The sequence below is a fragment of the Saccostrea echinata genome, unplaced genomic scaffold (assembly GCF_033153115.1).
Source record: "Saccostrea echinata isolate AGI-Se365-2 ecotype Australia unplaced genomic scaffold, CSIRO_AGI_Sech_v1 ptg000014l, whole genome shotgun sequence".
NCBI lineage: Eukaryota > Metazoa > Mollusca > Bivalvia > Ostreida > Ostreidae > Saccostrea > Saccostrea echinata.
This window is the reverse complement of record NW_026889763.1, coordinates 15609044-15681132: the sequence shown is the minus strand read 5'-3', so window position 1 is coordinate 15681132 and position 72089 is coordinate 15609044. Positions and strand designations below refer to the sequence as shown.

General features: G+C 32.5%; 4 protein-coding genes and 2 pseudogenes across 5 annotated transcripts in view; 2 read left to right on the top strand and 4 right to left on the bottom strand.

Moving 5' to 3' along the window:
• Positions 1 to 3152: 3152 nt before the first annotated feature.
• On the bottom strand, positions 3153 to 7269 carry LOC133187274 (DNA damage-regulated autophagy modulator protein 2-like). Its single transcript, XM_061322631.1, has 6 exons — positions 7148 to 7269; positions 6904 to 6971; positions 6533 to 6672; positions 6175 to 6343; positions 4985 to 5061; positions 3153 to 3496 (listed from the first exon to the last, which is right to left on the bottom strand). The coding sequence occupies exons 1-6, from the start codon at positions 7267 to 7269 to the stop codon at positions 3338 to 3340; spliced, it is 735 nt and encodes a 244-aa protein (XP_061178615.1). The 3' UTR covers positions 3153 to 3337.
• A 9735-nt stretch (positions 7270 to 17004) lies between these two features.
• Positions 17005 to 18552, bottom strand: LOC133186534 (uncharacterized; annotated as a pseudogene).
• Positions 18553 to 19170: 618 nt separating this feature from the next.
• Positions 19171 to 20194, bottom strand: LOC133186942 (THAP domain-containing protein 2-like; annotated as a pseudogene).
• Positions 20195 to 25062: 4868 nt separating this feature from the next.
• LOC133187273 (peroxidase-like protein) lies at positions 25063 to 44712 on the top strand. Its single transcript, XM_061322629.1, has 12 exons — positions 25063 to 25280; positions 32941 to 33112; positions 33272 to 33501; positions 33739 to 33927; positions 35941 to 35971; positions 39559 to 39692; positions 39977 to 40081; positions 40287 to 40388; positions 40473 to 41202; positions 43495 to 43673; positions 43782 to 43899; positions 44060 to 44712. Exons 1-12 carry the CDS (start codon positions 25082 to 25084, stop codon positions 44163 to 44165), a joined length of 2295 nt encoding a protein of 764 aa, XP_061178613.1. The 5' UTR covers positions 25063 to 25081; the 3' UTR covers positions 44166 to 44712.
• A 4547-nt stretch (positions 44713 to 49259) lies between these two features.
• Positions 49260 to 53231, bottom strand: LOC133187272 (DNA damage-regulated autophagy modulator protein 2-like). Its single transcript, XM_061322628.1, has 6 exons — positions 53110 to 53231; positions 52866 to 52933; positions 52495 to 52634; positions 52161 to 52329; positions 50959 to 51035; positions 49260 to 49456 (listed from the first exon to the last, which is right to left on the bottom strand). The coding sequence occupies exons 1-6, from the start codon at positions 53229 to 53231 to the stop codon at positions 49298 to 49300; spliced, it is 735 nt and encodes a 244-aa protein (XP_061178612.1). The 3' UTR covers positions 49260 to 49297.
• A 4205-nt stretch (positions 53232 to 57436) lies between these two features.
• LOC133186828 (peroxidase-like protein) overlaps positions 57437 to 72089 on the top strand; it is a 25009-nt gene continuing 10356 nt past the window's right edge. The window contains exons 1-7 of one of the 2 annotated variants that reach the window (XM_061322174.1): positions 57437 to 57490; positions 64538 to 64763; positions 66669 to 66831; positions 70304 to 70572; positions 70709 to 70894; positions 70993 to 71044; positions 71558 to 71679. In XM_061322174.1, the coding sequence (XP_061178158.1) occupies positions 64547 to 64763; positions 66669 to 66831; positions 70304 to 70572; positions 70709 to 70894; positions 70993 to 71044; positions 71558 to 71679 (1009 nt within the window). In that variant the 5' untranslated portion in view covers positions 57437 to 57490; positions 64538 to 64546. Of the gene's footprint in view, positions 57491 to 60765; positions 60865 to 64537; positions 64764 to 66668; positions 66832 to 70303; positions 70573 to 70708; positions 70895 to 70992; positions 71045 to 71557; positions 71680 to 72089 lie in introns of those variants that run through there. The other variant, XM_061322173.1, reaches the window with a different exon arrangement.

Here is a 72089-nt window from a genome sequence, read left to right as displayed (position 1 = left end):
TTGTATGCTTTACCCCCCCCCCCCTTGCCCAATAAGTAAAACATAAAGATTAAAAGGATTTTAAGAATCAAGAAAACAGGTTCACAGTTGTTTTTCATGTATAGCTTCTAATTTAAAACTAGTGTTCCAGGAAACACACGTGTCATCTCCTATAGTATCATTAAACATATAAACAAAGCTAAGGGTGGTCACTTATTTATTTGCATACTAGTATTTTAGTTCATGCATTTGCCTGCAAAGAAAATATTCTCGGAGAATGACTGTGATAGAAAAGCATTTATCATGAAGTGTGATAATCAAATAGAAATATGTTTCCTTAACCTTTAAAGTTAAAATGATTAATGAAATTGAAATATAATCATAAAAAATAATTTATGTACACTATTCATATGTGTTTAATTCAACAATCCCGCAGATTTGTAACTGGAAAGAGATTTCGGTCTGTCTTTTCTGCAGTCTACAACATACCTATCCCGATGTATTTTCATAGTATTTAAAGTTCAGTTTGTTTGGTAACTGTACATATATATCACACAGTTCAAAAGTACAGTCTCATGAGATCATAAACATGTAATATATGATGAAAGTCTAGCGAAAACCACCATTATGTACATTCTTACGTTTAGAAAACGAGCCCTAAAGTTGACGTCATAAATTTAAGCCGTTTGTTGCATTCTGAGGTGTGAAGTCTGATTAAGAATAAGAATTTTCTTTGTAAAATTACATGAAATTAAACTGAAAAAAGAATTGTTTGTTTGTACTTAAAAAAAATATTAACGCTCCTTGAGTGGATCGAACCATTTTTTTTCTTTTTCATTGCACTGAACGGGTAAGCATACCACTGAGCTCTCATCTCTACACAAATTAATAATTTTTAGAACAACAATGAATCACCACAATTAAACATTGGAATTTTTTTCCGGAAAAAATTATTTTGCATCGTCTTTGCGTCTTCTCTCCATTTTTTCTTTACAAATGGTTTTTTTTTTTTTTTTTTTTTTTTTTTTTTTTGTTTTTTTTGGTTTTTTTTTTTTGAATGAAAATACATACAAATAATGTTTCAAAATCACAGAGATGACCCAAACATAGCAATTTTTTTTTAAAGAAATAAACGTGTTTAAAAATGTGATATTTTGTACCAAATGACTCATCTAACCAATACTATTTTGGTAAATTAAAATACAATATGGAGAAAATATTTCACTTTCCTATATCACAGGAACCCGATACATCAAAAGAATGCTAAACTTTCATGTGACAGATCAAGGAAATTTTCACTTTTCGAGTGCACTCAGATTCCTGCCGAATGCTAATGAAAAGCGCCCTCGTTCTTGGCTTGAATACAGTTTGTAATGAATACTGCTTACTAAATCGTTCTGAAGTACACGTCCTATCATCATGTCGTCTCAATATAAAAATTATATAGCTCGAAACTTGTTCGTTATCTCCACATATTTCATATTTCTTTTTTTCTAGATAACCTATCCTGTCTCAATGACAAAACCAAATCAGTTAAGAAAAACATACATATTCTAACAAATAGATTATAAACGATGAAATGAAAGTTTAAGCTATAACAAGTTTCCATGATTCCAGTGTGTTTTGGCAATTTTAGTAAAATTAATTGTGCAATTCAAGATAACAAATATCCTAATTGATAATTGTATGTCAGGTATCTTTAATAATAATGCAAACGTCCTTATGAGTTTGAATGAGAAAAATGCATTACCCGTGTCGGAATTAATAAAATTTTATTTGGATTCTTTTTTTCAAAGTGATGGCCGCAGTCATGCAGCAGAACTTCAAGAGGAAATTGGCTCGGTTTGACATTACATTGTCTGTATGGCAACTTTTGCGTTTGAGAGACGCGTAGTTTTACAGGACTCTATTCCAAGGTATCCAAGCACAAGAAAATTAATTCGATTCCTGACTACCTGTCCCTAATCAATCCTGGAAGTTTCTTCCCGATTTGGAAAGGAAAAGCATTTAGTCGACCCAGAAGAACTTTATAATTTCATAGTAAGAAAAGATAGTTGACTTGTTTATTCCAGTCATTAATGGTAATCATACTCAAAATCCAATTAAACAATTCAAAATGTGATCAGAGCAAACACGGAGTTCTTAATATAGATGTGGGATCAGGTGCCATGGAGGAATTAATATCCCCAGTCGACCAGTCACATCCTCCGTGCGTAATCGAGTAAAGGGAATAATACGTAGACAATTCGGTGTGAAAATAATAATCTAGCAATTCTTTAAAGGACGTCAATCAATATTCGACCTAACAATAATTTGTATTTGTAAACAAGGTTATTGTATCCACCATAAAATTTAAGAAATGTTGACTTTAAACGAGATTGCTGATATTCTTGTATTATTACCTTCTCTGTCAGTAGCCTGCCTTATTTTAGAGGTAGATGGTACGTAGAAAAGCTCTTGCGTATCGAATCAGCTGGGAGACGCAAACTCCACAGTGAAAATGATATATTGCGAAATGAATAAGGGAAGTTGACGATAAAAAAGTTGAAGTTATCGCTTTTATAACAAAATTTTGTTGATTGTTTGCCATCACTTTCTTTCCTAGAAAAACATATATATTTGAAAAAAAAAATTAGACTCAGTGGTTCCTTTATTTCGAGTTAATAGGGATATATTGAATTAATGTAGGAATGAATATTGTCGATTGATAAAATGACGTCGATGTATTTAATTGTTGAGTTGAAGGCCAGTGTAAAATACTTCTTTACATGTAGACGCTGTTTCATAAGAATACAAAACAGGTCTGCAAATAACGGGGCACAAGAAGAACCCATGGGAATTCCAATAAATTGTTGGAAGAACCTGTCTCCAAAAAATTACATAGATTTTGTCAATGAGAAACTCGAGCACCTTTTTTAATATCAACCTTGGAGTACTTGTATGTAAAATCAGAATGTTAATAAGAAAGAAAAGTTTGTAGATGACCAGTGACAAAGTATGCAAATTTACGCGTTCCATTTTTATTGAAGATTCAGTTGTCTTTGACACCAAGGAGAATATTCTTAAATTTATCGTTTGGAATGGTTGTAAAAGGAATTGAAATGTGATACATTTTGATGCTACAAAGAGCCTTTGAATCCAGTAATTAACTTACACAGATGAAAATTAACACATTTCAAACATATATTTTTATTTTCGGATCAGTAAAAAAGTAATAAAAGAAATACATCAAAACTATGCAAATATGTATGTATTATGGTAAACAGATTCAAATCAAAATAACATAATGATGTACAAAATATAAAAATAAAAAGCTCTATTATCAGATTTTGGTTTTCCTAGAAAAAAATATGTTTATTCAGACCTTGATACTATCTGACTCTTCGATTAAATTTATGTGAAATGTCACAGAAGCTGAGGTTCGTTTGAAATCCTGAACAAACGTGGCAAAAAATAGAAGGAACACAATACAAGTCAACCACTCACTGATAGCCGCTGTCACGTGTGCTGGATATCCCTAAAAATAACCAAATATGGAGATAACGAACAGTAATCAGGCGCAGAAGGCCATAGAAAAAATACAAAATCAGAAGCAGAGCAAACAGGGACCTTAAAAACATCATAGGTGGGATCAGGTGACAAGAAGGAGTAAGCATCCCCTGCTTACCGGTCAAACCTACCGTCATAATCATGAAAACGAAAAAATACGTAATTCAATGTATGAATAAGGCCGTTGTATCGACCATGATGACTTTTAAAGAGACTGTTGATATTCTTGTGTCATCAACTTGTATGTCAAAAGCTTGCCTCGTTTTAGGATATTGTCCGAGCGTAGAGTATAAATATATACTTGATACATGTAATTAACATAATGTTTTTTTTCTTCATCCATTTAAAGCCTATACTAAATCGGTACAAAATTACATCATTTTAGACCACCCCGGATGAGAGAGCACTGGCAAACAAAAACATAAAAATGTAATCAATTTTAATCCAATTTGGTGTATTTGTTTGCGGTTCACTGATGTATTTGATAAAGTATAATTTTTAACTCATTCTTCTTTGATGTTGTCAGAGATCCTTAAATGATCCATAATTGCCCTACTCAAAGATTTGCATTATTTAATTGAACTTTTGGGAATAAATTCTGTTTATTATCTTTACATTTCACTTAAAATATGAATTATAATTGAATGAATGAACTTTAAATTTCAAATTTATTTTTAATGTAAAAGGTAAAGATAACGAACAGTGATCGATCTCAAAAACTCCATCTACTATACAAATATGTAAATAGGGCATAAAACACGGACCCCTGGAAATTCCAGAGGTGGGTCAGGTGTCTAGGAGAAGTAAGCATCCCCTGTTGACCTGTCACACCTGTCGTGAGCCCCATGTTTTGATCAGATAGACGGAACTATCCGTAGTCAATTCAGTGCATAAACAAAGGCCTAACAATTGGTATGAAACAAGTCGGCCAAAATACGACCAAATGATAGTTTATATTTGCTAACAAGATCATTATAACGACCAAAAAATGTACGAAATGCTGACGTTAAACGAAGCTGTTGAAATCCCTGTAACATTAACTTATCAGTGAGTAGCCTGCTTCGCTTTAAAAATTGATCGTACTCAGAACAAGCTCTTGAGTAGCGAATAAATTGGGAGACATAAACACCATAAGCAGGGTACAGTGGAATATTACTACATAAATAAGGAAAGTTGATGATGGAAAAACCAAAGTCATCTCGTTTGTCAAACAATTTAATTGTTAATCAGCCTTTGTCGTCTATAGTCAGTAAAACATCTAAATATGACAGATTTGGCAGACTCTGTGGTGTCATTTGTATCAATGTACTTTCAATAATTTTGCTTTGAAGAAAAATATTTTCTAAACGTAAAAAGAAATCTTACCAATTTCTTGGTAGGGTTTTTTTCTGAAAGAAAGAATAATGTGATAATATTGAACATAGGTATCTATGCGGAAATTTAAACAATTTCTTACCTTGTCAGATGACTTCCAATGTAAAGGATCAGTAGCGGATGAACGCTGAGCTTTGGCAACCAGAGTGGCAATTAAAACTTTTAATTTTGTTAAAGAAGTTGAAATACTGTAAAATCATTCAAATATTTACATGTATTTCTTTGTTAGATGTGAATTTATTTAGCGATTTCTTCCCTGTTTGATACAGTATTTACCTTCAGTGTAATTTTCTATATGAAATTCATTGGAAATGTACAACGTTCAACCCCATATAAAACACACAAAACCTTATCACGGCACTGTAGAATAAACATTAGGAACTACATACAGTGCCTTCATACTAGAAACACCAAAATGTACATTCTTTTTGCTCAATTTTATTTAAATCAATTACCCTGTTGAATTGTTGTAAAAATAAAATCACTGTATGTTTATATTTAATTTGCCATTTAAAAATGCAGGAAATTAATATTAATGGAGAAAATATTATAGTAAATGTAATGCAGGTATTCAATTTGTCGGCACGGCCATGTGCTGTTATTCGACGGACATTCAATGCATAAATCAATTATTTCTCTAAAAAACATTTTGTGTTCATTTCTACAGAAATTAGATTAATATTGACTTTTTGAAATTTCTGGACATGTTTGATATTGAAAAAAAAAAAAAAAAAAAAAAAAAAAATCAGCCTTATCTGCAGTTTATTCTATATTGCATTATCAAGTTTTAGGTGATAAGAGATCTGCCATGGTTTTTGGTTGCGTAAGAGTTGTGCGTTTTCTATCCCCGAACCTTGGAAAGGAGATAAAACACATGAGTTTGATAAAAATCATATCCAACGCAAAACCATTGCAGAGTCTTTTTATCACTTGTTACAGTATATATGGCTTTAGCATGTTTACACAGTTTTAATTTATACAATGTACATATGTATATGAATGCACTTAATTTCTCTTCATAACTTCCACATAAAAACTATTGCAAAGTCACAAATGTTTATATAAAAACAATATCATATGACTGAAATCCACTATATAAAGGAGTAAACAGGTGATAAAATAAGGTATCTTCTCCCTGAAATGATTTCCTGACGATCTATTAATTTGAACACCCCTTCCCCAAAGTGGAAATGCAATAATAAAATGCATTTATCAACAAAATCATGTTGATAATCGTGATTAAAAAGAATCGTTAGCCATTTCAAAGGATACATGAAGCCGCTGTGATTGTACACGATATGGACATTGCCAGCCGAACTCTACTTAGGGTCAAGGTGTCGGACATTTTGTACGATAGGACAGTGTGTAGATACATGTACAAGATACCAAAACCAATTGTCATCGCTGCCCCAGTCATGTGAACACCCTCTAAGTTCGTTTCCTTTAAAATGGCATAGAGATACATTACCCATAATTCATTTTTGCGTCCAAAAAAGGTCTTTCAACATATCCGAATGCAAGCATTGTGAAAAAGAAGATTGATATGTATGATCAAATTTTTAGAGAAAAAAAAAAACAGATAGAAGAAAACTATGTGCAATTATTGCGTTCAGAGTAATTAAGATGTAACCTGAAAATTTGCCACAAGTCCGAGACCCAGAGATGAGAACCATCCAAACATCAAACTTAGAATATTATAACACCGGAGCGATCTCTCTTCGTTTGACACCATACGGATCCAACGATATCTGATGTACATCGTGCAAAACGCTGAAACAGTATTTCAGTTGTTACAATATTTGATAGTAGGAAACAAATGAAGTAATTTTAATGTTTGATATCAATTTTTGACTTTGATAAAGTAACTATGATTTTTCTTGGAATTAAAAAGTTTTTAAAACAGAGACTTTTGGGTTAATTATGCAAGGGTATGAAATGTATGAAAATTCATGAATATTTTTAACATATAAAGTCAGAAAAAGAATTATCATGTTGGCGTACCAGCTATGGCAGAGATATTCAGGAAAAAACTGAATAAGCAACTTTCATATGGCGTCGTTCCTGTGTCACTATGAAAAAGAATACTGATTTTTGTAATACCGGTATCTACAACTAATAGGATAATAAAGTAATGTGAAGACATCTTTATTTCTTATCGGCAAAAATTTAGTAAGGAACATCACATGAATCCTTTCAGTTAATGTAAGTTATTTCCCCAACACTTTAATCCTGTCCGTGACATTACCTGATATATGGTAGAACTGGGTTCACATCGTTTCTAACGACTGACAGAATGTAGGTCACACAAAATGTTGTCAAGGAAACAAGTACAACACAAATAGGGAAGAAGTGTAACCCATTACACATTTTTACCTGAATGAATAAAAGCCATTTTATTATACAAATCCCTAAGCAATGTCTGAAGTTCAGAAATGGCACATTTTGTTAGGTAAAAGTTATAAACTAAAGGTGTGATGGTCAAATGATGTGAACAGATTGATAATATCCATACTTACTATTGTCTGCCTGTCTGTCTGTGGTGCAGTTAAGGTCTCTGTAGTTTCTATGTTAATGCTGGGGACATTTTATACAGAACTATTTAATATTTAATACCTGCACGTGAAAACTCATAGTAATGTGAATCACTTCTATTTTTATCAATAAAGTGTAAACACAAGGAAGCCATTGCCCGTTTCATTCATGCAGATATCGAGAGATATAAATGGGGACGCTAAGAAGCATGTGACACAGGTCAATATTTAATCTGGTCTGAGGGGAGTGTGGCAGTGTTATCGATCATCATGAAATAGTTCACACACTCGCGTTTTTTTTATGTTCATTTGCATATATTATCCAGTTGTACTGAATTTTTCATTTTTTTTTAAATAATAATTTTTTAATAACTTCATTAAAGGTAATTCTTTGCATATAATACAATAACATAATAAAATTCAATGATCTAACTTCATTAGAGAGCGTTACATGAACCAGTTAACCAGTGAAATAGTCAAAGAGCGATGTTACGTTGTTCTACGGTGCCTCAAATGGAGAGAAACCTCATCTTAAATCAAGCTGACTTAAGGACAGATGATACAAACAAATTAATGGATGCCTGGATTGGTATATATTTTTGGATGCCAATGATGGGAATATTGAATTTCTAAAATATGTTTTAAAAATTGTTAGCTTCCTATGATTTTCAAAATTTTACTTTCTTGCAACCTTCCTTAAAAATATACAACTTTTTGTCTCTTTAAATCCATTTATTGTAAAACTTTGACTTTGAATAAAAAAAATTATAATCTATGCGGATAAACTTATTCATTTACTTACATAATTAAACAAGACTTCTTCAGTTGTTATTCTCAAGATTTTTATAAGAGTTTGTAACATCTGTCATTAAGAGAGTTCTTCCTCTTTGCCGTCTACAGTATAAGCATGGGGAAATAAATATGGGATGTAATTCCATTGAAATATTTTAAAAATAGCTCAATCATTTAATAACAGTTATTTCTGCGATAATTGTTCAATCAATATCATAATCATGTGAGAGGTGTGCACATGAAAATCGTGCAATTTCTTTATAAAATAAATTCCAAATGTAATATCTGATGTCACAAGGAAACATGGACGCAAACAATTCATGTGTACCTTCACTAATTTACAAATAATACAGCTTATGATTTATGATACAGCTACAAGATATTTTCTTCATATAATATACACGGCTTTAAGGACCTATTCATTTTATTGCAGTAAAGTAAAATGAATTTACATTTATACTAACAAAATAACGAGATTTACATTTACTGGTAAAGTGTTCAAAGGAAAAAGAACAAGATGTTTAAACATAAATAACAAAAGACTTCTATTTTTTATGTCTTTTAACTGTAATCAGCAAGAATTAAAAAAATCTCACTTCCTTTCAAATTGAGACAGATTGTTGCACATCAAACCTCTTTTCATTGTTTTATTCATTTTCATCTTGATGAAGGTGTATGTTTGGACGAATATTCGATTGAAAAAGTTGTTTTATTCGTCTTTCCATTATGTTAACATTTTGTTGTTGTTTTTTTTCTTTGATCGCTTTCACGGGTAAAATGTAAATTTGATCCATTTGTTGGGGGCTATCATGTCAATGGTTATTCTTTTTCTTGGAACACACAAGTAATATCTCCTTTTCTCAAAAGTCTTGCCTATTTTGAAAATTGCAAAATGATACAAGAGGCCAATCGGCGATAAAGATCATTCCAGTATCATACTTGTTTAATGATATGAGATTCTAGCCCCACTTTCCAACTGGAAATATGGTCTCGTGTTACAGAATGGATGTATTCGGAATTTGAAAAGATCTATAGGAGAAAACAACTAGCCAGTTGGTGGTAGACTTATCCTTTCTACAACATTTTTTTCCGTTTTTCTGTATAACGTATATAGGATCACATATGTCAATACTAAGCTATAGATCTACCTAAAATTGTTTTTAAATAAGAAAATTAACATCTTATACAGTATCATTTTATCACGCACAAATTAAAATTAACCGTGGTCTTAGTGTGAACAAACTAGAGGCCCACATTGTGGTGAAGTTTATATAGGAAAATCTAAAAATTAGGATTACTGGTAAAATGTTTACATTACAGTGTATGCAGGATTTAAATTCTTGCAATGCTAAAGAATACTAAAAATGCTAGTGTATTTAATTCTCACAATGCTAAGGATGAAATATGGAGATAACGAACAGTATTCCAGCTCATAGACTATTTAAACAATAAAAAAAGCAAACACGGACCTCCAAAATCATCAGAGGCGGGATCAGGTGCAATGGAGGAGTGAGCATCTCCTGTTGACCGGTCACACCCGTGTGCTCCTTGTCATGATCGGGTAAACGGAAAAATCTGTAGAAATTTCAGTGTATAAATAAAAGCTCACATATAATATGAAAAACGCAAGTCAGCATTTGACCTAATGATAGATTGTATTTGTTGACAAGGTCATTGTATCAACCAAAGAACTTCGGAAATGATGGCTTCAAACGGACTGTTCATATCCTTGTTTCATCAACTTGTTGGTTAATGGCTTGCCTTGTTTTAAAAATTGATCGTAAGTAGAGCATGCTCTTGTGAATCGAATCAACTGGGAGGCATGAATCCCATATAAATGTAGGTGATAAGGGAATATTGCTACATAAGTAAGGGATGCTGACAATCGAAATGTTGAAGTCATCACGTTTATCATAAAGTTTTCTTGTTAGGTTATCATTGAAAGGTATTTTCGTACATTAAAATATCAAAGTGTGAAACAGATCTGTCAGGCTCTGTGGTAGGTCTGCAAATAACGGGGCGCAATATGTTCCAATGTGAATTCCAACAGATTGTTGGAAGACCTGATCTCGAAAAACTTCATGGATATTGTCAACCAGAAACTCAAGCATCTAGTGTTGCTGGAGATCTGCTAGTACTACCTACGTATCTTATTTAGCCTGGCGTTTCCTGAAAATAAATGCGCAAGTAAATTAATTCGAATTAATATAATTGGCATTAAATTCCCTGTGTGAACGCGGTTCAAATTTAATTCGCAGTAACTTACGTTTAATTCGAATTAAACTCTCCCTGTGAACTTGGCATAACAACGAAGCTTTATGATAAACGTGATGACTTTAACTTTTCTATCGTCAGCTTCCCTTACTCATGCAGCAAAATACCCTTACCACATGCATATAGAGTGTATATCTTTCAGTTGATTTGATACGCAAGAGCATGCTCTACATATGAACAATTTTAAAACGAGGTAAGTTATTGACAAACAAGTTGATGAAACAAGATTATGAACAGTCTCGTTTAAAGTCATCATTTCGTAAGTTCTATGGTCGATACAATGGTTTTGTCATTCTATCATTAAGTCATATACTGACTGACGTTTTTCATACTAATTGTTAGGCCATTATTTACACACTGAATTGTCGACGGATTTTTCCGTTATTTACCGATCATGACAAGGAACACACGGCGGGTGTAACCGGTCAGCAGGGGATGCTCATTCCTCCATGGCACCTGATCCCGTCTTTGATGTTTTAGAGGTCTGTATTTGCTCTGATTTGTATTGTTTTAATGGACTTTGTGCTTGAACATTGTTCGTTATCTGCATATTTCATAAAATAATAACCATACCAGTAAACTCCTTGGTTATAACTTAATAAACTTATAGCATCACATGTGACCTCTGTTTTCTTTCCTGTGTTTCTTATTTGGTTGTAATGTGGATATTAAATAAAAGAAGAAAGAGATAAAAAGCCAGTATGAGAAAAGGTGTAATAAAGTGTTGGACCATAGATTCCATTATATATATATATATATATATATATATATATATATATATATATATATATATATATATATACGTTTGTATCAAGTTTCAGAAGAAGGCTAAGAATAACTGAGAGGTAAAAATGATTTGTAAATGACAGTTTCTATGTTTTTTGTGTATTAGGATGAGGACCGACCTAGAAGCACAGGATGACCAAAGTTACCTGAATATTAATAAAGTTTCAATAAAACAATAAAGTTCCTTCTTTATTGTTTTATACGGGATATGATGGTTGCAACATTACAGCAAGACGTTTTTGTTTCTTTTTCTTTAATAAAATCAATTAATTAATTAATTTTTTGTTAACTTATTCATCTTAAGTTGTTGTAAGTGCGTAAAATATCATATTATTACTTTACATAGACGGAAAAGCCATGAAACATTCGACTTTTAACTCATTTTTCATATGGCTTTGAAAAGCCGGATCTAAGTTGTAAATTAATACAATAATGATTTTGATAGTTCTGTAATCCATTTAACATCCCATCCTCCTTCAATGAATAAAAAAAAAATCGTTGCCACTTTTTTGAAGTTTAATAATTTGATTGATAATATAGTTTTCTCGTTTTTTTTTGTTTTGTTTTATTTTTTGTTTGTTTGAAGTAAGAAAACTTCATAAATACCTTGGTTCCTCTGTTTTGTTTTGATTGTATACTTGGTTTTTAGGTTATTTAGAAAGTTAGGATGTAGCATTTCAAATGCACTTGATTGTAGAAATTATTAAATATTACTTGCATATTCCAGGCCATATATAGCAGATTCAGCCGTTTGGACATATTGTTCAGTTTTACTGTTGTAAATAAAAATTCAAAATTGAGATGGCAACTTTGCTGCAGATGAGCTGATTAGAAATATTCAGGTGTATTTAGTGAGTGATCCTAAATTTCTACTCACGGTAAATACGGTAATTATTATTGTTTTTTAAATCTTTGTTGTTCACACCACTGGTCAACAGTTGTATATTTGGTTTCAAAAAGAAACTTGACGAAGTCATTTTAGACGTTTACCTGCACAATGGTGTTATGGGATTTAGAAATTTCTATATGTTAAATAAAACATGTAAAAAAGAAGTTATTAATATATATAAAGTATGCTAGAAATCATGATACGTTTCATGATGATCAAAAAGTTCACTAAGGGATGAAACAAATAACATCAGATAAAATTATAAAATGAATTGTAGAAATTATTGATGCATTTCAATTTCATCAGCTCATGGAGAAAAGTTTGGGGAGTAATTCGGTTTACATATAAGGAATATATTTTTCATCTGCTATAGTATTTTGCATGAGTTGAAGATGTCGTTAATCATTCGAAAAAAAAGATCTTAGAGGATAAAAATTTTTATCTACTGTAAGATGTATTTAAGTTCATTGTGCTTAAATTTCATTTTTCAAATTTTGGAAATTAACATTTTAAAATACATCTCGTTTGTTATCATTTGTTAAGAAGGAAGACCACAAATAAATGTCATATTATGTGAATAGATTTATTTTCATTCGTATTACTGCCAAATTATCGGTATTTCTATTTTACAAATGTTAAGATATTTGTAGACAGGGATTATCAATCAAATATTTCATCTTCAAACAGAACTCTGTCATACAAGAACGATATAAATGCACCATTAAAGAACGACCCATACAACGTACTGTAATTACGTGTGTTTTTTTTTTTTTGACAGTTTACAGTTTTTATTAGGGCAATATTTTTTTTCTTAATTAGTAATGTAATTTCCGTTATTTAATAGGAAATCACCGTGATTATTTTTAATATTGGGAAAAAGTAAATGTGGATTCAAATAATACAGTAACTTTAAATGGAGAGTTATCTTAATAAGTTCAGATATTTCAACATTCTAAATTGCTTTTCTTTTTACGAAAAATAAATTCCTTTTACTTTTCAGCCCTTGAATTAGAGGTGACAAATTTTACAAACCTTTATTAAAATTCATTTCAGTCTTCTGCACTTTTCAAAAGTCATAAAACATACAAAAATCAGGAAAATCCTCTTCTTGTGGAAAACTTATGTGAACGTATTACGTACTTTAAAGTTTGGATTTTTTTTTCTGGAAGGTTATGTGACACATCGATCAAATGGAAATTCGTCTCATAAAAATTCTTATTATTACTGCCAATAAGATATTGGTACAGTGAAATATCCGTCCATTATACAATGTCTGGATATAAATAAAAAAAAAACCCCAACATCTTTCTGGGAAGTAGTAAGGTAATGTTAAACACGTCCTTTTTATGTCCAAGTTTTTATCGTGGTCTTTTTTCTGGAACACCGTTGGGGTTAAATTGTCACACTCTTCATGTTATCATGTTCTTTCTTGATTTCATTAGTCAAAACAAGTCATAGGACCACTGATTGTTTCACTTCACTTAATTCCGGAATTATTGTCAGTGAGGAATCATAAATCTGTCAGGTAAGGTTCCAGTAAAGTTGCTCTCAATGAAATTTTTGGGAGGTAAATATTTCATGGATTACAAAGATTTACCGATCAACTACGATGAAAATAAACTTTAGCTTACAGTGAAAAAAAAATCCCTCATAATTTTGATATATTCTTTCAGAATTTTAATTTTGGAATCTGATGACGAAGATATAATCGAATATTAGATGTTTCAATTTAAGAGAAAAAGAATTATTCAAATGAACTTTTTTTTTATTAACCTCACCTAATGTGTGACCTAATGACCTAATGTAAGTTTTTCTGATCAAAATTTTTTCGTTTATTTCGATAATCTTGACAAGAACAGTAGGTCAAAAAAAATAAATAATATTTTTATGAACCAATCCCCAGATAGTGCAGCTTCAAATTTATTCAAAACATGACCCTATGGTTAAAAAGGGGAGCAGTAAGATATCCCTTGGGTCTAAAATATGTATTCAAATTTCCATGGGAATATACGAAATCACACTATCATACTGACACTAAATCATATTGATACGCAAGCATTTCCATATCGTGTTGAATTAAGTCTGTTTGAATTATGAATATTTTGGTTGGGATGGGCAATCAGAAGTTAGTAGGTTATTCCCTATTCCCTACTGACTATTCGAATGGCGAACCGCATGTTTCGACCGGTTCCCTATTCAAATTACCGTAAATGTCCTAATAATTTTTTTTCAAAAAAATCTTGAATAACTCATTATAATACATGTTAAAGAAGCAAATCAAAGACATCACTTAAAAAAGAAGAGTGAGGATCCAAAACCATTGTAGCTAGCATGACCAAAATGATGATAATGGATAGAAAAGGTAAACCTTGAACCAAGAGCTGGTTAACACCATGGATCCCATATTTAGACCTTCATCCTTTTACAGAGGACGGGTCTGGGAGTGACCCCTCGACCGTCAAAAGGAATTGAGTTTACAAGACCGGGAACCTATCTAGCTAGCCCGGTCAAAACTGGAAAAAATCCCGTATATAACTGTTATAAGAGTACATAGTTGGAGGAGCTGGCTAACACCCTGGATCCCACATTTTGACCATCATCTTTTTACGGAGGAAGGAACTTGGAGGGACCCCTCGACTGTCGAAAGAAATTGAGTTTACAAGACCGGTAACTTATTTAGCTAGCCCGGTCAAAATTGGGAAAACCTCGTTTAATACAGTTATAACAGTAATAATAATGGACTTTTGAGCTTGAATACTGTTCGTTATCTCCATATATTTCATATGACTCATTAGTAGTGCTAGTTGTTTTGTTTTACTACTTCATTGTTTTTTTTTAATGATTTTCTAATCTGTAACTGTACTAAGAAAGGGAAATGTTCCGAAAATTTGATAATTGCTATTGTCGTTGATAATTTCAGTGCTTTGTAGAAATTTCCATATTGACCTTGTCTCTCTCTCTCTCTCTCTCTCTCTATATATATATATATATATATAGAGAGAGAGAGAGAGTATGGAGTATGGATAGATTATCTATGTCCATAATTGACATCAAATTATTTTATATTTTCCCCTACAAGATTCATGATTGAAACTGAATCATTACTATTATATAAATTGTTTGGAATACATTTCGTAAAATATATGCAATAACTCTATTTCTAAAGAATTAAAAAAAGATATCTTTGATTGAATTAAATCAGAAAGAATGTCTAAGTTCTTACTTACTTCTAGGTTTGAAGTAGTATACTTGCACCAGCATTTTTACATTTTTACATTTAGGCGGGTAATAAAAAAAGGTTATCTGAGATCTGTTTAGTCGAAATAATTTGAGAAAAAATTGTTTTTATAGCTTAAGATTGGATCAAAAGTCAATTTACGAAGAATGAAAAGTTGCTTTTTATATCCATTTTAACACAGGGGAATTAAATACATGAGAAAAATCCGTATCCATGTCATTTATTTTGTTATCTATAATAAGTTATCATGGCACTCTTTTTTTAAAGGATAACAAGTACATTCAAGCTGCGGAATAGTTCGTACCAAATCCACGTAGAGATGTGCTATATGATGATTCATTAGAACACAAATCATTTCTTGAATTAAAAAAAAAAATTCCAAAAATACAAGTTGATAGTTATTGATCGGTTCACTGGTTTGTATTTCCATCTAAGCATTATGTAATGCACTTAATCTTTACCTATTATGGAGAAGGTTATTCTCTCAAAAAGCTATGAAATAATTTTCAATTAAAGCTGATAAAGTATACGAAACACTGCTTGTAGGTTGTATACTTTAAATCGAATTTAAAAACAGTTTCCTTCCTGTTACAATTGCAATGGATAAAACCATTGTCTTTTTTGTATTTTTTATTGTAAAGGAGCAATTTTTAGCACAGAAATGTCACTATCCGAACCAATCTTTGTACAAAGCATACTCATTTTTTAAAAACAATATTTGCAATTTATCAGTTATGTCATAATTTGCAAATAATAATGACAATTTGAATAGGATCTTTTAACAAGTAATGTCAGGGTAAAAAAATAAAAACCGTTTTTTTCCTCGCGTCAAATTTAACGCCATGTTGACATTTCTTAACTCTCTGGATTGTTCATAGAAAATGCACAGAGTTCGAGTTATCGCCCGTGTTTATTTTTCTACATTGCAAATACACGGAACGAATTCTAATAATGTACGAGTCTAACGAAAGTGATACAGACGAAAGTATACCTGAAATAGACTTAACCCTTAAACTGACTGTGCAACCGTATCAATACGAGCAAGTTAAAAGACAAGAAACAACAAGACGGCCGTTTGACGATGGTAACATTTTTTATTTTGGGGTGCAGGTGTTCCTGTAAAAAAAATTGCATTACTATGCCAACTGCAAGAGAATCCAAATGTTGCCGATTTTATGCTGCTATTGAGTCAAGGTTGGAAGAGAGAGGAGAGACCTGCATCACAGAACATGAGGGTTTTGCAGCAAACTGTCTCAACAGATGGGTTTTAGAGACATCCTTTTATGAATATCTAGAAGAACATGGACCACTGGAAGAAAATGAATTATTACACAAGTTTTTTTTTTTTTTTTTTTTTTTTTTTTTTTTGCAAAATTGTAAAATGTAATCTTGATAATACAAATATAAAAAGTACTATACATGCATGTAAATACCTCTGGTCATTCTAATTGAAAGGAATATTTAATACTGTCTGAACTTATGGAGCACTCAAAAACAGATATACTTTACAATTCTAGAAAATATTTTAAATGCCATCTTTTTAATGATCATGATTTTATGTCAAAAGATTTGGAATAAAATTAAGCAATTGTTTACTTGTAAGCATGAATGTTTGTGTGTGGATTGGGGGGATGTATCTGGTACTGCAACTGTAAAGAAATGTATTATAGATTATACATTTCAAATAATAGCTTATCTAAAACAAAAAAAAATATCACTGAATCTAACTGCAAGGGTCGTTAGTTCTGATTATTTTTAAAAAGTTTGTTCTTAGTGTTAACAGGCATCTAGCATATCGACGATTTGTGCGATGGATATGACAATGTTTGGGGAAAAACAACAGGAAGATCTTGCCATCATATGTAGTAACAAAGATTAACTGCATTTCCATCTCAGCAATACTGTGGGTTTAGGTATCCAACAGGAATGTCCTAGGTACACATATTTGGGGAAAAAAACAATGGACTCTTTTTAAAGGTTTGTAATATGAACAAGCAACTTCAATATCCCTGTATTCATGACTCAAAACACATAATTTTATTTTTACAAGCTTAGAAAATTATTGATGTTTACAAGCTTAGACAGTTATTGACATTTGAGCACAATTCATTTTGTTTGTTCATGATTGTTTGGTAAACTAACATTTTTTATTAAACCGACAGATATGGCGCTCCACAAGTTCTGACTTTGGGACTGACTACCTGAAATAATGATACATTTTTTTGTAGTTTAGATAAATATTGCTTCATAACAAAGTACAGACTTTCATATATTTATGTATTGTAGAATATATATGTCACATAATTATAATGTATATCTGCAAAGTAGAGAATCAAAAATGTTTTTTTTTTCAAGCCCATGCTTACATAGTTACCTTTCTTAATCCAATCTCTGTCCTCCAGGTCACCATGTAAGCAATGCGGGAATCGCATTCCATGACCCTCATGAACATCAGTGTTGTGGTTGAGGATAGACAGCCATTTCTCAGACACCAATTCACCATCTCCTTCACTAGATGCCGCACACCAGTATAGGTGGTTTGAAACTGTCCGGGCCCTATCACCCACTTGCTTGTACTTCTTTTTCTTCCCAATAGCCTCCAACTTTTTAAACACCCCTACAAAACGCAAATAATTTTTAAATGAAAAGTATATATAACTATTCAGGTAAATAACTTAAATGAGGAATACCTAATGCATTAAGGAATTGTATAAAACTGTAAAGTGAGTTTACCTTTGGCCATATGCCACATATCAAACCAATGGTTGATGTCACTTCTTTTTTTTCATGTAAGCTTTAATCTGAGGATGTCTGTCAGTAACAAGGTCACTAATAACTACTCCCTCCTCTTCCACTCTCTTAAGGCACCTCGTCAAACCCTCCATTTCCATCCAATATGAACTTTTGACTTCTTTGCTCTTAAAAAGTTAAGCATATAATGTTTTGAGAACTTAAACTCATTTTAAACATGGCATGCTATTCAGTATTCAGTGCTGAATGTTGATGTCAATATTTCCACTTTTTGGCAAGTAATATAGGCATGCAAAAGCAGTAAAATAAAAAATAACAATAATAGGTATTGCACTCTTCTTACCTGAACTAGTTGAACATCAAGTATCAGTCTCAGATCCAGATCCATCAAACTATATGATCCATATTTAGCTGTGTGTCCTGGCATCTCCCCCAACAACTACGGCTACATTTTGTTGTCTTATTACATCAATTATTGTATCTTGATGTGCTTTCCAAACCCTTTCAACAGCTGGTACAAGAGCATGCTGTTGGATGTTGTGATAGGTTCTCTCTAAGAAACGGATATATTAGCATGTTGAAACATGGTCAAACTTTGATTTATGCTACTGCCACTAATCAAAATTGCTGCTGACAAGACCAAGTTTTCAGTAGGAATTGATCCAGTGAAGGATTGTGATCCCCATGTGAAAGTCTCCCCACAGACACATACCCCGGACACAAACAACAGAGTTCCAACTATGGTTTTCTTAATGTCACACTTCTGTCCACATATTGTACATATCTGGAGAAGCTGGTCTAAACATTCTTCAAATACAATAAATTTCCTGCTACAGTGACTTGGAGGAACATCATGATGATCTATGGTGTTGTTTTAATCAATATCAGGTGGAATCCATTCTGAAGCTGCAAAATCTGTGCTGGCCAGTGACTCGAAGCTCTCATCAAGGTCCTCAGGTACATCCAATGAAAACATTGTTTCTGTTTGGGTACCAGTCGATATTGTACTAGGCCGAATCTCTGTCTGTATAGAGACATGCCTGCGTTTCTAAAAGTCATGAAGTAAAATTAAAATGAGACATATGAAAATTTTTTAATTAAAATATTATTACAATAATAAATTGATAAATTCAAAATGTTCTGTTTCAATTATTAGCAAATCAATACAAATGAACAAAACTAACCAACCCATAACTAGTCCGTGTAGACATTTCAAAAGTCATTGTGTGTGCTCCACTTTGACAGCTTGGTTCTGTGTTTAGAGTCTCTGAGCTGTCCTGAAACTTGCTCGGAGGAGGAAGAATAATCTCTGCATCTTTATTAAGGTTCTGAGCCTGATTAAGATACAAATATTATTAAAGTTTACCATATAGTGATTAACTTTTCAGTATAGGTAACGTTATATAGGCCTATATATTTTTAAATTTAATTTGTTTATTTACCAAGACCCCATAGGGCAAAAGGAAAGTTCATTGTAAACACCTGAATATTATCATTATATATGTAATTCATGCAGGTATTGTAATGAAATTCGTTATTTAAAGTACAATGTATGTGGACAAATCTACTCTCTACACCAAAACTAATAATTTAAACAAACATAGATGCATTAAAATTTCGTAAATCCATTTAAAATAAAAAAAAAACTTACTGCGAGTGCACGTCTTTTCTCCAGAACTTTCGATGTCCGACCTTGTTTTGGTACATAGGAAACATCTACATCTGCTGTTTTCCTTTTATGGCCTTTAATGGCTTTAGTATCCAATGGAGTATAGTCAAACATGCTAGGTATGGAATTTTTTTAAACTGGAGTCGACTATACCCCATGCATCGCGCTCTGGAAGGCTCAATTATAAAACAGTCTGGGGTAAAATGCCGCTCGCAAAGCTTTGAATGTTTGGATGGCCAACAATTAATGGTTTTCAGCTTTCTTACCCAAATCTGGCATAATTTGGGATCCTCGGGGAAGGTAAACAAAGACACACCCTGTCCGTATTGGATATTACAGTTTGGTGCTGCACACAGCACCATATTTTATTTCTCAATCCCCTATCGTCTGAAGCATGACGTTTCAGCGTCTGTAGTTTAAATATGGCGGGTTCGTGTCAAGGGGCATAACTCGCACAAAATTTTAGGTCAGATTTCAGGTGTGACAACTTTTACCATAAATATTTCGGAAATAAATTAAGATATAACCGAATAACTAATATAGTTTAAATTCTATGGTTTACTTGAAGATAATAAGGGATTAATTAAATGAAAGTGAAAAATCTTTTCAGTTGACCTTTAAACGCACAACTAGGTATAATTTGAAGCAAAATGATTAATGAAAATGCAACACTGTTAAATACCGAAAACTGATTAAATCACAAAAAATAAACGCCTTCTTGACTGAATAAATCTCCCCATCAATCTCAAGATCATGCAGTAAATTTTTATAAGATATATGACAGTTATTTAAAATTCATTTTCTCTGTCACTGTATTTTCTAGATCACAACCGTTCCAATGAAAAACCGACAATTTGAAAGCGTTTCTGGCTTTACAAGGAGAGTTTCAGGACAGTTTGAGAATTGAAACAATTTAAGTTCACAGGAGAATTTAGATGAAAAGTTTCAGACTATATACACAATTTTTTCTGCAAGTTTCAGATCGTAAAATATTCAAACTACCCACTGTTTTTCAAAAAAGTTTATAATCCTACAAGTTGATTTTTTACCTTTGCTTACACCCCCTCCCCAATTTATTCATTTATTTGCATTTTATCATATTTCCTTTGTTCATGCTGTTCGCGTCGAAGTTATACGCAGTGTTAGACGGAAGGATCTCACATTGCTGTCTCACTCTGGACAAGTCTGTCTAACACTGGTGATAATGCTAGAAATTATGATATTGCATAACACAAGTCATCATTATAAATAACACTATAATAAATTCGAACAGGAAAAAGTGGTATGGTATTACGTTTCTTTGCGTAGAGTATAAGTTAAAACAATCGTTATAAATATAAAAAGTTAAAAAATATATATTTTTATATAAATATAAAAAGAGGATACTCAGAGAATGATCAGTTTTCACCTCTTAACTTAAAAGTTAAACCCTAAATGTAAAAAAAAATTCAGAAATATTTTGAACACTTAAGAGTTGCAAAGATTTAATTACAGAGCCCCCATCCCCCCTCCGAAAATCGTTTTTGTATTTAACTCATAGTTTGTCTAAATAGGACAGATCAAAAATGAAATCTATCTTTTATGCTAAATTTACAGAGTTAAAAGAAACAATATTTTAAAGGCATCCACTTCACACACTGCACTTTTTCTTTTTACGTTTCTTTTTATAAAGTGTGACAAGCAATATCATTTGGTTTGATGATCATAATATCAATAATGTTTTTAGAAATACATTTTAATGAACGATTTCAATCATTCGATTTTATATGAAATTATCCTTAAATCTTTGCCAATAAGAAAATATTGACTACAAACCATTTTTTTTCTTCTTCAAACTTCAATACATTTGTAAATCAAAGGTAATTTCCAAAAAAAATTATTTTGATTTTTTTTGTGAACTCTTTAATATCACTTTCCTGTGAATTTCCCAGTCTTCACATCCGTAAATCATCTTTGCAATTAAAAAAAATGTGTCAAAAAGAGAAGATAATATTAAGACAAATTTGATTGATTTTTCGATTTCCAAGAAAACATTACTTATCGATCCATCTTACATAATCAGCGCTGTTATGCGTAGCATTAAATTTCCTTTTTGATTCAAGAGCACGACGATTGATTAAATTTGGTTTACCACATGTTTTGTTCACTCCTTCAATTTTTCATCATTTTAAAGACAACAATTTTTGTTTGGGATATATTTACAGAGACTTTCCATTTTGAGGAAAAATCTTTGGCATTTCCTGCAGAAACAAATATTTTATCAATTAAGCTTATGTCATTCACATTCTGTTATAAATATAATTCTACATGTTATAATCAAAAATATCAAAATTTACAAAGTCGTCTAACCACTTTGGTTTAATGCGAATTCGTTTTTGGTCAACATCTCAAACCAAATCATCTACACTTTATATATCATTGTTTTGATTTAAGGACCCTCTATACACTGATGAAAATGTTTTTTGGACTTTGAGAAAATTATATAGCGTAAAGGAAGATGTTTTGAAATTATCTAATTCATTTTTATCCAGGAAAAAATCTTCAAAGATAATGAAGTAATTATAAATAAAATTCGCTTTTGCTTACTCAAATGGAGAAAATACATGCAAATAAAGTTTTCAACTACTCTATCTTGGTCTAATACATGTTTAGAATAATTCAATTTATTTTAAATTATGTCATACAGTGCAGGTTAAAATTTATTCTATTTCTATAGCAAATGATGGGTCAGTCTAACTACACAAAAGTACCCTGAAATTAGGGTGTAGTGTAGAGAGGGTCCTTAATTCACTACTTTCATTGCTATAACAGACCCCTAAAAATTGAATTTGATAGTTTAAAATTTAGAGTTTGATATCCCATCTATCTCATTCTGATGCAGTTGATAATCTTTCCCCCATTTCTACCACAAGCAAATAATACATCTGACCTTAGTTCATGTACTTCAAACGGACCGCATAATATCATATCCTTGCTCAAGTCTCTCCCTAAGAAACCAAACCCAATTATTTGGGCTTTCTTGCCTCACAGGTTCTGACATTCTGTACATTAAATCTAAGGATAAGGTAGTTTCTCTACCTAACAAAATTTAGTATAAACTGTATAGACCTGTTCGGCAGACCCATATGCCATCATAACTATAGGGATATGTTCATCATATTTTTGAAATCAATCTAACGATTTGTCAAATTTGACTCGTCATATCGATTTTTTTGTCGGAAGGTCGTGTGTTCGAAGCACGGCCGTGACTGACACGAGTCTTTAAAAAAATAGGTACACTGTAGCAACTTTTCCTTCGCCAGTGAAAGTTGCGGGTCCTTCGAATGAGACCTTAAAAACCGAGGCCCCGTGTCACGGTAGGCGTTGGCATGATTAAAAAAAAAACCCTTACTGCTCAATGGCCCTGAATGCCGAGAAAAAGGTCTTAATTTGAAGCCCTTCACTGGTATATGGTGACGTTTCTATATGAGTTAATAATTCTCGAATGGGACGTAAAATAACATACAATCAATCAATCATTTTTTTTTAAATTCGTTATAACGAATTTAATCCGTAATAACAAATTTGTTGAATTTGTTATAACGGATTCAAAAATTTGTTTTAGCGAATTTAATTCGTTTTAACGAAGTCGACAATTCACTACATCAAATTCAAAAATATTTTTGATAGGTCCTGAATGGGCTTCCATATAATCTCCTGAAAGCACTGAGCACATCGTCGGAAACCACGGCAAAAATGTAGGAGAGCTATATGCGGACTCCGGACCGTGGCTTGAGACGATGCACTGAGCATGGCTTCAATTGAAGGTGGTAAGCAGTGGTCAGTGTTCTAAGAATATGGAAAACTGTAGATCACTTAATTTTCGCTTCACCTTATTTGGAGTGAAGTGTTTTGGCAATAGCTGAAAAATTAGGAACAAACGCCCGGTAGTAACCAAGCCTAAAAAAGATCTCTGAGCGGTTATTATACCGTGGTGAGGCCTTTATCGTATGACCTTTGCTTCTCTGGATGAATCGAAATTTTATACGCTGATACGATATGTCCAAGGTAGTCAACACTTTGTGCGAATAATGTGCACTTTTTAGACTTCAGCTTTAATCTTGTAGAAGCCTTTTTTCCGATCTAAAAAAAATAAAGAATAGCGCGTGGTAAAATTGACCTTCGAAATTTTAACAACAATAAAGAAACTGATACACATCGCATTCTACTTGAATAAAAAAGAATATGGCTCTAGCTCTGAAAATTCAGCTTAACTACTCAATTGTTAGAATAAATACATAAAATCAATCCAAAAAGTGTTCTTTAAAAATTTACGTAAGAATAATTAGTAATGACAACATTTCTTTCATTAATACCACTTTATTTAATGATTTTTTAATTAGAGAGCTTGCATCTTCCGTTACCTAAATGTTCTTTATACTTCAGGTGACGAGACTTCCTTTTTTGAAGAATTGTATGATGGAATTTCAGACAAGAAGACACACTAACAATTAAAGTATAAAATAGAAAAGTCTCACGTAACAGACTTGAATATTCATGAGTATTTTATTGGATTTAAAACAATTCCACTTCTTCCTGTATGAAGCTTTTCCAGTAAAAGTGGATCAAGACCTATTCTTGTACCAGTTTTTAAAAATGGAAATGATGCATCAATCAGCTAAATAATAATAGGACGACAAGTTTTAGTTGATTTTGCCTTACTACTGTATTAAAGCAATGAACCATTGTTGATCAGGTCAAATGATCCACAGTTTGGATTTCAACTTTAAAGAGGAACAACTGTTTTTGTACATCGATCAAACGATCATGAAAAAAAGAAAAATATGCTTTATTGTTGTTTATAGATAACACAAAGACGTTTCACATTGTAAAGTGTCATGTCATCCTTTTTTAAATAATATTGGAAAGGAAACTTCAAACAATCGAATATTATTTTCTGTTATTTTGAAACTTTTTTAGGTTAAATCTTAATTATTTTTTTATTAAGAAATAGACGGCGCAGAATATTTAAAATATTTCGAGCTTGATAAAAATCATTCTGTAGGTATTTACACCGCACCTTTATGCGAATTAAAGTATCAAACCTTGTTTTTCCTTGCTTTCAAATTTGAATTGACAAATTATGATTGTGTGAAGACAAATTTATTCATGAGATGTAAGTTGCATTCTGATTGGTCAATCAATAAAGTTCTCATACGATTAAAAGGCCCAATTTGATTCTTTGATCTTTTAAAACACATTTGACAAGGATGCAGGAAATGTATGCAATAATAATTTGTGCCTCTATCCTTTACAATGCTGATGCTCAGGGAACCATGGATTCTATTGTGAACAATGCTATTCAGAGTGCGTTCGGTGGCGGTGGAGGTAGAACACCCATTGCAGCTTTTCTCGGAGGTCAGGGAGGGATGGCTCCGGTCCCTGGGAGTATAGGACAAATTTCAGCAAGTTAGTGTTCAATATGTTAAAAATTATTAAGCGGTCCTTATATTTTTAACAATTAAAATTTACAATATCATATATATATATATATATATATATATATATATATATATATATATATATATATATATATATATATATATATTATATATATATATTTATTTATTTATTTATATGTCCAGTACTTTGGACATTTTCTCATCCGTCTGTAAGAATGTTGTTGAGGTGACGCACTGTAGAGGTATATTCCTATTCTTTGGATTGTATGTAGTTACAAGCGGTAATATTGCAGAATCTAATATAGATATATCTAATATAGCAAAGCATGGAGAATGTATTTCGACAGACATATACTACAAACCGACAGACACACATCAATATCTCAATTTTAGTTCCTGTCATCCAAGTCATACGAAACGTTCAATCCCTTACAATTTAGCTAGAAGAATCTGCACTATTGTTAGCGACAAGAAAAAAAGAGATGAACGTCTGAATGAATTAAAAAAAATATCTGCTTGAACAATGCTATCCTCTTGGAATCATTGAGGACGGAATGAGAAAGGCTATAGAAATCGACAGAGATAAACTTATTAATTCTTCAAAAAGTGACACATCAGATTCTGCAATATTACCGCTTGTAACTACATACAATCCAAAGAATAGGAATATAACCTCTACAGTGCGTCACCTCAACAACATTCTACAGACGGATGAGAAAATGTCCAAAGTACTGGAAAAATATAAATTCATCAACAGTAAAAGACCACCTAAAAACCTCCGAAGAATATTGTGTAAATCTACATTTCACCAACGGAATTTGTATGTGGTCAATAAATGCTCTGATTCACGTTGTGGAACCTGCCAGTATATTAAAGAGGGAAGTACTTTTACACTCGGAAATAAAGAATTTACTATCAATGCAGATATGATCTGTGCATCTAAAAACGTTATTTATTGTATAACATGCGCTGGATGCGGACAATTATACATAGGAGAAACGGGGACCACACTACGCACTCGTATACGCATACATAGACAACATATCAACCAACCCGAGTACAGAAAAATAAAACTCAGTGAACATCTTGCTGTTTGTGGACAGGGACAATTCTCAGTTTAACCCTTTTATAAACTCAAAACAGAAAATCTTTTAGAAAGACGGGAAAAAGAAAAACATTTCATCAAGATTTTTAAACCGTCCTTAAATAGTTTAATATAGACTGTTTCATGACTTTATTTATTATTACGCTATTAATGAACAAAGTAATTTTACTTAGACTCTATAATTGTTTCCTCTATAAGCATTGTGACGTCATTGCATTGTTGTTGACGTTATCATCAGGTAGCGTTATAACGTCACATGTTTGAATTATTTTGAATTGTAAAACGTCTGAAGAAGTAATGAAAGCGCTTACGTTTTACTAACATTGTTGCCTTGTTATTTTCCATTTTCATATATATATATATGACTGCCGTCATGAGAAAAGGGCCCTTAAGGTCAAAATTTCACAAAATGACTTTTTGGTAAATTTTGATAGCCTGACTCTTTCTGAATGCAAAAATACATTACCTTTAAAAATATCTTATTTTTTCACTATTTTATGATAATTTTAGTAAGGCGCATCAAAACAACGTTGACGTTATTCCATGAAGACGTAATGACGTCGCGAGCGTAAAATTCGGTTTTAAATTATTCAAATAAACTTAATGATACGTATAAACTCTAGCCGATATTTGATTTCTTCTTCCAAGTTACTAGTTTGTCAATATAAACCCTGAAGTTGCCTTTGTTCTAACATGTTTACAATTCTAGAGGCAGACACAGTTACATGGATTTGGAAAAAGGAGGGGGGGGGGGGGGGTAGACAGGCTTAGAAACGGATTATGTTCATTCGAAAATAAAATGCATGTACCGTACAATTCCATACTAGGCATTCTATTCTACCTCAGTTAAAGAATATATAAAGCACTTGTATATTAAAATATAAAAAAAAAATCTACACAGTTCTGGAGTAAGGGAAGATCCAACCCAAACAAAACCTCGCGTATTCTCTGTATCAGAGAAGAATTCTAATGGACAAAATATCACGTCATAATATGTAAAATTGTTTCCAAAAAGGTTTATCCGTAGTACGTGAAAATCATATATTAAAATATTTGTTTTTTATTTAAAATTCCAAGCGCATTTTCTTTTGTATACGCTGAAAAAAAAATTTCATTGTTCATACAATTTTGTTTCTGCCTTACTTATGGAGTAGAAACAGAAAATAGAGGCACAAAATCAGGTCTTAGGATTGTCTCATAAAAGTTTAGCCCGTGTATGAAAATTGATACGTTTGTCAACTTATTTCTCTTTACAAGTAAATCATATGTTATCAAAAGCTGTTATAAATGCCTCTGTCCTTTATTTTCTTTCATTCTTTTCTTTTTTTTTACCTATGCTATCTTTAATCATTACTGTGAAATTTCAAATATTTTCCTCTTCTCGACGTTACTAACATTTGTACACAACAAATCAAACATTTGTAAAAGGGCCGCTACTGTAATCTCAAAATGAAGTTTCTGTAATAAATATTTCTAAATGCGATTATATATTAATTCTTACCTGCTGAACATAGAAAAATAGTCGGCAATCACCTGTAATGTTTTAGCTTGTGTGCGCGTGTGCGTGCGTATTTTTGATCCATTTCTTAATTTCATTTATTCACAAAAATCAAATTCTTCCTTACATATTTCACAGGCATCAAAGTTTTAAAAGAAGAAGCAATAGAATTTATTAAATCTCATTATAACAGACAGCCAAATGACAAGGCCATAAATTTTTATATATCCCTGTCGTCGTCATGCTTTTTGTCAACGAATTCGACTCGGGAAATATGATTTTTCTTGACTGAATAAATCCTCATATTTCTCAGACGATCATGAAATAAAAGTAGAATACATGCTAGGAATTCATCGTTTGCAATATTTTGAGCTGGCAAATGAAATATAGTAAATTTACATAAAGCTATATTTTCAATAGTTCGTCTTGAAACTCTCCGGTTGTCTATAATTCTAATTTCTTCGTGCAGATCAACGAGCTACATACAAGCAGCTACAAAGTTGTATGTGAAAACCCATCTCCTTTTTCGCTCAAATCATTACTGGTTCTCTTATTTTTTAAAAATTTTCCAATGATGTAGATTTCTTGATCAAAGGCGGATCCAGCGCCGGGCGTGCGCCCCCCCCCCCCTTTGAATTTTTTTAAAAATTTGTTTGTATTATCCTAAAATCAAGGGAAAACACCTCTTATTTGTTAGAATTCGTCAGTTTCCACGGGATTCGCCCCGAGACCCCAGCAGGGCCTTGCTCTGCATCCGATGGAGCCCCTGCCTTCTACTGCGCCCCCTGTTATGAAATTTCTGGATCCGCCGCTGTTGATTGTCTTTGTTGAGCTTGCGGTTGATGTTAAAATTGACAATTTGAGAATTTTATATCATTTTGAATGACACCCACGACCACTTAAGCTTGTTACTAGTACTTTTTCTATTTCTACCAAAGGTTGTCGTCATATGCTATTTATCCGAAGTAAATTTCTTGAAAACCTAATCTATTGTTTCTTCTTTTTCAAACATTTTTCAAGAATAAAACTACTATCGAAGTGACTGTTGTTTACTTAGTCGGGGGAGGGGGGGGGGTCCACCTTAATTGTATTAAATTTAATGCAAGTTCAATTAATTTCAAGCTGACTTTCATCAGAACAAATTAAACAAAATAGAAAAAGCTAATTCAGTGACCACTGTCCAATCCGACAACTGTGCAATCCGGCACACTGGACTTTCCGACCTCATATTTTATTCCCAAAAATTTCTTTAAATTTTATATAGAACAAAACACTGTATATTCCGACCACTGTACATTCCGAATTCCGGCGTTTTTTTGTTATGAAAACTAGATAATTACATTACGATTTCACCTGGGTAATCTGACATAATTACACGGGTGTTCCGTAATTAGCCGCAGGCCAGGTGACATGAATGCCCCGTTTGGCCACAAGATTGGTCTACTTAGAAAGTAGTTAATTACATGTAAGTTTGAAAGTGTTTATGAAAGCATTAAATGATCAGTTTTTAAATTAAAAAATAGGCAATCAGTTCTCTTTGTTGTTATCAGTTTTATTCTCGCATTTAAGAAATAGCATCCACGCGACAGAAAATAAAAAGAGTACATGATATTTTCCATTAAGATTTTTAGCTTGAAATTAAAATCAAACCTGCAGTCAGTCCTTCATAAAGCCATGTCCCGAAAAAAAAGAGTATGGCGAACGTAACATGTAGACAATACACAAGTTGAATGGTACATCTTGTCTAAAATAAAAAGTATCATTTCAGGGTTAATATACACTGAATTAAGCAAGGCTGTGCACATAAAGGATTTGCCGGAAGCAAAAATACCGCTTTAAGTTGTCCATTAAATTTTAAAATATTACGATTGTTTGATAAAAATCACAATGTTTTAGAGTTACGTCCGGTTTGTATGAAAAGTCGCGTGACGGTATTAATAGCACAGTCTATGTTGAGAAGTAAACAGTAGAGAAAATTCGGAGAGAAATGTAGTGTAGAAAAAAAAATATTACTGTGTAAAGAAGGTACATGTAAACGAAATATTTACTTAACCATCTACTGCTTTAGTAAAATGCTAAAAATTAAATTGCAACATCTCGAAGCGATCGGCAGTTCCATCTGTTTTGTCCATTAAAAAAACAAACATCGTATATTACTACAGAGTTTACTAATGCTCAAAGAAATGTTAATTAACGAAGGTATATTTTATACAACAAAGAAACACACAATTATGCAAACATTTTGACAATTAAATACACGTGTACTCTAAACCTAATGAAAAATGGTTTTTGAAGTCATTTAACACCAATGATAACGCTCAGAAATATTCAACACTGGGTAATCCGACACACTGTCTAATCCGACATTGATTTTATTTCCCGCAGCATGTCGGATAAGACAGGTTTCACTGTGTTATTATCAAAGAATAATACTTTTTTCGATATTTATGATAACAGTGTACCTCAACTTTTGTTAAAGCAAATACTTCGTATTCATCAGCAATTTTGTGCATGCTTTATTGTTTTCCGTGTAATTTCACCGTTTATTAGTTCTCGATTTGAGCTTTCTTACATGTACAAGTATTCAATGGATACGAAAATACTGTGGAAAAGACACAAAAACTTTGAAAACATTCGATAGTGCAAGTTTTTATGCTATGTACACATGTTTATTATGCCCGATTTCAAAACTTACATATTTACCAGAGACACATCACGCACATCACTTTTCTTTGATCCTTAGGCAGTATAATCAAAGGGGAGAGGGAACCCCCCTCCCCATTTTCCCCGCAGAATATTCTCATGCTGTTAATTATGAAAAGGCCTTTTGCCACATACACACCCCTTCCATTGTTGTGATAGGAACATCAAATTTCCCATATTACAGTATCTATACCTTTGGAGACTTTTTTGGTTTGTTAATTATTACCCCCCCCCCCCATCTCCACTTGGAAAACGACGCCACACACTTGAACTGGTCTAACGGCGCTTATTGATATGATGAGCAATGGAATAAAAATAAAATATGTCATAACATTATTACAATATATTTTTCCAAATGAAAGAAGCATTTTTACTTTTAAACAACGCGTACATGTGTATGTGCATTGAGTGCCCCCCCCCCTCTCTCTCTCTCTCTGAAAAAAATATAAATGTATGTACTAACTACCTATCAGTACTAAGACTAATTAATACATCAATGTATAAGTCGAATATAAGCATTTTCAAATAGCTCAGTCAAAAAAAGAAAAAAAATATATATACTAGTATATATCTGTAGCCTTGCATCATATAAATCGCTCTACTAGTATCTGATATTGCGTTCAACATAACGTTTGGATTATGTTATACAGAATATTTACACAGAAACCTGAATAAATACATGTACTAAATGGTAAAAATGTTATTTATTAAAATTTTCCGCTTCGAAATTCGTATGATTTTATTTTTTTCACACCAGGAAATCCAGTTTTATTTCATTCTATCTACACGTGTATTTCTACAAAAACGCAGTCAACAAAATTTACTTCCGTGTTTACAATACCGCGACTTTGACGTCGTTTTCTGAGCATTGTGACGTCAAAAGATAAGGGCCCTTTTCTCATGACGGCAGTCATATATATATATATATATATATATATATATATATATATATATATATATATATATATATATATATATATATATATATATATATATAAAGTGTTCCCAGAAATTATGGAGAATATTTTCATGAAAGGTTTTATAAAAATATTTTAAAAATATAAATATTTATAGATTGAAATAAGTTTTTTTTATAAGATGACAATACTTGCTACTTTCTAATTTCATATGCAGTTTTCATGAATAATTCATTTTGTATTCTTCCGGTCGATTGATAGTGTTCGAAATGAGTGCTTTTAAAAACAGAAAGCCTATTGTAGATGTTTATTATCAAAGAATTGCAAAACTAGCAATATTTCTGCAACACTGAGTATTCCACTGTCTACCATTGATTCACATGGGACAAAATATTGATAAATGGAAAGGAATTCGGCAGTTAGAAGGACCAGTAGCTCTAGGAATGAAACCCCATTTCTCTACATTTAATGATGTTCATACTAAGCAAATATCTAACTCTTCCTTGATCTGTGAATGTTAGTTTACTAGACCTAAAAACTCTTTTCCTTAACTAAATTTCTCTTCTTTTTTAATATTTTATATCACACAATACGAAGTAGGCAGTGAAATATTCGGTGTTTCAGAAATATAACCAGATTAAACAATCTCTTGCTTATACATTACTTAAATAGGCTTTCTATTTTCAAAATCAGAAATTTTGAGCACCAGCAAACAACAGGAAGTATATAAAATAAATGGGAGATTATCTATGAAAACTGCATTGTGTGCATATTTACATTTTATATTTACGATATATTTATATTTACGATTAAAAAGTCATAAAAAGCAAAAGAATTGGAAATTAAAAAAAAGAAACACAAAATTTTTAACCTTTATACCTAATTTATGTTTATTTATACCTGTCAGCTTTTCGTCTATGATATCCTCCTTGTACCAAAATTGAAAAGATTTATTTCAAATTGTAAATAAACTGCATTGAAAACGTGGATAATCTGTAATTAGGATGAAGCTGGGAGGATTCATATAAACGATTATATTTAAATGACCAGCGCTTTTTTATGAAATGCCATTCTATATATTTTCAAATATATACACTGCTTTGACACTATACGTTATTAACTTGCAATTATAACTTAATATTTTTAGTGTAACTTAACGTTCATCTGTGTCCATATAAACATCTGACACCGATATGAAAGTCAGTGTTTTTCAAAACAAAAGCTACTACTTCAAATTAAAATTTACTTCTTGCTGCTTTAAAAATTCACTAACGAATACTAAACTATAATTAAATATCGCTGATATAAATAGATGTTCGAATACTGTTCATTATCTCCACACATTTCATGTAATCGCTCCATTATCAATTATCAATGTATGGACTTTTAAAAGACTCAAATCTACAAAATGTAAACACTTACCTGTACATTTGTACCTTTGTAGGACGAACAGTAAGCAGAGGTGTAGGATCTTTACCGACTCCAGGCTCTGGATCAGGCTCTGGGGCCTACCGGGCCTTAGCCAGGTTTTCTCGGAGTAACTCGCCAGCTTATATTGCAATGCTTCATGACCGTTCGATGAGGGCGTCTCTTGCATCAAGAATGATAGCACAAGAGTTCGTATCAATATTTCTAGAAGTAAATAAGTGTAAAAAAAAATGCTCTTATTAATAATTCTTATTAACAGAGAGGATATTATATCATCGAAGACGCAATGTCAACAAAAGCATTTGTAAAGCAATTTCTATATTTCTCTTTTATTCCTCAATTTTTAGCCCGGCAGTTGGAGGACCTACAGGAGATGGCTTTCAGAGAGTAATCTCAGATCCCCAGATTACATCAAGCTATCAAAGAGCATTCATTCCATACTGTTATCAGATGCCAGCTTGTAACGTTAGTGAACCCTATCGACGAACAAACGGACAATGTAACAATTTGATTAACCCCCTCCTGGGATCTTCAAATACGCCACAACAAAGAGTTTTACCTGCTGCGTACGAGAACTGTAAGAACTATAATTCTCTTTACTGGAAACATTTTACGTCCATTTCTTATCAAACGCTAGGTTCAAAATAAATTGCAAATGGGAAAATGCCAGATTTTACTTTTTTCTTTGTTTGTTTGTTTCTTTTCTTCTGTTTTTTTTTTTTTTTCCTACATGATTAACACGACCTTTTTCCGAGTATAATTGCTGAATTGCTATTTTAATAATTTAACAATGAATTATCTTATAATTATGCAGGGATTGATACTCCAAGAACTCGTTCCCGGGTTGGGAATATGCCCTTGCCAAGTGCTCGAACAGTCAGTAACAACGTGTTCCAGTTCATTGGAGGGGACATGACCCCTGTCAGCGCCGCTTACTCTACCTACCTCACCCACCACGGACAATTCATTGATCATGACGTCATTTCCACCCCATCTGTAGAGTGTAAGTAATTTTTGTCATTACTAAAGCTGCACAGTGTTTTTGTTTTAATTTTAGAAATGATTAATTAGTTGGGATGTCAATTTTGTCAATTATTCATCTTCCAATATTCAATGAAAGTATTCGAATATATTCAAATATTCGATAAAATAAATAAAATTTGGTTTATTTCAAATGTACGTCATCTCATGGCAAGATTTACGTCTGTATTTGGAAGTAAAATTGAACGAAGACTTTTGTAGGCATACAATAAGGAATTCTATATTTAATATTTGTCAATGTCTAAACTAAATATAATTTTAACAATTGATATCTATATGGGCTCAAACCAGTCGTCTAATCAGGGGAAAGATTGTCGTTTACTCTTCAGATTTAAATAAACATAGTTTATTATAATTATCCCTGCTTAATAAGATATATTATATAATATTTGATACAATGTTCTGAAAATATAACAGCACTTCCATAGACAATTTTCCTAGGTCATTAATTTCCCGATAATGATTTTAAAATATAGGAATATATTCAACTCAAGATAATCAAATAATTAAGGCATTATTCTGAAATTGAGTCCTTTACAATATTACAAGCTGATTATAACCTACTCAGATTGAAAAAGTAAGAAAATCTATCAGAGAAGACAGTAGTAAAAGAAATCAGGGAATCTCTAGTAAATAAAACGAGGATAATTCCACGATTGTTCTAATTCAAGTCTATTATCCTTTCTAGGAGGTGAAATCTGAAAAAAAAAACACCGAAAAATCAAATCTTAAATTCATAACCGAATTAACTCATCGGATTAAATATATTTGAATGTTCGAATACTTGTTTACACCCCTATTTATTAGATATGTTTTGTTTGTTTGTTTGGATTTTGTCTTTTAAATGACAATGCTGTTCATCAAAATTGTAAAAATCCTTCTACAATATTTTTAAAAACAAATCACAGATCATTTTTTTTATTCTTGTAGCAAAGGCAACACTTTCATCAATTATGCCAATTTATTGAAGCGAAAAGCAAAAACTATAGTATTTTAAAATAATGTTACAAATTATTTTATTTTTAATAGTATTGCAAGACTGTTCTATGAATTCAAGGCATAGTATCTTGGTTCTAGATATTCTTTTCATATTTACAGAGTTTAATTGAATAAAAACAAGAAAATCGCAGACCTTTTTTGTATTTGTATGAAACAGAATTGTAATCAAAATTTCTACATAAAAAGCTTAAGTCGCTTTCTGTGTCCTTCATATCGACTTGTTTACAAATGCAATCTTTATTTAGATCGATATGTTGACTGGCGTCTTTCATACAAATCGTTGGGACATTATATTCGCACTGAACTGTCTACGGATTTTTCCGTTTACCCGATCATGACAAGGAGCACTCGGTTGGAGTGATCGGTCGACAAAGAATGATTTTCTTCCATGACACGTGATCACATCTCTGCTTTTCAGAGGTCTGCATTTGCTCTGCACACAAATTGTATTGTTGAATTCGACTTAGGAACATGATTACTGTTCAATATCTTCAAAATTAAATATAAATCTTCCTTTTAAAAACAAAAGGGCCATGATAAGTGATATAAATAAAATAATAGAATCATCTTCAGGAAGTGCAGATTCAAGTCTTTTACAAATCGAGTCCCACCACTTTTGCGATGGGTAGGATGGGGCCCAAAAGGGGATAGAAAGTTTTACATGGGAATATATTAGGAAATTGTGTTACAATCGTCTTCTCAAGAGCAGCGGGGCCATGATTAGTGATAATAATGAATGAAAGCATTTAACGCAGTATAGATTTAAGTTTCACTTGGGTGAATACTGTGTTTTATAGGTTTCTTGTTATGTCTATTTCAAATAGGTTTCGTTTCACATGCTTTTACAAATACTTTAAAACATAAAGGTTGTCGAATGTCGTTGGTACATAATATTATGTATTCATTCATCGATTAATCGCACGAACGACCATCTTTACTTTTTTTAAAGATTTATAATCTTCCATTTTTTTTTCAGTACAAGAAAATGACTGTTGTCTTCCAGTAAGGTATGGACTATAAATATAAGTTCAATCACCCCAGAGATCTTACAGTAAAACTGGTTTTGAATTTAAGGAATCTAAGAATAAAATTTGAAGATAACAAAACTCAGTCAGGAGTAAGCCACAAACAGTCAATATTATGTACATGAATTCATAGAGTATAGATTTAAATTTGTTCACATTACTACCCTCTTCACCAAGTGAAGATATATAAGGTTTCTCATGTCATACTGAGGAGTAGATACAATATGAAGATAACGAACAGTATTCAATTTCGATAGTCAAATGAAACTATGTAAATTTAGAGCAGAGCAAACACGGACTCAAAATTGAGAGGCGGGGACAGGTGCCATGGAGGAGTAACATCCCAAGCCGACCGGTCACATCTACAGTGTGCTCCTTGTCATGATCGAAAAAAAAAAAACCCGAAGACATATATATATATATATATATATATATATATATATATATATATATATATATATATATATATATATATAAAGCACTAAAAATGACCAACGACACGAACAATAATAATTGTCGAATTGTTTGAGAAAAACGAGATTGGTACCAACGTCTATGAGACACTCAATCCTATTGACTGTAGACCAGGACAATTTTATCTGCTTCCTAAGATACACAAAGAAGGTATGCCAGGTCGCCCTATAGTTAGCGTTATTGGACACCCCACGGAGAAAATTTCTGAATACATCGATTTACATCTCCGTCCACGCGTAGAGAATTTGCCATCCTATCTCAAAGACATCACGGACTACATTAACAAGACGCCCTCTACTGGCCTTCCAGATCATACCCTTCTCGTGACTATGGACGTCACATCTTTGTACACCAATATTCCGCACGATGAGGGTATCGAAGCCTGTAGAGAAGTCTGGGATAGTAGATCCATACAAATTCCTTCTACCGAGTCCCTTGCCAAGCTCCTTGAACATGTTCTCAAGTATAACAACTTCATGTTTAATGGAGAACATTACCTGCAGGTTAATGGCACTGCTATGGGTACGAAAATGGCACCATCTTATGCCAATATTTTCATGGGCAGACTGGAACGCAACTTGCTACTTCAAGCACCATTTAGGCCCCTTAGCTGGTTGCGTTTCATTGACGATATAGAGATGAAGTGGGTGGAATGTCGCGAGAGCCTCGAGGCATTCATTTCGTTTGCCAACACCTTTCATCAGTCTATCAAATTTACAGTAGACGTATCTAATTCGAAAAACATATTCCTAGATACTACATCTACCCTGACTGATGGTGAAATCGAGTTCAGTCTCCACACGAAACCCACAGATTCCCATCTGTATCTTATGCCAACTAGCTGTCATCCCCCACACACATTTAAGGGTGTGCCTAAGGGTCTAGCCACCAGAATTCGGCGAATCTGTTCATCCCCTGCCTTATATCAAGAACAAAGCGGTCTCCTTAAGTCCCACTTATGCATGAGAGGCTACAATGCCCGCACCGTACAAACTGCTATTGATGAGATGGCGGGACATGACAGGCAAAACCTATAACGCTACAAGGAAAAAGACAATAGCGGCAGGGTCCCTCTGGTTACCACATACCATCCCGTCCTAAAGAACCTCAGTGGTATCCTTCAAAAGGATCTGCCAATTCTCCACTCAAATAAACGAATGGCAGAGGTCTTTAAGGAGCCCCCATTGGCTGCATACAGACGCCCGAGGAACCTAAAGGACATGGTAGTAAGAACCAGATTGGACAATCAATTACCTAACGGGGGCTTTAAAACTTGCTCTGACAGAAGATGTCTTCTCTGTAAGTACAGCTCTGACACAGACAGTTTTAACAGCCCCGTTGCAGGCCGCAGCTACAAAATACTAGGGAATTTGTCCTGTCAAACAGACAACTGTATTTATCTCATCAGTTGCAAAGTTTGCTCCAAACAGTATGTTGGTGAAACAGGAGATCTCCGCAAGAGAGTCAATAATCACCGTTCTACCATTAGGACCAAAAAACTCAATGAACCCGTTGGGGAACATTCAACCTTGAAGGTCATAAATGGGAGGACATGACAGTAGTGGTTATTGACCATAATCCAAGATGGACTGACGCGCAGAGAAAAGGCAAGGAAAAGTTCTGGATGCACAGGCTGAAGTTATTCCGCCCTAATGGTATTAACAAACTTAATGACTTCACCAGGATGAACGTGAACTAGACCCAATCCCGAATTGTAACAAACAAGTTCATTCTCTCTATATAGTGTAAACTTTACCGTTAATTCGTATTCGCAATCCTGGAACAACCTACCCAAATATTTACAGCTTACATTTTTGTTTATTTCTTTTTTCCGATTTTCAAATTTATAATATATCCAAATTCATATTTCAAAATTGTCCCTCCACATTATCTTTCTTTAATTTCTTTTTATCATGTATAGTTACGCTATTTTGAGAGAATAAGACAATGTACGATTTACTGTTGGTCGTAATTATTTAGCGATAATTAATTCGTTCAATTATGTAAATCACACTTCACCAGAGTACACCCGATAGACCGGACGCAATTCATAGCGCTCCGGATTTCTTTGTTCACAACTGTTTATAAACTCCAAATTAAACATGTAACATTGTAAATATTTAGTGTTTGGTAGTTTAATAGTAGTGCTAGTTGTTTTTGCTTCTCTATTTCCTTTGTTTTTATGACTTCTTAACTTTTTTCTTTGTCCTGAGGAAGGGACAGGTCGTCCCGAAAATTTGACAATTATTATTGTTCGTGTCGTTGGTCATTTTTAGTGCTTTATATAAATTTCCATCCGTGACCTTGTATCTACTTAGTAGATCCGACACTTAGGATATACAGTGTTGTTGGTTTTTAGTGCTTTATATATATATATATATATATATATATATATATATATATATATATATATATATATATATATATATATATATATATATATATATATATATATATATATATATATATATATATATTATCCCTATCCAAAAATTCTTCTCAATAAATACAGTGCTACATATTGTCTATTTATATACACCTATGCCATATAAGCTGATAAGGATAAATTAAGCTTGGGCCCTGGATATCTGTTCACAAATGTTGCTTTTATTGTATTATAAAGATATTGAAAGCAAATCTTTCCTGGAAAAAAGGCCACAAAATGTCGTGTGTTCAAGAAAATGAAGGTTAAAATTGGTCTATATAATGACCCAGAAGACCAAGTTGATGTATATATGTTATGGATCTCAAGTTAAAAAAGTAGTAAACAAAAGAAATTCATAATATGGCTACACATAACTTGCGAAATTTAGCTAACCGCAACAATCAACAACTTTCCCTCTCTTTCTAACACTTATCAATGTAAAATTGCTAACCTTTATACTCAGAAATTATCAATTAATGATTCTATTTTAGAAATTGAAATATCTGTGGTTTTGTTTGCATTGTTACCAAAACATCGTTCTGATGATAACTAATTGCATTACCTCTAAGCCAAGTCTATCTAAAGCAGAAAGAATAGTGGTGTGGGTGAAGAGAGGAGTACACTCTTGATTGACCCCACTGTTCATGTAAATATTTCCGTCTTTTTATAGAATGCAACAAAACCCAGAAGCTTGTTTTAGCATAGAGGTAGTACAAACGCCACCTGATCCCTTTTTTCCACCAGACAAAACCTGCATGAACTTCGTCCGCCATGCTGGTGCTCCGACAATGGGATGCATGAACGGTCAGATGATATTCTTTCAAACTAATTCAATATTCAAACAGCTAATTCAAAAAACATTCATAGATATCACGTTTTATAGATGTAATACGTAGCCTTACTTCTCTCAATCTGACGCTAAAACTGAGGGGGAAAACGAGAACTGGATTTTCACAATGTTTAAATCACTAGCTCTTCACCTCTTTAATTTATTATTTCATGGAGGTCTCTACAGTGTTTATTATATATTTGATAACTTACAAATTAGTTATTAATGAGAAGATACTATAGGAATATGCCATTTGTAGGTGTTCGCGAGCAAATCAACCAGAGAACAGCTTTTGTGGACGGCTCAATGATTTATGGCTCTGAAGTCAGCTTAGAGCTTGAGCTAAGAGGGGGAGTATCAAGAGGTCATTAGATGTTTTAATAATATTTCTATCATCGATTTTATTCCGAATATATATATATATATATATATATATATATATATATATATATATATATATATATATATATATATATATATATATATATATATATATATATATATATATATATATATATATAAAGTAAATTTAGCAGTCATCGTTTACTACCATCTAACTTTGTTTCTAGAATTAGGACGACTTGCTGTAGACGATCAGAATCTGCTCCTTCCCAATCCTAAGGGATGTCCCGCTTTGGCACCCCGAGCAATGCGCCCATGCTTCAAAGCAGGTAATTTTATAGCTCCCTGATTACTTTGTACTTTGATGGTATTCTATGCGTGAATATATATGTGACAATTTTGTCTGTTGATAGGAGATCACAGGCAAAGTGAGACACCAACGCTAACTGTTCAACACATCACGTGGTTAAGACGTCATAATATCATCGCTGACGCATTAAGAGAAGCTACTGGCATCACGAATGACGAGACTCTTTTTCAGGAAGCCAAAAGAATTGTAATAGCAGAGCTTCAACATATAACATACAATGAGTTTTTGCCTGCCATTCTTGATAATTTACATATGAATTCTTTCAATCTCAAATCAAAACTAGTAGGACATGCTGAATCTTACAACCCTAAGGTTGACCCAAGAACAATAAATGCATTCGGTGTTGCAGCCTATCGTATGGGTCATAGTTTAGTCAGAAATACTGTAGGTCATGATTTAGGGAACGGAGATCGTTTTACTTTTCCGGTGAGCGAACACTTCGAGCGTCCTGATTTGATGTATGAAAAGGGCTATGAATTCATGGCTCATTGGATGTCACGAGAACCCAAATCTAGGTCTGACAGATTCTTGGTAGACGGTATTAGAAATAGATTGTTTGAATTTCCACCAATGCCAGGAACGTCCCCATCAGAAACATTGTCTATGGATTTGGGAGCCTTGAACGTACAGAGAGGCCGTGATCATGGCATACCTCCCTATAACTCTTACAGGGAATTCTGTGGACTTCAAAAAGCGCGTTTCTTTGCTACTGCCCCAGGGGGACTGGTCGATCATACTCCACAAGCAGCAGCTGCACTTCAGAGAACCTATCTGTAAGTTTGTAGGGTTTAGTGGAGGTTTATTTTGTTGTGTAGTATCATCTAAGAGGTGATGCATTAATGCATTAGAAATGTTTACTGTATGATTCAAGGTGAACACATAACATGCAAAGACGCATATTATACATGACATGATACAAACATATACAAAACACATTTTACCCAATTTATGGTATGCTACACGCGTGAATGTACATCTGACAATCTATATTAGGTGAATCTGAATAATAATATGATAAAAACTGAACTCGAAATAAACTCGAAATAAAAGAGACACTACAGTTTGACACATCTGCTTCATATTTTGATAGACACTGATGGTAAACTAACTACTAAACACACTACGAACGATAGTATTGTTTTGCTCCAGGTCAATTTTCAAAAGTCATCGTATTCCAATTATTTTTTTTTAAATTTATTATACTTTCTGATCAGGTGGGGGGCTAAGTTTACAGATCAAAGTACAGGGAAAATGCGTTCATTTAATCATCAGTTTCAAAAAATATAGAACTACAGGCATTTACTTAATTAATGAGACATAGTTATATTTATATTATGAAACTAAAAGATTAGGAGGTCATTTATCAACATACATGAGTTTTGGAAAATCCGATGAATTTTTCATAGCATGGTTTTCATGAATTTTACACCCCTGTATTAGAAAGAATTGTAACTAAGGCGGGATTCTTGTCTGGTTTCTGACTAGAAGAAATATTCAAAGTATATTTGCTTATATGTCTTATATATTTAGATGTAAGGGATTTAAAAAATCATATTTTTCTTTCCTCAACATAATTGTACAACTTTATATAAAAATGGTAAACTGAGTTTGAAATCTAGCAGGGACTACATTTTAGGCGGAACGGCAGCGTATGAAAATATATCCTTTTCTGCTTCTCAAAATTACTTTATAGCAATGAATTAACATTTTTAAACAATGAAAGACGTAAAGAAAATTTCAAATGAAAGTAAAAATTTCAAATGTAAGTAAAATTGATAATAATGGACTGAAGTTTTAAAATATATCAAATAAATATGATTTCCCAAACAAACTACAATTTCGCTAACTTTTAAAAGCTTCCAATCTAAGTGCAGATTTGAGCAGAAAAAAAATCCGTAAAAAGTGTTTTTTCTCTCGTAGTAAACGGTCAAAACTTTTTGTTTTTGTATCAATTTGTATCTTGATATTACTTTACCATATGTGAAAATACGAAAAATTTAGATATGCGAAGCATATAAAAATAACAAATTTATCCTAAAAATATTAGAAAAATAGAGGAAATTAGGATTAGCCAATATCTATTTTAGTTAAATTATTTATGTCAATTTGGTAGTGTCATCTGATAGACCCTATATGGTAATATCTTTCTGTGCAAAAAGAAAAACATTTAATCTTTTGAAATAAAAGTAGGCATCGCATGATTGGCAACAGTAATTTTTTATTCTTACCGTCAATGAAAAAGATAGTGACCTTGACTTGACCTTGCTCCTAAAATAAAACGGTCAAATTTAATCTAATTGGTATCATCACTTAGTAATAATGTCTTCTTGAATCTATGAACATTTCATTAATTTTTAAATACAAGAAATATGATAAGAATGCCATTAAGAATAAAATCGGGAGTAAGAGTTCGCAGCTGTTTTATTTTAAACGTGATGACTTCAACTTTTCCATCTATCGTGAACTTCCCTTATTTATTTAGCAATATACCATTATCACCTGCATATGTAGTTTATGCCTCCCAGTTGATGATACACAAGAGCTTTGTTGCAAATGCATGTACAATATCTCGTTAGGTCAAATGTTGACTAACGTCTTTTATATAAAGACGTTATTCATATAAATTGTTAGGCCATTTAGAAAAAAAAAGTTATCATGGTATCATTATGGATCTTAGCACAAAACAGCCCTCAAAACAATTACTTTTTCCCAGTTGGACAGTATGCCACTAACTACGAAACATAGGTTATTTGATTGATGGTTTTACAGCCCTGAATAATAAGAATGCTTTCACCTCCTAGGCACCTGATTCCATCTCTGGAATTTCCACGGGTCCGTATTTTATGCCCTCTTTACATATTTGTATTGTTTATGGATTTTTTGAGATCGATCACTGTTCGTTGCCTATACCTTTTACACACCAAAGTACTTTAAAGTCATGCAAAATCAGTTTTTGGTTGTCTACAAAAAGATTTGTTGATAAGTTAACAGTTATCTTTCTTGCACTAAGAGGACTCGCATGTATTTTAAATTAATAGTTTTTTTTACCTTACATTCGTTCCTAGACACCCTGATGATATAGACCTCTTTGCTGGTGGTATGTCTGAGATTCCTCGACCAGGAAGTATTCTAGGGCCCACGTTCCAATGTCTCATCGCTCTTCAGTTTAGCTTCTACAAACATGGCGACCGTTTCTGGTACGAGCGCACTTCCCCCGAAAACCCAGTGGCTGCTTTTACATCTGGTAAACTAAAGCTTTTTAATGTAATAAATCATTTTTGTATAACTATAGAAGTATTATGAGTGACATACAGTGTCATGAGTCAACTTTTAAAACATAATTCATTTACAGCCCAACTTGCTCAAATCAAACAGATCACGTACTCAAAGATTCTCTGCTCTGTCGTAAAGAATAATGGCATCATTCCATCCTTCCAACCTAGATTAATGTTACGACCTAACATTCAAGGGTAATCTCTCTCTCTCTCTCTCTCTCTCTCTCTCTGTGTGTGTGTGTGTGTGTGTGTGTATGTGTATGTGTATGATCCTATATCTGTTATTAATTGCTAACATAATGCGAAAGTCGGTGATCAAATGTACGTTTTACGAATCTTAAGCATTACTTTACAGTAATTCGCCAGTGCCATGCACATTGCTTTTGCAAGGGAGTCGCCTTGGATTCGACATTAGGCCATTTGCACAACAGCTGCTTCAATTAGGCGGTCGCCGACGCTGAGGGACATTAAAGCTTAGGCAACTTAATCCAGGCGTGCAACGAAAAACCCTTTATCGAAATTAATGGATAGTCGTATGAAAACAGATATAATGCGTGTGATTCCCATAAATTATAGATCGTATAAAAGAAGAGCAATAGAGGAAGTTCTGGAAATACGAAAAAACACTAAAAATTTCAAGTTTTAGCATTAATGTTAATGTGATGCTTGAACTATGTTACTGGTTTACATTTAGAATAGTGTTGTCTGTTGCAACAATAGTCCAGAATTCTCTCATTTTAGCCAGGTGAATAGGACAGCAATGCCATATTAACATTGTACAGGAAAATTAGACTTGACAATTCGATTTTTTCTTAAATCTGATGTGTTTCTCTTCATTAACATGTGTTGCTTTCCAAATTGTATGCTTTAACCCCCCCCCCCCCCCCCCACTGCCCAATAAGTAAAACTTAAACAATAAAAAGATTTTAAGAATCAAGAAAACAGGTTCACAGTTTTTTCATGTATAGCTCCTTATTTAAAACTAGTGTTCCAGGAAACACATGTGTCATATAGTATCATTAAACATATAAACAACCTAAGAGTGGTCAGTTATTTATTTGCATACTAGTTAGTTCGTGCATTGCCTGCAAAGAAAATATTCACGGATAATGACTGTGATAGAAAAGCATTTATCATGAAGTGTGACAATCAAATAGAAATATGATTCTTTATCCTTTATAGTTAAAATTAATAATGAGATTGAAATATATTCATAGAAAAATAATTTATGTACACTATTCATATATGTTTAATTCAACAATACCTCGGATTCGTAACTAGAAAGAGATTTCGGTCTGTCTTTACTGCAGTCTACAACATACCGATCCCGATGTATTTTCATAGTATTTAAAGTTCAGTTTGTTTGGTAACTGTACATATATATCACGAAGTTCAAAAGTACAGTCTCATGAGATTATAAACATGTAATATATGATGACAGTCTAGCGAAAAACACCATTATGTACATTCTTACGTTTAGAAAACGAGCCCTAAAGTTGACGTCATATATTTAAGCCGGTTTTTGCATTCCTGAGTTGTGAAGCCTGATTAAGAATTTTTTTTGTAAAAATACTGTGAAATTAAACTGACAAAAAAATTCTCTTTCATTGCACTGGACGGGTAACGCATACTACTGAGCTCTCATCTCTACACAAACTAAATGATTTTTAAAATGACAATGAAGCACCACAATTAAACAATGGATTTTTTTTCCGAAAAATTTTATTTAGCATCGTCTCTCGGTCTTCTCTCCATTTTTTTTTTTTTTTTTTTTTTTTTTTTTTTACAAATGTTTGTTGGTTGCTTTGAATGAAAATACACAGAAATAATATTTCAAATTCACAGAGAAATGATCCAAACATAGCAATTTTTTTTTTTAGAAAAAAAAAGTGTTTAAAAATGTGATATTTTGTACCAAATGACTCATCTAACCAATTCTATTCTGGCAAATTAAAATACAATATAGGAGAAATATTTCACGTTGCCATATCACAGGAACCCGATACATCAAAAGAATACTTTTCAAGTGCACCCAGATTCCTGCCGAATGCTAATCAAAAGCGACCTCGTTCTTGGCTTGAATACAATTTGTAATGAATACTGCTTACTAAATCGTTCTGAAGTACACGTCTTATCATCATGTACTCTCAATATAAAAATATTATAGCTCGAATACTGTTTGTTATCTCCACATATTTCATATTTCTTTTTTTTCTAGATAACCTATCCTGTCTCAATGACAAAACCAAATCAGTTAAGAAAAACATACATGATACTAATAAACAAATTATAAACGATGAAATGAAAGTTTAAGTTATAACAAGTTTCCATGACTCCAGTGTGTTTTGGCAATTTTACTGAAATATAATTGTGCAATTCAAGATAACAAATATCCTAATTGATAACTGTATGTCAGGTATCTTTAATAATAATGCGAAAAGTATATTTTTAAGGTATAGTGGGTCCTTGCTCCATATTTTTGGTAACCAAAATATTTTATTTTTATGCAAACTTTGAGGATTAACTTTCAAAAAGGTGGAGCGAAGACCCACTCATATCGAAAAATAGTGTTATAGTATGAGAAAATGACTCTTTTTGCCCTCTTTAGTGTGTGTCTAATATTTCACAGGCAAATAATTTCAATCTTTGAGGGATTTTTGCAAACTGTAGAGATTTTACATAAAGTATATTTTCATGTTAGACGAAATATCAAGGAAAATTTTGATATAATTGAAATTTAATTTTTCATCTTCATGTTTGTCACACTATAGGCTTATTGCTCGTCATGTTCACCAATCTCCTTTATTTGGATTCTTTTTTCAAAGTGATCGGCCACAGTCATGCAGCAGAACTTCAAGAGGAAATTGGCTCGGTTTGACATTACATTGTCTGTACGGCAGCTTTGCGTTTGAGAGACGCGTAATTTTACAGGACTCTATTCCAATGTATCCAAGCGCAAAAAAATTAATTCGATTCCTGCCTTCCTGTCCTTAATCAATCCTGGAAGTTTCTTCCCGATTTGGAACGGAATAGCATTTAGTCAACCCAGAAGAACTTTATAATTTTATAGTAAGAAAAGATAGTTTACTTGTTTGTTCCAGTCATTAATGGTAATCATACTCAAAATCCAATTAAACAATTCAAATTGTGAACAGAGCAAACACGGACTTCTTAATATAGAGGTAGGATCAGGTGCCATGGAGGAATTAATATCCCCAGTCGACCAGTCACATCCTCCGTGCGTAATCGAGTAAAGGGAATAATACGTAGACAATTTTGAGTGAAAATAATAATCTTGCAATTCTATAAAGGATGTCAATCAATATTCGACCTAACAATAATTTGTATTTGTAAACAAGGTTATTGTATCAACCATAAAAATTGCGAAATGTTGACGTTAAACGAGATTGCTGATATTCTTGTATTATCACCTTCTCTGTCAGTAGCCTGTCTTATTTTAGAGGTAGATGGTACGTAGAAAAGCTCTTGCGTATCGAATCATCTGGGAGACACAAACTCCACAGTGAAAATGGTATATTGCGAAATGAATAAGGGAAGTTGACGATAAAAAAGTTGAAGTTATCGCTTTAATAACAAAATTTTGTTGATTGTTTGCCATCACTTTCTTTCCTAGAAAAATATATATATTTGAAAAAGAATTTTTAGACTCAGTGGTTCCTTTATTTCGAGTTAATTGGGATATATTGAATTAATGTAGGAATGAATATTGTTGATTGATAGAATGTCGCCGATGTATCTAATTGTTGAGTTGAAGGCCAGTGTTAAATACTCATGTAGACGCTGCTTCATAAGAATACAAAACAGGTCTGCAAATAACGGGGCACAGGAAGAACCCATGGGAATTCCAATATATTTTTGGAAGAACCTTTCTCCAAAAAATTAAGACCGCGGAACATTAGCTGGCAAAATTGGAAATATGCAGCTTACGTCATTTACATCTGTCGCAGTCAAACACTTGATGATATACAATGAAATGGGCGGGTACAATTTGACACGGACGTCTGCGAAAACATTGGATTGAAATTGCAATTCGAAATTCATTTTCAATCCACCTGAGCTATTTTTCTCAAAGTTATAATGTATGATCGAAACGACAAATAATTTCAGTTCCCAAATACGTATATTTTGAAATTAATGTATAACAATTTTCTATCCAATATTTTGAGGACACACAAAAGTTATATATAGTGGCTTTATTATTTTAGTGGATGCCCATTTGATTCTAGAAGGGGGGGGGTGACAAATTGTGTAGAATTAGATTATTTATGGTTATGCCTCACATAAAAGAATATATTTATTATTTGTAGGATGACAAAAGACATTATTTATTATTCTTCACTGAAAAAAAAAATTGAAATTTAATCCATCTGAGCTGCTTTCAAAACTTAAGTGTGAATGTATGATCCAAAAGACAAATAAATTCAATTTCCAAATAAATGTTGTTTGAAATTCATATTTATATGAGTTTTTTAGCCTATAATTTCAAGGACACGTCAAAGTCATAGAAGACAGAGATTATTTTTTCAGGGTACGGCCATTTGATTCTAGAAGGGGGGGGGGCTGTCAAAAACTGTCGAGTCAGATCATGCCTTCACATGAAGAATATATTAATTTCTAGGATGACAAGAGCTTTTATTTTTTAGTTTTTTCTTCTCTGAAAAATGTTTGACAAACAAAAACAGGGAGGGGTTGTCCAAACTAAAAGAAAACTTTCTTATTCATTTCTAAGATCGTTCAGCCCCCCTCCATCCCCCCACCCCACCCCAGCACACACATACATGTACACATACCAAACAGAAATCAAATATTTGTCCCTTTATATTTCTTTAAAAACATGGGATAGAACATTCTGATTTATACATATTTCAAATTATTTGTCCTCTGGGTCAATAAGTAACACCGTGCGTTCTAGCGTACCTGAGGTGGATTGAAAATGAATTTCAAACTAGAATTTCAATCCAATGTTTTTCCGACGTCCGTGTCGAATTGTACCCGCCCATTTCATTGTCTATCATTAAATGTTTTGACTGTAACAGATGGAAATGACGTAAGCTGGATATTTCCAATTTTGCCAGTTACTATTCCGCGGTCTTACATAGATTTTATCAATGAGAAACTCGAGCACCTTTTTTAATATCAACCTTGGAGTACTTGTATGTAAAATCAGAATGTTAATAAGAAGGAAAAGTTTGTAGATGACCAGTGACAAAGTATGCAAATTTACGCGTTCCATTTTTATTGAAGATTCAGTTGTCTTTGACACCAAGGAGACTATTCTTAAATTTATCGTTTGGAATGCTTGTAAAAAGAATTGAAATGTGATACATTTTGATGCTACAAAGAGCCTTTGAATCCAGTAATTAACTTACACAGATGAAAATTAACACATTTCAAACATATATTTTTATTTTCGGATCAATAAAAAAGTAACAAAAGAAATACATCAAAACTATGCAAATATGTATGTATTATGGTAAACAGATTCAAATCAAAATAACATAATGATGTACAAAATATAAAAATAAAAAGCTCTATAATCAGATTTTGGTTTTCCTAGAAAAAATATTTTTATTCAGACCTTGATACATTCTGACTCTTCGATTAAATTTATGTGAAATGTCACAGAAGCTGAGGTTCGTTTGAAATCCTGAACAAACGTGGCAAAAAATAGAAGGAACACAATACAAGTCAACCACTCACTGATAGCCGCTGTCACGTGTGCTGGATATCCCTAAAAATAACCAAATATGGAGATAACGAACAGTAATCAGGCGCAGAAGGCCAAAGAAAAAATACAAAATCAGAAGCAGAGCAAACAGGGACCTTAAAAACATCATGGGTGGGATCAGGTGACAAGAAGGAGTAAGTATCCCCTGCTTACCGGTCACACCTACCGTCATAATCATGAAAACGAAAAAATACGTAATTCAATGTATGAATAAGGCCGTTATATCGACCATAGAATTTGCGAAATGATGACTTTTAAGGAGACTGTTGATATTCTTGTGTCATCAACTTGTATGTCAAAAGCTTGTCTCGTTTTAGGATATTGTCCGAGCGTAGAGTATAAATATATACTTGATACATGTAATTAACATAATGTTTTTTTCTTCATCCATTTAAAGCCTATACTAAATCGGTACAAAATTACATCATTTTAGACCACCCCGGATGAGAGAGCACTGGCAAACAATAACATAAAAATGTAATCAATTTTAATCCAATTTGGTGTATTTGTTTGCGGTTCACTGATGTATTTGATAAAGTATAATTTTTAACTCATTCTTCTTTGATGTTGTCAGAGATCCTTAAATGGTCCATAATTGCCCTACTCAAAGATTTGCATTATTTAATTGAACTTTTGGGAATAAATTATGTTTATTATCTTTACATTTCACTAAAAATATTAATTATAATTGAATGAATGAACTTTAAATTTCAAATTTATTTTTAATGTAAAAGGTAAAGATAACGAACAGTAATCGATCTCAAAAACTCGATCTACTATACAAATATGTAAATAGGACATAAAACATGCACCCCTGGAAATTCCAGAGGTGGGGTCAGGTGTTTAGGAGAAGTAAGCATCCCCTATTGACCGGTCACACCTGTCGTGAGCCCCATGTTTTGATCAGATAGACGGAACTATCCGTAGTCAATTCAGTACATAAACAAAGGCCTAACAATTGGTATGAAACAAGTCGGCCAAAATACGACGAAATGATAGTTTATATTTGCTAACAAGATCATTATAACGACCAAAAAATGTACGAAATGCTGACGTTAAACGAAGCTGTTGAAATCCCTGTAACATTAACTTATCAGTGAGTAGCCTGCTTCGCTTTAAAAATTGATCGTACTCAGAACAAGCTCTTGAGTAGCGAATAAATTGGGAGACATAAACACCATAAGCAGGTTACAGTGGAATATTACTACATAAATAAGGAAAGTTGATGATGGAAAAACCAAAGTCATCTCGTTTGTCAAACAATTTAATTGTTAATCAGCCTTTGTCGTCTATAGTCAGTAAAATATCTAAATATGACAGATTTGGCAGACTCTGTGGTGCCATTTGTATCAATGTACTTTCAATAATTTTTCTTTGAAGAAAAATATTTTCTAAACGTAAAAAGAAATCTTAACAATTTCTTGGTAGGGTTTTTTTCTGAAAGAAAGAATAATGTGATAATATTGAACATAGGTATCTATGCGGAAATTTAAACAATTTCTTACCTTGTCAGATGACTTCCAATGTAAAGGATCAGTAGCAGATGAACGCTGAGCTTTGGCAACCAGAGTGGCAATTAAAACTTTTAATTTTGTTAAAGAAGTTGAAATACTGTAAAATCATTCAAATATTTACATGTATTTCTTTGTTAGATGTGAATTTATTTAGCGATTTCTTCCCTGTTTGATACAGTATTTACCTTCAGTGTAATTTTCTATATGAAATTCATTGGAAATTTACAACGTTCAACCCCATATAAAACACACAAAACCTTATCACGGCACTGTAGAATAAACATTAGGAACTACATACAGTGCCTTCATACTAGAAACACCAAAATGTACATTCTTTTTGCTCAATTTTATTTAAATCAATTACCCTGTTGAATTGTTGTAAAAATAAAATCACTGTATGTTTATATTTAATTTGCCATTTAAAAATGCAGGAAATTAACATTTATGGAGAGAAATATTATAGTAAATGTAATGCAAGTATTAAATTTGTCGGCACGGCCATGTGCTGTTATTCGACGGACATTCAATGCATAAATCAATTATTTCTCTAAAAAACATTTTGTGTTCATTTCTACAGAAATTAGATTAATATTGACTTTTTGAAATTTCTGGACATGTTTGATATTGCAAAAAAAAAAAAAAAAAAAAAAAAAAAAAAAAAAACAATCAGCCTTATCTGCAGTTTATTCTATATTGCATTATCAAGTTTTAGGTGATAAGAGATCTGCCATGGTTTTTGGTTGCGTAAGAGTTGTGCGTTTTCTATCCCCGAACCTTGGAAAGGAGATAAAACACATGAGTTTGATAAAAATCATATCCAACTCAAAACCATTGCAGAGTCTTTTTATCACTTGTTACAGTATATATGGCTATAGCATGTTTACACAGTTTTAATTTATACAATGTACATATGTATATGAATGCACTTAATTTCTCTTCATAACTTCCACATAAAAACTATTGCAAAGTCACAAATGTTTATATAAAAACAATATCATATGACTGAAATCCACTATATAAAGGAGTAAACAGGTGATAAAATAAGGTATCTTCTCCCTGAAATGATTTCCTGACGATATATTAATTTGAACACCCCTTCCCCCAAGTGGAAATGCAATAATAAAATGCATTTATCAACAAAATCATGTTGATAATCGTGTATAAAAAGAATCGTTAGCCATTTCAAAGGATACATGAAGCCGCTGTGATTGTACACGATATGGACATTGTCAGCCGAACTCTACTCAGGGTCAAGGTGTCGGACATTTTGTACGATAGGACAGTGTGTAGATACATGTACAAGACACCAAAACCAATTGTCATCGCTGCCCCAGTCATGTGAACACCCTCTAAGTTCGTTTCCTTTAAAATGGCATAGAGATACATTACCCATAATTCATTTTTGCGTCCAAAAAATGCAAGCATTGTGAAAAAAAGATTGATATGTATGATCAAATTTTTAGAGAAAAAAAACAGATAGAAGAAAACTATGTGCAATTATTGCGTTCAGAGTAATTAAGATGTAACCTGAAAATTTGCCACAAGTCCGAGACCCAGAGATGAGAACCATCCAAACATCAAACTTAGAATATTATAACACCGGAGCGATCTCTCTTCGTTTGACACCATACGGATCCAACGATATCTGATGTACATCGTGCAAAACGCTGAAACAGTATTTCAGTTGTTACAATATTTGATAGTAGGAAACAAATGAAGTAATTTTAATGTTTGATATCAATTTTTGACTTTGATAAAGTAACTATAATTTTTCTTGGAATTAAAAAGTTTTTAAAACAGAGACTATTGGGGTAATTATGCAAGGGTGTGAAATGTATGAAAATTCATGAATATTTTTAACATATAAAGCCAGAGAAAGAATTATCATGTTGGCGTACCAGCTATGGCAGAGATATTCAGGAAAAAACTGAATAAGCAACTTTCATATGGCGTCGTTCCTGTGTCACTATGAAAAAGAATACTGATTTTTGTAATACCGGTATCTACAACTAATAGGATAATAAAGTAATGTGAAGACATCTTAATTTCTTATCGGCAAAAATTTAGTAAGGAACATCACATGAATCCTTTCAGTTAATGTAAGTCATTTCCCCAACACTTTAATCCTGTCTGTGACATTACCTGATATATGGTAGAACTGGGTTCACATCGTTTCTAACGACTGACAGAATGTAGGTCACACAAAATGTTGTCAAGGAAACAAGTACAACACAAATAGGGAAGAAGTGTAACCCATTACACATTTTTACCTGAATGAATAAAAGTCATTTTATTATACAAATCCCTAAGCAATGTCTGAAGTTCAGAAATGTCACATTTTGTTAGGTAAAAGTTATAAACTAAAGGTGTGATGGTCAAATGATGTTAACAGATTGATAATATCCATACTTACTATTGTCTGCCTGTCTGTCTTTGGTGCAGCTAAGGTCTCTGTAGTTTCTATGTTAATGCTGGGGACATTTTATACAGAACTATTTAATATTTAATACCTGCACGTGAAAACTCATAGTAATGTGAATCACTTCTATTTTTATCTATAAAGTGTAAACACAAGGAAGCCATTGCCTGTTTCATTCATGCAGATATCGAGAGATAAATGGGGACGCTAAGAAGCATGTGACACAGGTCAATATTAAATCTGGTCTGAGGGAGTGTGGCAGTGTTATCGATCATCATAAAATAGTTCACACACTCGCGTTTTTTTAAGTTCATTTGCATGCATTATCCAGTTGTACTGATTTTTTCATTTTTTTTTTAAATAATAATTTTTCAGTAACTTCATTAAAGGTAATTCTTTGCATATAATATAATAACATAATAAAATTCAATGATCTAACTTCATTAGAGAGCGTAACATGAACCAGTTAACCAGTGAAATAGTCAACGAGCGGTGTTACGTTGTTCTACGGTGCATCACATGGAGAGAGACCTCATCTTGAATCAAGCTGACTTAAGGACAGATGATACAAACAAATTAATGGATGCCTGGATTGGTATATATTTTTGGATGCCAATGATGGGAATATTGAATTTCTAAAATATGTTTTAAAAATTGTTAGCTTCCTATAATTTTCAAAATTTTACTTTCTTGCAACCATCCTTAAAAATATACAACTTCTTGTCTCTTTAAATCCCATTTATTGTAAAACTTTGATTTTGAATAAAAAAAATTTCTAATCTATGTGGATAAACTTATTCATTTACTTACATAATTAAACAAGACTTCTTGATTTGTTATTCTCAAGATTTTTTATAAGAGTTTGTAACATCTGTCATTAAGAGAGTTCTTCCTCTTTGCCGTTTACATTATAAGCAGGGGGGGGGGGATAAATATGGGATGTAATTCCATTGAAATGTTTTAAAAATAGCTCAATCATTTAATAACAGTTAAAAGTTATTTCTGCAATAATTGTTCAATCAATATCATAATCATGTGAGAGGTGTGCACATGAAAATCGTGCAATTTCTTTATAAAATAAATTCCAAATGTAATATCTTATGACACAAGGAAACATGGACGCAAACAATTCATGTGTACCTTCACTAATTTACAAATGATACAGCTTATGATTTATGATACAGCTATAAGATATTTTCTTCATATAATATACATGGCTTTAAGGACCTATTTATTTTAATGCAGTAAAGTAAAATGAATTTACATTTATACGAACAAATAACGAGATTTACATTTACTAGTAAAGTGTTCAAAGAAAAAGAACAAGATGTTTAAACATAAATAACAAAAGACTTCTAATTTTTATGTCTTTTAGCTGTAATCAGCAAGAATTAAAAATATCTCACTTCCTTTCAAATTGAGACAGATTGTTGCACACCAAACCTCTTTTCATTGTTTTATTCATTTTCATCTTGATGAAGGTAAATGTTTGGACGAATATATTCGATTGAAAAAGTTGTTTTATTCGTCTTTCCATTATGTTAACATTTTGTTGTTGTTTTTTCTTTGATCGCTTTCACAGGTAAAATGTAAATTTGATCCATTTGTTGGGGGCTATCATGTCAATGGTTATTCTTTTTCTTGGAACACACAAGTAATATCTCCTTTTCTCAAAAGTCTTGCCTATTTTGAAAATAGCAAAATGATACAAGAGGCCAATCGGCGATAAAGATCATTCCAGTATCATACTTTTTTAATGATATGAGATTCTAGCCCCACTTTCCAACTGGAAATATGGTCTCGTGTTACAAAATGGATGTATTCGGAATTTGAAAAGATCTATAGGATCTATAACTAGCCAGTTGGTGGTAGACTTATCCTTTCTACAACATTTTTTCCGTTTTTCTGTATAACGTATATAGGATCACATATGTCAATACAAAGCTGTTGATCTACCTAAAATTGAATTTAATTAAGAAAATTAACATCCTATACAGTATTATTTTATCACGCACAAATTAAAATTAACCGTTCTCTTGGTGTGAACAAACTAGAGGCTCACATTGTGGTGAAGTTTATATAGGAAAATCTAAAAATTAGGATTACTGGTAAAAAGTTTACATTACAGTGTATGCAGGATTTAAATTCTTGCAATGCAAAAGAATACTAAAAATGCTAGTGTATTTAATTCTCACAATGCTAAGGATGAAATATGGAGATAACGAACAGTATTCCAGTTCATAGACTATTTAAACAATAAAAATTGAGAGCAGAGACCTCCAAAATCATCAGAGGCGGGATCAGGTGCGATGGAGGAGTGAGCATCTCCTGTTGACCGGTCACACCCGTGTGCTCCTTGTCATGATCGGGTAAACGGAAAAATCTGTAGAAATTTCAGTGTATAAATAAAAGCTCACATATGGTATGAAAAACGCAAGTCAGCATTTGACCTAATGATAGATTGTATTTGTTGACAAGGTCATTGTATCAACCAAAGAACTTTGGAAATGATGACTTCAAACGGACTGTTCATATCCTTGTTTCATCAACTTGTTGGTTAATGGCTTGCCTTGTTTTAAAAGTTGATCGTAAGTAGAGCATGCTCTTGTGAATCGAATCAACTGGGAGACATGAATTCCATATAAATGTAGGTGATAAGGGAATATTGCTACATAAGAAGAGATGCTGACAATCGAAATGTTGAAGTCATCACGTTTATCATAAAGTTTTCTTGTTAGGTTACCATTGAAAGGTATTTTCGTACATTAAAATATCAAAGTGTGAAACAGATCTGTCAGACTCTGTGGTAGGTCTGCAAATAACGGGGCGCAATATGTTCCAATGTGAATTCCAACAGATTGTTGGAAGACCTGATCTCGAAAAACTACATGGATATTGTCAATCAGAAACTCAAGCATCTAGTGTTGCTGGAGATCTGCTAGTACTACCTACGTATCTTATTTAGCCTGACGTTTCCTGAAAATAATTCTCGTCAAGGAAAGGTATCTGCACTGTACAGCCGCATAATTTATTACCATTATGACGCCCTTAAAAATTTTGATTTAGGTACGCTTCATTATCTGTCATCACTTGACTGCAATTATATGCGTAATTATGCACTTTGTTATCAATACTGTGATCTATTATATGTGCAATCAGAACACTCCCATCTCTGACTATAAATGTTGCAATACCTTTCAGGTAGTTAAATGATCGCTTGAATGATTTTGTAAAACAACCAAACGTTTGTTACTTTTAAAAAAGGTGTTTTTATATCAGAATAAATATCCAGTTTATCTTCCTCGGCTTAGGAAGAACATTCACATTAAGTGAAGCTTGTTCGGTTAATATCATCAATCAGGTAAAATTTCTTGATAATTAATGCAAATGCACTAAAATTGGACTTTTTATTTATCTTATTGAATGACGTTCCTTTCCAGACGTGGTGATTTTGTAGTATTTCTATTTGCCTTTTTTTACGTTAATTGTAATACAATGGTAATCTAATGCCCTGTTCACACGGGGAGTTTAATTCGCAGTAAATAAATGCGAAGTAAAATAATGCAAATTAAAATAATGCGAATTAAATTGCGTTCACACGACAGCAAATCCATATTTGACATAATGTCATAGTGTCTGTACACATTTCAGTGATTAACGTAATTTTCCTTTGTTTTCACGAAAAAATAGCATGAGTATCTATGGGTGACCACCGACATGTGACATGTGACTTAATTTTGCCATTACACATGCGCGAAAATTTAATTCGAATTAGCTTCGCCAAGCGTTCACACGGAGATAATGCGAAGTAATTTAATGCGCAAGTAAATTAATTCGAATTAAACTAATTGGCATTAAAATCCCTGTGTGAACGCGGTTCAAATTTAATTCGCAGTAACTTACGTTTAATTCGAATTAAACTCTCCCTGTGAACTTGGCATAACAACCAAGCTTTATGATATACGTGATGACTTTAACTTTTCTATCGTCAGCTTCCCTTACTCATGCAGCAAAATACCCTTACCACCTGCATATAGAGTGTATATCTTTCAGTTGATTTGATACGCAAGAGCATGCTCTACATATGAACAATTTTAAAACGAGGTAAGTTATTGACAAACAAGTTGATGAAACAAGATTATGAACAGTATCGTTTAAAGTCATCATTTCGTAAGTTCTATGGTCGATACAATGGTTTTGTCATTCTATCATTAAGTCATATACTGACTGACGTTTTTCATACTAATTGTTAGGCCATTATTTACACACTGAATTGTCGACGGATTTTCCCGTTATTTACCGATTATGACAAGGAACACACGGCGGATGTAACCGGTCAGCAGGGATGCTCATTCCTCCATGGCACCTGATCCCGTCTCTGATGTTTCAGAGGTCTTTGTTTGCTCTGCTCCAGATTTGTATTGTTTTAATGGACTTTGTGCTTGGACATTGTTCGTTATCTGCATATTTCATAAAATACTTACCATACCAGTAAACTCCTTGGTCATAACTTAATAAGCTTATAGCATCACATGTGACCTCTGTTTTCTTTCCTGTGTTTCTTATTTGGTTGTCATGTGGATATTAAATAGAAGAAGAAGAGATAGAAAGCCAGTATGAGGAAAGGTGTAATAAAATGTTGGACTATAGATTCCATAATATATACATGAATATATATATATATATATATATATATATATATATATATATATATATATATATATATATATATATATATATATATATATATATATATATATATATATATATATATATATATATATATACACTTTTGTATCAAGTTCGAGTCAGAAGAAGGCTAAGAATAACTGAGAGGTAAAAATGATTTGTAAATAATGACAGTTTCTATGGGGTTTTTTTGTGTATTAGGATGAGTACCGACCTAGAGGCACAGGATGACCAAAGTTACCTGAATATTAATAAAGTTTCAATAAAACAATAAAGTTCCTTCTTTATTGTTTTATACGGGATATGATGGTTGCAACATTGCAGCAAGACGTTTTTGTTTATTTTCCTTTAATAAATCAATTAATTAATTTATTTATTGTGAACTTATTCATCTTAAATTGTTGAAAGTGCGTAAAATATCGTACTATTACTTTACATAGACGGAAAAGCCATGAAACATTCGACTTTTAACTCATTTTTCATATGGCTTCGAAAAGCCGGACCTAAGTAGTATATTAATACAATAATAATTTTGATAGTCCTGTAACCCATTTAACATCCCATCCTCCTTCAATGAATAAAAAAAAAATCGTTGCCACCTTTTTGAAGTTTAATAATTTGATTGATGGTATAGTTTTCTCGGTTTTTTGTTTTGTTTTATTTTTTGTTTGTTTTTTAATTGCTTTTAATATTTCGTGTTCAAATGAATTTTAAATGAGACAAATGACAAAACGAAAATCCCAAATGAGAATATTTCATTCCAATATTTCAATTTCTATTGCTGTTATTTTCATCAAGGAACAGACAATTATTGCTCAGATTTTGACAGCTGATTTGTGCGATTGACAAATTCATCTTCTAATCATGGTTCACCTAGCAATGTAACAAAACATATATTAGCATAAGCACAACTCAATGAAATTTTCCTAGTAAGAAAATGTATGAAGTAAGAAAACTTCATAAATACCTTGGTTCCTCTATGTTTTGTTTTGATTGTATACTTGGTTTTTAGGTTATTTAGAAAGTTAGGATGTAGCATTTCAAATGTACTTGATTGTAGAAATTATCAAATATTACATGCATATTCCAGGCCATATATAGCAGATTCAGCGGTTTGGACATATTGTTCAGTATTACTGTTGTAAATAAAAATTCAAAATTGAGATGGCAACTTTGCTGCAGATGAGCTGATTACAAATAATCAGGTGTATTTAGTGAGTGATCCTAAATTTCTACTCACGGTAAATACGGTAATTATTATTGTTTTTTAAATCTTTGTTGTTCACACCACTGGTCAACAGTTGTATATTTGGTTTCAAAAAGAAACTAGACTTTAAGTCATTTTAGACGTTTACCTGCACAATGGTGTTATGGGATATAGAAATTTCTATCTGTTAAATAAAACATGTAAAATAGAAGTTATTAATATATATAAAGTATACTAGAAATCATGATACGTTTCATGATGATCAAAAAGTTCACTAAGGGATGAAACAAATAATATCAGATAAAATTATAAAATGATTTGTAGAAATTATTGATGCATTTCAATTTCATAAGCTCATGGAGAAAAGTTTGGGGAGTAATTCGGTTTACATATAAGGAATATATTTTTCATCTGCTATAGTATTTTGCATGAGTAGGTGTCGTTAATCATTCGAAAAAAAGATCTTAGGGGATAAAAATTTTTATCTACTGTAAGATGTATTTAAGTTCATTGTGCTTAAATTTCATTTTTCAAATTTTGGAAATTAACATTTTAAAATACATCTCGTTTGTTATCATTTGTTAAGAAGGAAGACCACAAATAAATGTCATATTATGTGAATAGATTTATTTTCATTCGTATTACTGCCAAATTATCGGTATTTCTATTTTACAAATGTTAATGATGTTATAAGATATTTGTAGACAGGGATTATCAATCAAATATTTCATCTTCAAACAGAACTCTGTCATACAAGAACGATATAAATGCACCATTAAAGAACGACGCATACAACGTACTGTAATTACGTGTGTTTTGTGACAGTTTACAGTTTTTATTAGGGCAATATTTTTTTCTTAATTAGTAATGTAATTTCCGTTATTTAATAGGAAATCACCGTGATTATTTTTAATAATGGGAAAAAGTAAATGTGAATTCAAATAATACAGTAACTTTAAATGGTGAGTTATCTTAATAAGTTCAGATATTTCAAAATTCTAAATTGCTTTTCTTTTTACGAAAAATAAATTACTTTTACTTTTCAGCCCTTGAATTAGAGGTGACAAAGATTACAAACCTTTATTAAAATTCATTTCAGTTTTCTGCACTTTTCAAAAATCATAAAACATACAAAAATCAGGAAAATCCTCTTCTGGTGGAAAACTGATGTGAACTTATTACGCACTTAAAAGTTTGGATTTTTTTCTGGAAGGTTATGTGACACATCGATCAAATGGAAATTCGTCTCATAAAAATTCTAATTATCACTGCCAATAAGATATTGGAAAGAGCAAAATATCCGCCCATGAAACAATTTCTGAATATAAATATTAAAAAATAAATAAAAAAAACCCAATATCTTTCCTGGAACTAGTAAGGTAATGTTAAACACGTCCTTTTTATGTCCAAGTTTTTATCGTGGTCTTTTTTCTGGAACACCGTTGGGGTTAAATTGTTCACACTCTTCATGTTATCATGTTCTTTCTTGATTTAATTAATGAAAACAAGTCACATGACTACTTATTGTTTCACTTCACTTAATTCCGGAAATATTGTCAGTGAGGAATCATAACTCTGTCAGGTAAGGTTCCAGTAAAGCTTCTCTTAATGAAATTTTTTGGGAGGTACGGATTACATGGATTACAAAGATTTACCGATCAACTACGATGAAAATAAACTTTAGCTTACTGTGAAAAAAATATTCCCTTGAAATAAAAAAAAAAATATTGATATATTCTTTCAGAATTTTAATTTTGGAATCTGATGACGACGATACAATCGAATATTAGATGTTTTAATTTAAGAGAAAAAAATTATTCAAATGAACTTTTTTATTAAGCTCACCTGACCTAACGTTAGCTTTACTGATCAATTTTTTTTGTTTTCTATCGATAATCTTGTCAAGAACAGTAGGTCAACAAAATAAATAATATATATATATATATATATATATATATATATATATATATATATATATATATATATATATATATATATATATATATATATATATATATACAATTGTTGACCAGTGGTGTGATTTCAAGAAAACTCAGGTAATGATATTTTTTTGGATTTTGAAACTAGAAAAAGAATAATACAACAGAATTCATATTTATCCATGGACTTGTTTAGTATGCACGTTCTCTTGAATAAAAACAACCATAATATTTTCAGTTTTTACCTACTGGTAATAGCGTTACTTTTCATACTTATCCTAGCAGGGACTATCAGTATAAAACGCGCTCACACTTGTACTTTTTGTTGACAATTTGCATAAGCCAAAGAAAATACATGTATCTTATTGCAGAAAACATTCAATCAAGGTAGAATTGTATCTCCATATATTTCATGTACTAGTTTCCAAGACAAGAAAAGCAGCTTCTTTCGTTTTCCAACTAAAACATAAGGAAGACGAATCTTCAAAAATAGCAAGAAAATGTCATTTAAAAAGGGGGGGGGGGGGTTATATAAAATATTTATCATTAAAAAATTAAAACATAATACATAATATTCAACCAAACAAAATAGACTTTAAATGAAACAAAAACTACATGTAGAAGGTGAAGATATAACATACAGTGATCAATCTCATAAATCCACTGAAAAATACTAATCGAGAACAGAGCAATACGCACGGAACTCTGTATATGTTCAATTTGGAAAAAAGTGTTTTTAGCAATTCAAATATAAAATCTGATATTTATTATTTGTGAAAAAAGGTTGAAAATTAAAGTGTGGTTATTCATTAAGATTGCCTGCTAGAGCAAACCACATCTAGAAGAAAAACGTCGTTGATAAAAGAATATTTCGGTAGCAAAATTAAGAGGATGTAATGTAAAGGAAAGTGTCATGCTCTAGTTTAACTAGTTTAACGTAGTGAAAATGATTTATATTTTTCTGATTTTTGTAAACATTCGCAGACAGTTAAACCACCACTCATGTTAACAAAATATATTTTTTATTGGTATTGTATAATAAAGAGTTGCAAAGTATGATAACGGCTTCCAGTGGAATCCATAAGCATTCCTCATTTAAAGTATGTTCTTGAATATAAATTGGGTTGCTATAATGACCTTCTTTTCAAATACAACCCATAAATGGGTCGTATTTTGACTGACATGTTATATACCGATTTGTTAGGCCATTGTTTTACGCTAAATCTGACTACGTATTACCCGTCTACTTAATGAATGCCTAAGGCTCACGGCGGACGTGACCACTTGACAGGGGATACTTACTCCTCCTTACTCCTATTTATCGTGCCAATGCCACGGGGCCTCGGTTTTTAAGGTCTCATCCGAAGGACCCGCAACTTTCACTTCAAAGTGTCGAGCGCATGGCAAAGGAACAGTTGCTACCCATTTTTTTATCGACTTAGGTCTGTCGCGGCCGAGATTCGAACTCACGACCTCCCTATCACGGAGCGAGCGCTCTACCGACTGAGCTACCGTGAACGGTAGGTGATATCGGAATATAACTTCATAAATAAGCAACGTTGTCGATAGAAAAGCTGAATTTATCTCTTTTGTCGTGCAATTTAGTTGTTAGTTGGTCTTTACCGTTTATAGTCAGTAAAACATCTAATATGAAACAGATTTGACAGGCTCTATGCTGTCTTGTCGAGTCGACATATGAATGGAGGTTACTATTGTTAATTGAAAATGGCACAAAATTGCATTTTTGAACACTTTAAAATATTTTAGGAATCTATTACTTATGGGTTTTTTTGTGTGTTTGTTTACTGTTTAACGTCCCTCTGGAGAATTTTTCACTCATATGGAGACGCCACCTCTTGCCGGTGGAGAGCTGTAAATTTTGACCTATACTCGGCAAGTGAGGGATCTTTTTCGTGCCAACACCTACTGCAACACGGGACCTCGGTTTATACGTTATCATCCGAAAGACCGGGTCTCCACGTCCCACAGTGGGATTCGAACCCGCGAGGTAAGGATCAACTCCTTACTCCGCGACTCTAAAGCAAACGCTCTAACCACTGCGCCCACACGGGCGACTATTACTTATGTCATTTACATTTAAAATCATTCAAATAATATATATCAATCAGTGCATCATTTTATTTGAGTTTTGTATCCTTAAGTATTCATTGAATTTTTATTCTGAAGTAAATATGAGAAGGAGTTGCCATGCCAGAGAAGTGATAAGACTATTTTAGGTTTCTCCTGATCACCTCGAATCCGGGATGTTTCGCGCCGATTCTGTTTCGCTCTGAGATGGTTCGCGCTAAGATGATTCGCGCCGATTTGGGTGCGAAACATCCCACGTTTTATTTTAAATATTTCATCACATTTTCATCCGTTTTAAATTATTAATCAAATAAGCCAGCAATAATTACTTATTAAATGGAGGTATTATGATTATCTACTTATACATAATTAGCACGGTGTTATAATAATTCATAATTATGCTATGTATGTATACTTCAAACACAGACAAATAATTTACGTCTGTTTCAAATATAATCTTCTTAAATTAAAAAAAAATGTTCCAAAAATATCTATATTTACATATATTTAAAATCTAAAATTTTTGTTAAATGAACTAAACTCAGTAGCACATTTATGTACTTGGAGTGAAACATCATGGGGCGAACCATCTCAGCGCGAAACAGAATGGGCGCGAAACATCGAGGGGCGAACCATGCATAGGTGCGAAACATCCGTGATGAAATTTGAAGATAACGAACAGTGATCGTTCTCAAATTTCCATTTAAACAAGGCAATTTATGAGCAGAGAAAACACGAACTTCTGAAAACAGAGGTGAAATCAGGTCCTATGAAGGAAAAAGCATCTCCTGCCGACCTGTCACAACCGCCCTGTGCTCTTTGTCGTGATCGGGTAAACGGAAAATCCGTAGACAATGCAATGTAAAAATAATGGACTGACAATTTGTTTGAAAAACATCAGTCATTCTTATACCTGTCGTCAGATCGTAATTGCAAACAAAGTCATTGTATCGACCATAGAGTTTGCGAAATATTGATTTAAAACGAGATTGTTGTTATCCTTGTATCATCAACTTATTTGTCAAAAGCCCATTGCGTTTTGGAAATTGTTCGAACGTAGAACATGCTCTTGCATTTCGTACAGCTGGGTTGCTACAAAAGTAAGGGAAGTTGACGATCGAAAAGTTGAGGTTATCATGTTTATCATAAAGTGATTGCATATTACAACAGAAACAAATTGAAAGGATACAATATCCTCATTATTTTCTGTAATTTTTTTATACACAGGTGAGAGAGATGGACGCACCATGTTCCCTGTTACTTTTTACGTGTTTGATATCCTGTGTTACTGGTCAATCTATTGACGCTATAGTAAATGAAGCTGTAGAGACTGCCTTTAGTGGTGGAACAGGAGGTTTAGGCGGGGCTGGTCTACAGCAGGCTGCCTTTGGAGGTCCAGTAGGGGGCACCCCAGCTCTAGGGGCTGCTCCAACAGCAGGACAAATTCCAGCAAGTAAGAATTTTAAAAAATAAAAATATGATTTATGAAAAAAAGTACCTTATTATTATTTCTTTCTTAGTGATTAAGTTTACATCCTGCTTTGACTTCAAACCTGCAGTAAAGATTGTGGTTTTTGAATAATGCTGTTGTACAAAATGTGCACGGCATGCTTAGCAAATAAATAATTAATCATCAGCAAATTTAAATCTGATAAGTGTAAATCTTATACGGTAAAGTCAAAATAACGTAAGAGAAATACCAAAGATTATCTGAACGAATGGAGATTTCATCAGTATACGTAGAATTAAATACAATGTACTTTCTGTTAACTCACTTTGACAATTCTGTGAAATACTATGGAAATGATCAACGAGGCTGAGTCTAATTATTTCACAAGTTGATGACACAAGATATCAATCGACTCGTTTAAAGTCATCGTTTTGTAAGTTCTACCTTGTTAGCAAATACAATCTACCGCTAAGTCAAATGCTGACTGACGTTTTTCATACTAATTGTTAGGCATTGTTTACACACTGAATTGTCGACGGATTTTCCCGTTATTTACCGATCATGACAATGAGAACACGGCGGGTGTGACAGGTCTGCAGGGGATGCTCAATTCTCCATGGCACCTGATCCCACCTCTGATGCTTTTGGTTCGTGTCGTGTCTGCTCTGCTACTGATCTGTATTTTTTTGAATGAACTTCTGAATACTGTTCGTTATCTTCATATATTTCACCCTAGATATTTTAATAAATTTTCTTGAATGAGTTTTTACAATTATATTAATTATTTTAAGATAAAATAATCGAACCTTTGTCATCCCGATTTCTTAGGGGGCAATTTCAAAAGTTGTCAAATTTTACTATTGGACCCTATGCGAGAATTTGTTGGAAAAGCGCCATATTATCACATTTTCCCCATATTTTTTTGTATTTCTGCCCTTGGGATTTCCTTTTCAGTCGAATTCATGAACGTTTTTGTAAAAAGTCACACATTGTGAAATTTCAAAAAAGTTGACTATCTGGATTGGTCCAGGAATTATTACAAAAAATTTTCCAAATGCCAATTACCTCTAAATTAAACAATTTGTATATACATGTATCAGCACAGATGAATTATTTTGGTAAAAATAACAATGTTTAGATTGCTGTTATATTTCTTTTGATGTTCTGTCAACAGTTTTTCATAAAATGTCCATGGACGTCTTGAATACTCAAGCGAGTCATGCGTTTCTTCAGCGTCATGCATTGCTTACAGAACCGGAAAACGGTTACGTCGTGAAAGCAATTTCAGCGTTTATTCCTAATTATTGTCTTAATTAAAAGCTCATTTTAAGACCCATATACGTTCGTTTCAGACAATATAATATAATATTAATTTTGTATTAAAATTACAATATTTAGAGAGTGTAATGATGGACCTACGATTGCATGAAACTAAAAACCTGCGAAAAGTCATGCGCACTCGAATTAGACTCGGTCTCGTTAAAGTTAAACATGAAATGGTTGTCCGACCTCTGACATATAAAGGAGGATGATTAACAACTGACTTTGTAATTGAAAAGTTTTGTCGTTAGCTGACATTTTCTGCCTTAAATATGTGCCTACTGGAAATATTCAAAGGAACGCTTTAGTGTCAATAACACTACAATTTAATAAGTTAATTAAACCATGTGTATAACAATAAACTGAATATACAAAGAAAAGAAATTAAAATTTATAAATATATTAATTACCTTCAATATTACTCAATTACAAAAGAGAATTTCACAACAATCAAAAGATGGATAAAGTGTATTACCTTAAAATATTATGTAAATGGACATATGATAAAAGTCCAGCTCTGATTAAATTATAGTACTTTCTTTCCTTAAATTTTCATTCCTAACATACTGCGAAAAACTTATTTTTAAGGTCGAACTGCTGACGGCAGGGCCCCTAGACCAGTGGGAGGAAGGGGCTCGGGTGCTGCCCGGGCACTTTCCAGGTTCTCCCAAAGTAATTCCCCGGCTACAAATGCCCTCCTGAGTGATCGATCAACAAGGGCTTCGTTTGCCTCAAGAAGGATTGCACAAAGGTTTGTACATGTATTATAAAAGATATGAAAAAATATTGACAGTTTTCACACAAAGACAAAAGGATTGGCATTTCATGGTCATAATTGTTTTTAGCTTTTGTCAAAATTAAATACGTTCCTATTGTTTAAGAGCAAGGAGAACACTTTGAAAATTATAGTTACATGTAGATAGTAATTCAGTGCACATTTCATGCTTTGCAATTAGAATCACGATTAAGAGTATAACAGTATAACCTCATCTGAGATGTTACATGTTAAGACCTGTAATCAGAAAAGGATATTTGTCGGATTCTTATCTCCGTTATTTCTTTTGAAATGAAAGTTTATCTGAAGCAATAAACAAACTTACTCTTAACTGATTGAATTCGTTTTTTGAACCCTCTCGTTTGAGAGATATTGTATGGAGTGTGAAAGATCAGCGGAATTGTGCAATTGGCTCTTCCAGCATTTTTAAGTACGGATCGATTATATGATACTTTCACTTATGCTAAGACGGATATAAATATAAGCTTTATAAAGTCCATTTTCTGGAGTAGTGCGATTATTAATCGATGTATAGACAAACAAAGAGAACATTTTATTGTTTAATTATTTCACCCATCGAGTCTCAAATCAAAATTCTCTGTAATTATCTTTTTCTAATTATATTTATGAAGTTTTTGTAAGCATTAACAATTTACATTTGTATTACGTTGGTTTCATTATTTATCTGGGTGATCAACTTTTGGTGTTTTGAGGAAAATATACAGTTTTGTTGATGTGTTAATTTTAGACAGAATATTTTGTTCTTTTCTGTCAGCGGTGAAATTTAAAGTTCGTGCAGCAATAACGGGATTAATAAAACTGATGTAACCGCAATATACATCAATTTAATGAACACAAAATGTGAAATCAGAAAATATTAATGTTGGACTGAGGTTCAACTTTTTTTCTTCTAAAAATAGGCTGCTAGAAAAAAATGTGAAATATTTGTTACAAAAATAGTATAATTTAAAGCCATTTTCTAACTTTAAAATTCATTATAACATACAAGTAATTAATTGTCTGAAGACGAATATTTTTTACAGGTAAGTAAACAAATATAAGAACATTTTATAGATAAGCCACTGGGTTCCTTGCAAGTTGGAACTTTTTTTTTTTCTGTCAATTTTTGAATTCCTGTTAAAAAAGTTCTTTTTTTTTTAATTGTGTACCTATTTTCTTCATCGCTGGTTTTGAGGGCAATGATTTTTGCTGTTTTCCGAGTGACCTTTATTTTCAGTTTGCGTTCACTGAATTTTCCATAATTCACAGAAACAGTTTTTAAGACGTTATAATCGCCTCATCTCTTCTTTCACTTTGTTTTAAATGTCCCTCTTCTTTTCATTGTTTTCTCCTTCTTTTGTGACATAAATGTCTTATCCGGACTGATATTCTGGCTTTAACAGTGAAGTCTCCTATATCGTTTTATTTACTATGTGTAAAGGCAGTTGGTTTGTTCATTATTAACACCAAGAAGAATAGGAAGAATACATATGTTTGTTTTAGCTTTTAGAATTTGGTTAATACACATGTATGTGCATTCAGCCTTTCTAACAAGGCATTTTCCTTGTCATTACCTATCATAAGTAAGAATATGTCCTCGGTACAAAAAAATCTATTTCCTGTGGACACAGAGAACTACATTTATGACTGAAGGAAGCAAGAAACGTAATTGATTTTTGCACTCACATATCTAGAAATCAAAGGTTTTGTCAATTTGCAAGATTTTTTTTTATATAAGGCAAAAAAATATTCCCTTCATAAAATCTGGCATATTTTCACTAGTGTCTGTTAATACATAATAAGATAAAGAAAGTGTGTGTCATACCCTCAATTTATAGGTTTCTTCTCTCAAAGATGCTCAACAGATGGTTGTGATCAACTTTACACGAAGACTAAGAACTTTAGTCCAGCAACGTAAAACGAAATAAAAAGATCTGAAAGTACTGACATAACGAGTCTCTTATCTTTGATGTAGGATTTTTTTTTCTAGAAATTCAATTATGTGAGTATGATGGCAAAAGAGAAAAGCTGCATTTCAATAGCAAAAAAAAATTAATCTTGTAATCTTAGTTAGGGAAGGCTATAGGGTTTTCTATAAGAGATCGTATTTTCTACATTCAAGAGGTTTCATTGCATCCACGTCTTGCAATGGTTTTGTAATTCTACTCAATTGTCATCTTTACTTCTAAGAATTCTTCATCATAAATATATTGGCTTTGTTTTTACATTTTCGAGTACCGAGTATAGGTCTAAATTTGAATTTCTCTATATGAGTGAAAAATCCTGGAATGGAAACAACATACAATCAATCAATCAATCACATTTTCCTTTCTTTTCTTCTAAGCTGCTTTTTTCAAGAAGGACTCATAAAAAATATTTAGTCTGCCCTCTTTCCAAAAAATATTCGAAATGTTGCAGTTCTCCTTTACTTGTGGTAGTAGATATTATATATAGCATATAATAACTAAACAGGTTGTGAAAGCTTTTCTGAAGCCGAGTAAATATGTTCGCCAATTTGAGTAACGTTGTTTACAGTGATGATGACTTGGATGGCAGTAAATGCTTTTGCTTTTTGGGATAAGTAGGAAAGAAATAAAAGTTCACGTGAATTCATGTTCATTGAAGGCAAATATATCACTAAATGCCATTTTATTAGTCCCCTACCGGTGAAACAGGAGGGGACTATCGGTTTTTGTTAATAATATACTGGCATTTCCAAGTTAAAATAGTCGGTACCTGCCGAAAAACATTTGTAGAAAAATTGACTCAAATTAGCCATGATAAAACTCAATTTTAAAATTTGCAAAATCAAAATAAATGGTAATTGTTACAATCTAGTTCTAAAAATTCATGTTTCGAAAATTTGAAATTCATTAGTTAAATGAAAGCATTGCATTTATTTCAACTTATTTCAAAATGCACGAGTGTGATTCATAGTAGAGCAAGAGGAATAAATTTACTGCAGAATTTTCCGCTATTTTCTTAATTAACCAAAATATAAGTTACTATAAGGCATGTAAAAATCAATACTGTTAATTTCGAAATCTTTGCATGGTTAAAAACTTTTGCAATTTTTGTGATAAGTAAAGCCTTGCAAAATTTATAATCACACAATAGTTTCAAATAAGATACCGTGCTAAACAACAAACCAATACATTTTGTGATTTCTTAAGCCTCCACAATAATAACCTCAAGCAAGTTCTACTATCTTAAAAAGAAATTGCATAATTTTATTTTTTACATCTATGTTTGCACTTTCGCATTGACATCACGACTGTGGCAATTCATTTTACATGAAGCCGTTCGACTATATAAACATATAAACAAAAGTACCCTGAATATCAAGACATGTAGTTACAGTTAGAAGTTTGCACAAAAATACTAATAATATTGATTCCTTGTTAATTAAAAGTTTAGCTGATAATATTGATTCCTTGTTAATTAACAGTTTAGCTGGAGGTACCGGAGCAGCTTTTCAGGGTGGCATGGGAGGGACTCAGGGGGATATGGGAGTGGCACTACAGCGAGCTGCCCAAGATCAAGAAATCGCAGCAAGCTTTCAACGAGCATTTGATCGGTTTTGCTATGAGATGCCGGCATGTGATGTAAGTGATCCTTACAGAAGAACAGACGGACAATGTAATAATTTGTTTGAACCTCTGCTGGGATCCGCACTCACGCCCCAACAGCGTGTTCTACCTGCAGCGTATGACGACTGTAAGTACTGGACTTTAAGACATTGGTAAAATATTTTGACAAAATTTTAATTCATTCAGTAAAAATTGAAAATAAAAGATAAAACAATAAAAATTCAAATGTTTTAAGTAGATTTAATCATAAATTATTTTATCAGTCATCGACACCCCTAGGACCCGCTCTGTCACTGGTGGACGCCTTCCTAGTGCTCGAACAGTCAGTAACAATGTCTTTCAGTATCTGGGAGGGGGCATGACCCCCGTCAGTGCCACTTTCTCCACCTACCTCACTCACCACGGACAGTTCATTGATCATGACGTTATCGCCACGCCCTCCGAACAACGTAAAGCAAACATGTTTAACGAATTAATTTTCAATAACTCATATCATTAAATTTATTTTCAATTAAAAAAGATTCAGTTTATTTATTTTTATTTACAGTTGGAACTGTGGATAATCCCCGGGCTATTTTAGACTGTTGTTTTCCGGTGAAGTAAGCATACATACATACACGTCCCTTAACCAATTAGATATATATTGTTATATCATATTTTTATTCTGGATATATTTCTTGCATTCTTAGTGCATGATCATTTTTTTAAAATTCTTCTGTAATCTGAATTTGGTTTGTAAGTAATGACATTGGTTATCGCCTCTTGCCTATTATTTTGGGTATTCTTTATCATGGTTATAGACGTGTTATACATGTATTGATAACATGCTGTTCGAGATGAGAAAAAATAGGTTTTAAGATGGGAAGTTATCCTTACATTTTACCACTTATTTTATCTCTGCTTAAAATATCTGCCATGCGAAACAATTTTATTTTATTTTTGATATTATATTCTTGTGTAAAAATCAGGATGACTTTATCATTATTTTTTGCTGTAAAAGTTCTACAACAGGTAACTCTACAATGCCTTTTGTTTTTTAGAAAAAAGTATTTTCTGAATTGTTTTGCGAATTTTGTTACTATACAAGTATGGCTACTTATTTTTCTTAATAGTGAGAAGCCAGATGCCTGCTTTAACATATTTGTTCCTCAACCAGACCCATTCTTCCCGCCTGATCGATACTGTATGAACTTCGTTCGTCATGCAGGTGCTCCTCCCTTAAGATGTGAAAACGGTATTTAGCTTTTCTTCAGTTATCTTTCCCTCTTTTAAGGTCACCTGAAATGAAGGTTCAGGTGAGCTTTTCTGAACAGCTGTTGTCGATCTTCTTTCACTTTGTCATTTCGTCTATTGTCAAAAACTTGATTAAAAATATTTTTCTGCTAAGGGGTTTGAATATATTCAAATACCTCTTTCTGAGGGGAGATAATCAATGAAAGGCAAATTCAGACTGTGTTCATTAAAAAAATCTTCTCAAGATCCCTGGACCCAGAGAAAATGATACTAATGTGAACACGTTCTGAGAAAGTGTAAATCATGGTCCCCAGGGGTAAAGGGGGACCACAATAGGAGATCCAAGTTTTACATGGAAACATATAGCGTAAATTTATTTTTTAAAAACAGCCATGTCGTAATTAGTACAAT

Bases quoted from the DNA above. Each gene is read 5' to 3' on its own strand.
- LOC133187274 (XM_061322631.1), bottom strand. From the start codon at position 7,269: ATGTGTAATGGGTTACACTTCTTCCCTATTTGTGTTGTACTTGTTTCC. The intron at 6,344-6,532 runs GTTACATCTTAA...GCCATTTTAAAG, and splicing joins GACTTGTGGCAAATTTTCAG to GAAACGAACTTAGAGGGTGT. The intron at 5,062-6,174 runs GTATCCTTTGAA...CAAAATTAAAAG, and splicing joins TACAATCACAGCGGCTTCAT to TTTTAATTGCCACTCTGGTT.
- LOC133187273 (XM_061322629.1), top strand. From the start codon at position 25,082: ATGCAGGAAATGTATGCAATAATAATTTGTGCCTCTATCCTTTACAAT. The intron at 40,389-40,472 runs GTAATTTTATAG...GTCTGTTGATAG, and splicing joins GCGCCCATGCTTCAAAGCAG to GAGATCACAGGCAAAGTGAG. The intron at 41,203-43,494 runs GTAAGTTTGTAG...ATTCGTTCCTAG, and splicing joins GCACTTCAGAGAACCTATCT to ACACCCTGATGATATAGACC.
- LOC133187272 (XM_061322628.1), bottom strand. From the start codon at position 53,231: ATGTGTAATGGGTTACACTTCTTCCCTATTTGTGTTGTACTTGTTTCC. The intron at 52,330-52,494 runs GTTACATCTTAA...GCCATTTTAAAG, and splicing joins GACTTGTGGCAAATTTTCAG to GAAACGAACTTAGAGGGTGT. The intron at 51,036-52,160 runs GTATCCTTTGAA...CAAAATTAAAAG, and splicing joins TACAATCACAGCGGCTTCAT to TTTTAATTGCCACTCTGGTT.